We start from the raw sequence: 72089 nt of genomic DNA on the forward strand, positions 1-72089 counted from the left end.
ACCAAAATAATCAAAATGGCAATAATTACATGTGTTTTTTTAAATTTTCTCATGTCATTAACACTATGTAGATCTATGAAGAACAATTTAGTTACATGAGGAATCAGCATAGAGATTATGCATATTTTAAGTTTTTCTATTGATATTCTATTTTTATGCATAAGGATGGTTATGAAGAATAAAAATTTAATTTGAGAAAAGTGGTCCTTGTTTGAGTGATAGGAGACAAGTGTGCACAGGATATGCTATAAACATTCTCCAGGTTGTGGTTAATATTGTAGCAGCAAAAATAGGATAGAATCTTTATAACAGTAAAATGTTGGGTTCAAATATACAGACTGAGCTCATAGAGTCTTCAACTTTGACACCAAAAGTGCATTAATAAGCCTTCCTTGGCTAAAGTGTTACATTTTCCCCTCACTAGTTTTTCAAATTATTTTGGCTAATTCACTTTGTCCTTCCTGCATCAAATGCCACATAATGTTATTCACAATCAAGTTATGACAGCATACATTAGGCTCCCATGAAGCAGTGGAAATATATTTGTCCCTAAATAAGGGCCTGTTGATAAAAATGTATCACTTTAATTAAGCCCAATTTTTTAATTCAAACATAATTTTGGCAATCAAATAAATATTATATTGTCATTTACATTTTAAGTTATGTACATATGAAATATCAGTAATTGTTTTCATTGGTATTTCAATCTTCATGAACTTTTCTAGACTTAATAAAGATGTCATCACAATTTATCTAGAAAACATAAATTTTGTTCCTCACAAAAAAGGCAACTTCTACTAAAATGTGAGAAAATAATTGAGGTTTTTCTTTTAAATCAAGTCTCCAAATATCAAGAGATAGGAATCCCATCTCTCAACAACAGATGAAATGGCAATTCTGGATGGGTAAGAATTTTGAGAAATCACTGTTTATATCATAGATATAGGTATAGATCTAGATATAGACAGATAAACTCAATGGAGTTCAGGATGAAAAAAATTTCTTTTAGAAATAGATTGTGTTATCATTAGTAATATTTTTAACCCCCTATGTTTTATAGGCTATCATGTATCCATTGAGTCATATCTGAGAAATAGAATACAAGAGTTGATATCTGATACGATGATAATATTAATAAAAGTAGGTTCAAAAGATATCACGGGACCTTAAAATACAAGTGAGTCAGTAACAAACCAAATGACCAGTAAGTCTTGCATATTATTGTTATCTGAGGAAATAAAAATGAGAGTTGGTGTCTGACAAATTTGTATAGAAAATACCAATATATCTAAAGTACTCACTGGAAAACACATGGGAGCAATTTGAGAAGAGCCAAAACTGAGGCGTTTTGTCCTCTATAATATTGATAATCTTGGAAAAGAAGGACCGAAGAGGATCTAGCTCCTAAAATAGTTTTAAAATATACCTCCAGATCTCTCTTCTATAACATAGCTCTATATTAAGCAGGAATATGAGTTGAATTATAATTAAGCATAAGAGAGACAACAGAGTTAAAGGAAAGGAGAGTTATATGATGGCTATAAGCTCAGGAAATGAAAATAAAGTACAACCATAAAAATGGGAGAGAATTGCTGGGCGCGGTGGCTCACGCCTGTAATCCCAGCACTTTGGGAGGCCGAGGCAGGCGGATCACAAGGTCAGGAGATTGAGACCATCCTGGCTAACACAGTGAAACCCCGTCTCTACTAAAAATACAAAAAATTAGCTAGGCGTGGTGACGGGTGCCTGTAGTCCCAGCTACTCGGGAGGCTGAGGCAGGAGAATGGCGTGAACCCCAGGGGGCAGAGCCTGCAGTGAGCCGAGATCGTGCCACTGCACTCCAGCCTGGGCGGCAGGGAGACTCTGTCTCAAAAAAAAAAAAAAAAAAAAGGGAGAGAATTAAAAGAACAATGCAAAACTTTAAAAATGTTTTCAGTAATTACATAAGAGAGCAATTACATATATTGCTTCTCTGAGACTGTTGTTGTGTGTGTGTAATGCCAAACAAAGTAAAAAGGATAATTGAATGATGTTCAAATTCTGCCATCGCCTTTGTCCTTTAGAACCACAATTTTCAGGGGAAGAAAGAAGATAGAGAAGTAACAGAGAAGAGGTAGTCTTTACAGAGGAACGTCAATAACAACTGCTGCAGTATTTGATCTTACATTTATTTTCTAATTCTACTGCAAAATACTATAAGATGAGCAATTCCTTGATTGTGTCTTGAATTCCTATTCAGAATACATTTTTAAAATCAGGGATTCTGATTGAAATGGATAATTCCAGATCTGGGGCAGAAAATATACATGGTGAGGCTAGAACATGTTGCCATTCCAATTAGCAAGTAAATTATCAAGGCAACTGACATTTCAAAAAGAGTTAGGAGCTGACTCTTCAAATTCCCAACTGGCTGAATGTGGTTCACTCTCTACGTCAATAACAATAAAAATTGAAATGAATGGAGTCCTAGAACATACATATGAATCTATTATTTCTTTAAAATACTAGAAAAAAAGATTGGCTAATTGTGGAAGATGTTAGAAAAATCACTGTTTTATTCACAAAAATGATCAATAATGCAAAAGAATCAAACATCCTGGCCTTTCTTCATAAATGGTTCCACTGGTAGAAAATAATAGGTAAGTAAAAGTGTCTTATTTTAAAAGCATTTCAAATAATAAAGGAAAAAGAAGTGATAGCAATGGAATATTATTATTTGCCAATGCCTATTGGATTACTAGATATAGGCCATATATAGATAGCAATGTTAACACTAAAAAATGGGAGACGACAAGTTAGTGTGTGCATTATTGTCTTGCTAACCACCTGTAGCCATACTGAAGGAATTTAATGTAAATTTGATCCAGTCTCTGGATGGTACTACTTTTAGAAAATACAGAGGACAATGGAACATATTGAACTGTACCATTGTTATGAAATCAATAGAATTCACACTTCAGAAAACTCTACAAGTCAAATGGTTCAGGTTAATAAACAGACAAATAATGAAGAAATGGTTGGATGGGAGAGAGCTATATAGCAAAAGATATACATATATACATATTCTTTTTAATTTTGTAAATGAAAAATAGTAAACTTTATAAGAAAACACATAAGGATCTTTAAACTATTGAATAATACTTGACAATGAATAATAAAAATAAAAGTGATTGCTATTTTCAAATTGTATAATGTTTATAAGCTAACAGGAGTGAGAGAATTTCTGGAAGTTTGGTGAAAACTAGATTCACCTCTAGTAATTTATGAAGACATATATTTGGTTGTTATATTACAAAACGTGTATACACACACACACACGTTTTGTATAGTTTTCTGTGTCTGTGCTTTACTTTAAAATTAAGACATTTTTAAAATTTTTGAACAAAAGTAGACAATAACAAAGAAAGTAAAATAGAATTGTCTACAAAGTATGTTTCTATATTGATATTGATAGATACAGATATTTAGACACACATATATATATACACATATGATAGTAATATTCCTTGTAGTTATTAATAGTCTAACAGTAAAAAAGGCATAAGCCAGTAATTTGTATACTTCCATATACACAGAAAAAGAAAATAGCTAAAAACATATTTAAAACCCTCAAGCATCAAAGAAATAAAAAAATGATAATAGTTTCTACTTAAAAAATTTAAAAATCTAATCTTTAATGTGGGGTTAGGTTTTGGGGAAACAGGAATTCTAAAACAGTACTAGAAAGGTAAACAGTTCATAGTTTTTAGAGCATAACATGAATATAACATTTGTAGCTATCTTTTAATCCTTGATTAACCAAGTCACTTTCTAGCAATGTATCCAAAGGCTAAAATAATTAACGTGTACAAATTTTTATCTAAAAAGATATCCATTAAATTAAATCATAAAAAATTAGAGACTACTCAAAATTGGAAAAGCAGTAATAATACACAAATTGTCTATCCCATATCATGAAATAGCCAACAAAAAATAGAATTTATGTTGCCACTAAAAAATAACTGTATATATGTCATAACAAAGATTCACAACATATTAACGACTAATATCCTATAAATAATGTACATAATTATACCATTAATAACAATAAAATATTTCCTCTGACATTAAGATTACTGAATCTATGTGATTCTCAACGTTGTTCAAACTTTCTAAAAAAATTATTACATTTCTGATGAAAGTTCTAAAAATGATTTTAAAATAATTTAAAAGCAAATTAGCAACAAAAAGTTTTTAATAAATATGACCAAGTTTTAGTACATTTGTTAAGTACATTTTAGAAAGACCATAGGGTGGGTGCGGTGGCTCACGCCTGTAATCCCAGAACTCTGGGAAGCCAAGGCAGGCGGATCACGAGGTCAGGATATTGAGACCACGGTGAAACACCGTCTCCACTAAAAATACAAAAAATTAGCCAGGCCTGGTGGCGGGTGCCTGTAGTCCTAGCTACTCGAGAGGCTGTGGCAGGAGAATGGCGTGAACCTGGGAGAGGCGGAGCTTGCAGTGAGCCGAGATGGTGCCACTGCACTCCAGACTGGGTGACAGAGTGAGATTCCACCTCAAAAATAAATAAATAAATAATTTTTTTAAAAAAGACTATAAAAACACCAAAATCTCCTTATAAAGAATATAATTGAGTAATTTTCTATTAAAATCTAACTAAACACATTAAAAGAAAATAGGAAACTCCTAACAATAAGAATAAAGATGACTAGTTTAAAGATTATCACTTAATTTAATTTTACAATAATGGAAATACAGATTCAGTCATATGTTATTTTTTTTTATTTTGTTTCTTAAATGTTTATTTTCTAGTTGGATAGTCTATTTCTACTTCTCAAGGCAATAATATTCAGTGATAACAATGCACCAAGATAAGCCATTTTATTTGTCAATGATGATATTGATATTGACAGAAATATTTCAAAAAGTAATTTGCCCATAGAGATCTAGAATGTTAAACCACTATTACACATTTTGTGCAGTAATTCAGTTTTCTATTCCAGACAAAATGTAAAACATAAACTATAAGAAGGCCCAATGTTATTTATAATAGCAAGAAACAGGAACAAACTTAACTGTCCTATACTATTAAAATGACCATAGTAGGTACATAAATTATGGCAAGCCCAAAGAGAGGAATATTAAACAGATTTCCAAGTGACATAAATGACTGTTTTGAAATCACATTGAAAAATGCTTAAAATAAAATATTCAATAAAAAGTAATGAAGTATCAAATACCATTTTCAGATTAAGGAAAATGATCTTAAATTACAAATGTGTTTTAAATTTGGTTGCTATATTTTCATATAGTTTTTTATTCTTTTAATTATTTTTCTGATTATTTTAGGCTTTCTAAGAGAGCAGGTATATTTTTGTTTCAGGAAAATGTTTTCACAATTCATTATACTCTATATTCTTTTTCAGGACATAGACATTATATCAGAAAAATATGTTTAGTGGGAGTAAAAGAAAATCCATCACTGGGTTTGAAAACATGTATTTGCTAAGACACTGAAAATTTCAGAAGTTGTTTGGGCAATTATAATTTTATAATTTCTCAGCCTTTTTTTAATCTCTTACATTCACTACTTTTAAATTTTGTCCTGCAACAGGCTTACTCCAGGAAAAAATATAGTTACATACTTCTTTTTTTCACAGCCAGAAAAGAAAGCATCTTTTGATTTGTCTGATTGAATTATCTAAACTAATCCAACTGGAATAGACAAACTGTTATAGACAAATCAGAATCATTTCTAGAGATGCTGCTACATCGCTACATACTCAGTTTGCAGGTTAAATGGATAGAGGCAGCCATCAAGTCCACACTAGAGGTAGCATAACACACAAGAAGTAAAATTTACTCAGAAAGCTTCAAGCATTATTAAACAACTTTCTATGAAAAGGCAAATGATTCATTTGATTATACAGAAAAATCTTATTAACGTAACGATTCTAAACTTTGATAATAAACAGTAGCATGCTTTATTCTGTGAAAGCACTTATTTTAGAGGGGAAAAAAAGCCTGCATATTTTCTGGTTTCTATATTTAAAAATAGTGGAGAAAGTAGTTTTAGCTCTGGTAAAAAGCTTAGAAATCATCACTCTTATCTGTACATAAGAAAAACAAAACTGAAAATCAATGACTTTTCTTAAACTTAATTAATGCCACAATGCAAAAACAGCATTTCAAGGTCTGAAGAGATAGGTAAATACAGAGAAGCACAGCAGAAATTAACTTACTCGGAGCAGGAGTTGCAGAAGCCATAAATATTTACATGGTTACACATATTTATATGGTTATTTTGATTGATTGTTAGAGATAAAATGTGGACTAGCTTTAGCAGGAGAAACTCTTGGGGGACCCTGTCTTAAGAGGGTCTCCACACTTACATGGGTTTTACTCTCAGGAACTCTAACAGTTCTCAGAGCAAAGATGTCTTTGTGTTTCTAGCAGGGAAAGGAAAAGTCATGATTTCGAAACATGGCCAGAGTGCTCTACATAACAAAGGTCTACTCTCCAAAGGAAAAGTCTTTGCTGGAACCTTAGCAGAACTAGGGGAAGGAAAATCCCCTAATTCTAGCCAATTCTAGCCCCATCTGCCTTTCTGTCTCACCCAAGAAAACAGAAGAGGTAGTAAACATTTGTGAAGGTCACAAAGTGCAGGGACATAAGCCCATTAAAAGACTAAGATATAATCATAAGATTGTGGAATACTCCTTTGTACTTCCATCAGCAGGTCTCCAATATAATAATGGAAACTCTAAGAAGGAATCAAAACGATATACTAGAAATGAAAAAAGCACTGAGCCAGGCACCTGTAGTCCCAGCTACTAGGGAGGCTGAGGTGGAAGAATCTCTTTGAGCCTAAGAGATCAGTAGTTCAAGGACAACACAGCAATAACTTGTCTCTTAAAAAAAAATTACTGTAGTAGAAATGAAGAATATTCTTGATGGGCTCCTAGAACATCCAAGAACTGTTACATTGTTTTAAAGTGTAATATTAACATAGACATATTTGAAAAACCAGAAAGAGAATCAAGAAGGAACAGAGCAGAAAAAAAAATTTGAATGTAAAATGGCTGATGATTTTCAAAATTAATAAGAGGCACTCAATCCCAGATCAAAAAATCTCTGAGTAGAAAAAATGCTAAAACAAACAAACAAAAACAAACAAAACACACACACACACACAACAAACAAATAAGCAAAACTCAACTACACCTAAGTTATGATTAAAATTGTGGGAAGCCAAAAACAAGGAGAAAATCTTGAAAGAAGCCAAAGGAAAAATAATACCTTACCTATAGAAGAACAAGGATAATATTACAGGAGACTTCTTGTCAGAAAACATATAAAAAAAAGAGGCAGGTGGATTGAAACATTTAAAGTGTGGAAGGACGAGGAGAAGGAGGAGGCAGGGGAGGAGAAAAATACACAAACCCAAGGATTCTTTATCTAGAAGATTATCCTTCAAATGTGGAGCAGAAATAGTTTCTTAGACAAAAACTGAAGGAATTTGTCACAAGTAGGCCTGTCATGTAAGAAATATTAAAAGAAAATTTTCTAGATAAAGGAAAATTATATACGTCAAAAACACGGACCTAGCTAAACAAATAATGTAACAGAAGAAGTAATGAAAGTTAAGATTGGAGGGTCTGGGCCAAGACAGCCAACTAGAAGCAGTGGAAATCAAAGGCTTCCATCAAAAAGAACCAAAACAGCGTGTGAATCCCACACCAGCAACCAAGGTATCCAGGTTCTGTCATCAAGACTGGCTTGGCAGCTGGTGTGACCCACAGAGAGAAAGGAAGAGCAGGGTGATGCGGCAGCCCACTTAATAGCCACATGGGGCAGGGGAGCCCCCTCCCCCGATCCAAGGGAAGCAGTGAGTGAGCGTGCTACCTAGCCTGGGAAATGTGCTTTATCTACAGAACTGTGCAACCCAGAGTTCAGAAAATCCCACTTGTGAGCCCATGCCATGGGGGCCTTGTCTCCCAACCATAGAGTAATGCAGATTCTCAACAGCCACTCAACTGGAATCTGCCTAAGCCTGTTGATTTCCCAGGTGGAGGGGTGGCCATCACCACTGCTGCTGCTGTTTGCTGTCTAAGCTCCTTGAGGGATGAGTGGCAGCCACCACTGCGGCAGCCTAAGACAAAAGCTCCCCAAGGGAGGGGCAGCTGCCATCATTGCTGCAGCCTGCTGTCTAAGCCATCTGAGTTTCCTGGGGTAGGGATATCAGTCATTACTATAGCTCCAGGCTGTGCTTTTTCCCTGCTGGAGCCAGGGAGGCTGGATGGCTTGGTCCCAAGAGGTATTCCCCAAAGTGCATCACAGCAGCTGTGGCAGATGGCTGCCAGAATACCTGTTCAGGTCAGACCCCTGCACAATCCTCCTTACTGGGTGGGACCCTCCTGAAGGAACTCCAACAACTTCATCCAGGGGCTCAGGGATAGAATTGTGATCTCCCTGGGCCTGAGCCCCTAGGAGGAGAGATGACTGTAGTCTCCGTGGACTGGCAGACTTAGTCTTTCTTCCTGCTCGCTCTGAGGAATCTGGGCAGCCCAGATGAGTGGATTTCCCCCCAGCACAGCACAGCTCCACCAAAGGACAGCCAAAGTGCTTCATTAAATGGGTCCTGGTCCGTGTGTGCCCCAAGTGGGTGAGACACCCCAACAGAGGTCGCCAGACACCCTGTACAGAAGTGTTCCTACTGGCATCAGCTTGTTGCCCCTCAAGGTCAGAGATCCCAAAGGAAGAAGGAGGCACCTATCTTTGATGCTCTCCAGCCTCCTCAGGTGACAACTCCAGGTGCAGGAGTGAACCAGATGAATAGGGCTTGAAGTGATCCCCCAGCAAACCACAGCAGCCCTACAGAAGAGGAACCTGACTATCGAAAGAAAAACAAACAAAAAAGCAACAACAGCATCAATGAAAAAAGTCCCAGTCAAAACCACACCCAACTGTCAGCAGCCTCAGAGATCAAAACCAGACAAACTCATGAAGATGAGAAAGAACCAATGAAAAAATGCTGAAAACCCAAAGGCCAGAGTGCCTCTTCTTCTCTTAATGATCGAAACATGTCACCAGCAAGGACACCGAACTGGAGAGAGGATGAGATGGACAAATTGACAGAAGTAGGCTTCAGAAGGTGGGTAATAAACTTTGCTGAGGCTAAAGGAGCATGTTTTAACCCAACGCAAATAACTTAGGAACCATGATAATGATACAGCTCTGATGAGTGGAGGAACACCAGGGCTCTTGTCTCATGTCAAATTAGATAAAATGACATGGACACATGTGGAGTGGTTTTAAGAAGCCGAGAGTTTAATAGGCAGCAAAGAAGGGAGAAGAAAGCAGGAAAAGCTCCTCCCTACAGAGACCAAAGGAGAAGGGGCTCCAAAGCCAAGAGAGGGGACCACAAGTGCGGTGGAGATCAGCTAGTTGTACGAGGAGGCTGTAAGAGGTTGTGTCTGATTTGTATTAGGGCTCAGGGGATTGGTTTGACCAGGCATGTCATTCACTTCGCCCATGAATAAACTGGCTCTCCCACCCTAACTTTTTAATATGCCAGTGTAGGGTGCCATGATGTGATGTTCTACACAAGTGGGGATATGTTGGGGCGGCCATGTTGCCAGGCACATGTAGAGGCAAAGGCAAGAGGACAACGGTGGGAATCACCATGTTGAGTGGACCCAGTTTCTAATGGCCAGCATTTGGATATCAAAGGTTGCCAGCTGGCTCTAAGAGCCAGGGCTTTTCTGCTAGACAAGAAACGTTTCTAGAGCTGCTTTAAAAGAGACAAAAACTTTCCAAGGACCCCTTTTCCTCTCTATCTGCCTAATTTCTTAATAATTCCTAAAACATCGCCCCCTATGGAGAAGTCACCTAACTGCTATTGGAGGGTTTTTGGCGACAACTCTTTCTGGCTACCTCCTGCTGAAAAGGGCGTTGAATGGGAAACAGCAGCTGGCGCTCCTCCTGGGGTCGATCTAAGGGTCCTCAGAAGAATGGCGTGTCCATGCATAGTTCAGTTTGCAGCACCATTTGGAGTTTGATTGCTTCTAGGTGAGAAAAAGCAATTCAAATTATAGTATTGAGTATACAGGGTCCAAATATTAATAAAAGATATATAAGCAAGAGAGGGCTTAATAAAGGGATTAACGAATTTGAGAAGAAAAGAGCCTTTTTCCAGAAAAACAAGATCCAAGAAGAGAAAAACATAAAGGCCTTTCAAATATACCTATAACTTGAATATCCGTGTTTAATTAAGCCTAGCACTCTTTAAGAAAATCCTCTCAAATCCCTTGTTACTTGACTTTAGCCACATCAAGCAGTTAAGATTTTCTGCTTTTGAACGTTACAAAAAGTAACGTCCCAGGTGAAACTGACAAGCTTTAATTAGATTGTGACTTAACCACAAGCATACAAGGTATTTTTAAAGGGGTGATAGGAAGCTTTTGAAACAGTAATTGCAAAATTGTGACGGAGACAGTGAAAGATCTCACCCAAAAAACTCCATTTTGTTTCTAGCTCCCAAGCTTTCATTGCCCATCCCTGGGCATGAGTGGAACCAGCTTTGGGAGGAACCGGGTTTACAGTTTATAGTCTAAAACAAAGAGGATAACAACCTCTTCCTAAGATACACTTCCCTCTTGTCTGGGAACCAGCCCAAGAAACTAGCCATAAAATTAGAAACTATGGCCCAGGAGCTATGCAGCTGAAGGCTGCAAGATTTTGACCCTCCCTAAATTGCTTTTAAAATCAGTGCATAAGACACTTTGTAAACCCTGCCCCGATGGATTACCTGGCACCACCCAGATTGATAAACTGGCTTATCTGATTTTGTGGCCCTCACCCAGGAACTGACTTAGCAGAAAAAGACAGCCACCACTGTAAAATGGTGGAGGCTAAAACAAAGTATTGCCACAGAGTTACAGGTCATGTTCCCAAGGACATGAAACAAGTTGGAGGCCTGTAGTCAAGTTTGTTACTATTTTGTTGGGCTGGCTTGAATAGCAGACTTATGGGGTCCTGGGCCTCCATGCTAACCTAAGATACCCTTTACTTGACAGAACCCCACAAAAAGACCTGCAAAGCACACCAGATTGTCTACAGCTTAAGACCAACTTCACAAATCCTTTTTTATTAATTGTAAATTTACAGAGAATATAAACGATTATCCTTATTATCCCTTTTACTGGTTTGCACAGGGGGAGAGAAGCCAAAAGCCCATTTGTAAGAAATTTTTACCCCTTTGCTGGTGTATCAGGCTTCTGGGTTCCCTTCCCTCTAGCTTAAATCTAAGTCAAGCATTTTAAGGTTTGGAACTTTTCAGGTTGGAAGAACACTGTAAAAGAGATATAAGTCATTTTAAACCACCAAAAAAGGTGAAACACCATAGAAAGGGGTTCCAATTAGGGTTGTCAAAAGATATTGCCTTTTTTTTCCTATTGAGAATGGTGTTTTTCTTATTTCTTTGCCTTTCCCATTTTCTCTTTTCCCTTTTGGTCTACTATAGGAGACATATTGCTCATCTCCAAAATTTTCTTCTGCTTGCAGAGCTGCCTGTTTTAGCTGCAGTTAGGGTTTGGCTGAGGAACATCATAACAGTCCTCCATGAGAGGTCAAATACCTGAGTTAAATTTTGAAAAGCTTCTATATACCTATCAGCATCGTCAGAAAATTGGCCCAAGTCTCCCTTTACTTGCCTAAGGCCCTGCAATGAGAAGGGGACTTGAAGGGGCCCCAAATAAGGGAATCCTCAGATGATTTCCCTGAAAGTTACTTTTTTCATCTGGGGAAACTATTTTCCCTGGGCCTGCCCGATATGGCTGCTAAAAGAGCTGGGTTGATTTTGCAACACTTGCAAAGGTCTAGTAAAAAGGCCATACCCTTGTGCAAAAGAAAATAAGCCACTTTTTCTTCAAAGTTTCAAGGTCGAAGGAGTCCCAGTACTTCAAAATACACTCCAGGGGAGTTCATGTTGAAGATGATCTGTTACCCATCTAGAAAAAGAAGTGAGAATAAAAGATTTATTTTAGTCTCTTTGCTTTTGGTATGTAATCTAGGATGGAGACGAAAACAGTAGAGGGTGTCCCCTCCACTACTTTTTCTCCTTTGCTCCTGAATCCTGGCACCCATTTAAATGTGCTGCCCATTACAGCAGGTGTGACCCTCCAATCTATGGCACCAGAGGAACTAAACTTTTGGTCCTTAGCCATGCTGTCCCCAAGCAGTCTTAGTCCTCTGCCTTTTATTTCCCTTTGAAGTCCTAGACTTGTGTGGCGTGTATGCCTCCCCTGACCCCCCCGCCAAAAAAAAATAAAAAGAATTTCAATAAAAATCACGTAATTGTACAAGGCCCCTTTAAGGGAGGAAGGGTGCTACATTGAATACTATATTGTGCTATTATAGCCCATGCTAAAGTATTTACCCATAGAAGAATGGTTCTGGTTAACTTCTGGATTTAAAATCCCCTTACTAATTAAGTACTGTCTTAACAGGAGACAAAATACGTGCCTTAAAGAAATGTAGGAAATGAATGGCCTACATATTGTCCCAGTGGGGCAATATCAAGACTAAAATTTGGCTATGGAAGACATCTTACCCCTAACTGCTAAAGGCAGAAATTTCCTGTTCCCAGAAGAGACCTAAAGCCTGATTTACTTCCACAAGTTGACACTGTTGGCTTAGAAATGCTATGTGCGCTCCAGAGAAGTGGTAGCAAGTAACCTCACCACAGGGGAAAATGGGAAAACTCTTTCTAGGGTGTAAAAATCCTTGCACATTTCACACAAAGAAAGAGCAAGAGGCTGCAGATAGAGAAGGAAGAGAGTTTTGCCACAGGACAGTTGAGGATGCTCTAACCACACCCAGAATGGGCTGTCAGAGTCTGTGTCTGGTACAGAGGCCTTTGAATCACACTGGGGTGTGCCATGGTCAGAGATTCTCCGTTGCCTCAGAAATTTTCCCAGCCTCACATGATGCTGAGGTCTCCCATGAGAAGAAGCCAGTTCAAACATGGCCAACAATCCCAATACCTGTGGGTAAAGGGGGTTCTCCATGTTCTCCCCAGCAAGCCTCACATCCATGTCTTTAGTACGGCAGCCAACACTAAGAAACGTTTCTGGAACTGCTTTAAAAGAGATGAAAACTTTCTCAGAACCCCTTTTCCTCTCTATCTGCCTAAAATAATTTCTTAATAACTCCTATAACGATAACAGGTTACAGGAGTTGCTAACTAGAATAACCAGTTTAGAGAGGAACATAAATGACCTGATGGACCTGAAAAACACAGCATGAGAACTTCATGAAGCCTACACAATTGTCAGTAGCCAAACTGACCAAGCAGAAGAAAGAATATCAGAGTTTAAAGACTACCTTGCTGAAATAAAGCAGACAGACAAGATTAGAGAAAAAGAATAAACAATAATGAACAAAACCTCCAAGAATTATGGGACTATGTAAAAAGAATGAACATACAATAACTGGAGTATGGAGAGAATGGAACTAAGTTGGAAAACAACCTTCAGGATATCATCCAGGAGAACTTCCTCAACCTAGATCGATAGACCAACATTTAAATTCAGGAAATACAGAGAACCCCACCAAGGTAATCCACAAGAAGATCCACCCCAACACACATAATCATCAGGTTCTCCAAGGTCAAAATGAAGGAAAAAATATTACGGGCAGCCAGAGGGAAAGTCCAGGTTACCTCCAAAGGGATGTCCATTGGACTAAGAGCGGATCTCTCAGCAGAAATACTACGAGCCAGAAGACAGTAAGGGCCAGTTTTCAACCCAGAATATCATATCCGGCCAAACAAAGCATCATAAGTGAAGGAGAAATAAAATCCTTTTCGGACAAGCAAATGCTGAGGGAATCCATCACCACCAGGTCTGCCTTGCAAGAGCTCCTGAAGGAAGCACTAAATATGGGAGGGAAAAACCGGTACCAGCCACTGCAAAAACATACCAAAATATGAAGACCAGTGACGTTATGAAGAATCTGCATTAACTAGTGTGCAAAATAACCAGTTAGCATCATAATGACAGGATTGAATTCACACATAACAATATTAACCTTAGATGTAAATGGGCTACATGCTGCAGTTAAAAAACACACAATGGAGAATTGGATAAAGAGTCAAGACTTATTGATATGCTGTATTCGAGAAGCATCTCATGTGCAAAGACACATATAGGCTCAAGATAAAGGGATGGAGGAAAATTTATCAAGCAAATAGAAAGCAGGAAAAAGCAGGGGTTGCAATCCTAGTTTCTGACAAAACAGAATTTAAACCAACAAAGGTCAAAAAAAGACAAAGAAGGACATTATATAAAGGTAAGGGGATTAATTCAACAATTTATCTATCTATCCTAAAATCAATCTATCTTAAAAATATATGCACCCAATATAGTAGCACCCAGATTCATGAAACAAATTATTAGAGACCTCCAAAGAGACTTAGACTCCAACACAAGAATAATGTGATGAAAAATTAATAAGGATATTCAGACTTGAATTGAGCTCTGGACCTGATAGATATCTACAGAACTTTCTACCCCAAAACAACAGAATATACATTACTCTCAGTGCCACATGGCACATACCCTAAAATTGGAAGTAAAACACTCCTCAGGAAATGCAAAACAAAGAAACAAACAAAAAAAGGAAATAATAACAAACAGTCCCTGAGGCCACAGTGCAATCAAATTAGAACTCAAAATTAAGAAACTCACTCAAAACCACACAACTACATGGAAATTGAACAGCGAGGCACCCATTGCCGCTCCTGATCGGGCTAAAGGCTTGCCATTGTTCCTGCATGGCTAAGTGCCCGGGTTCGTCCTAATCGAGCTGAATACTAGTCACTGTGTTCCGTGATTCTTTTCTGTGACCCATGGCTTCTAATAAAGCTATGACACTCACTGCATGGCCCAAGATTCTATTCCTTGGAATCCATGAGGCCAAGAACCCCAGGTCAGAGAATACGAGGCTTGCCACCATCTTGGAAGCGCCCGCCACCATTTTGGAAGCAGCCCACCACCATCTTGGGATCTCTGGGAGCAAGGACCCCCCAGTAACATTTGGAATAGTTGAATTCATTTTTAGCTTAATACAGATATAATGGTTAAATAAATGAATTGGTAGATACGTGTGTATGTCTACAGGTTAGCATACATACATATGTTTTTTCTTTCCTGTCAAATGAGAGGGCCCAAAAGAACTGACATTCCAGGAGCAAAGAGCACTAGATCTTGGTTTCCAGTACCATTAACCATTAAAGAAACTAACACTGCTTAGAGAAATAGCTGATTCTAAGGCTGAGGCAGAAAATTTAAAACTTGAGTCTGGAGTGTTATGTGGCATTAGAAAGGAAGAAAATGATCAAAAACAACAAACAAACAAAAAAACCCTTTCACACTGATAAACGTACTTCAAAGGAACATAATAGCCAACTGAAAGAGCTCCCAATGCCCAAAGCTGGAATAATTTGAGAAACAAAGTAAATAAAGTAGTATTGGATTATAACATAAAGTACACAATAAATACACATGACTCCATACTGTTACACAAAAATGATTGTGTAATTTACCAAACAGGAAAGAAGTGCATAACAACTGCCTTCCAAAGTATATAGTATGGGAATGGAGACAAAAACAGCAACTTTAGAGTGAAGAAACTTGACACTTGACAAGCACTGCTTCAGCCAGATGACCAAGATCTACATCAATAGTGATACAACTTGTTGATAGTATGTAATCTTCATATGATGTGATGATAACAGGACTTTATATCAGTGCCCTTCCTCCCCAAATCTCAGTATAGTTATGACAATATACCAGGACATTTCAAAGGCTTACTTCCCAAAGCTGTCACATCCAAGAGGAGCTTACGGTGATGCAACAAGAACCATGTAATGTGGTATCCCAGCTGAAATTCTGGAACAGAGAATTAGAGGAAAAATTAGGATATGTGATTAATCAAGGACTTTAGTTAAAACGATGTGCAATATTTCTTAATTAATTGTGACAAATATACTATTCTAAAGTAAGATGTTAATAACAGAGAAAACTGTATGTGTGAAAGGGAAATCTCTTTGCTATATTCTTATTTGTTTTTATAACTCTAAAATTAAAAAAAAAGTATTAAAAATAAAGTGGAAAATAGATACATGCACTAGATTTGTAGTTAGTAAATCTATGCATACTTCTGGACAAGAAAGTCATGGTAGAATAAACAGAATAGAAGTTTGATAGAATGTTAAATAAGTGTTGAAAGTAGAAAAATTGTGGATAATTTTTAATTTTTAGATTTTTTATACTACTCTTGTCACCTTCAATTTTCAATTAAAAGTATGTATGAAAATAATAAAAATTGTTGACAAAAAGTAATGGTGTTATCTAATGGGAGAATATATTCTTAAGAGACTCACACAGACAGTTTTTCAGAGCCATGTTTATAAAATCACATTGAAATCAATAGGACTAAAACTCTCATATTTTATACAAAATCACACATTTGGGCAAAAATTTGTGACACCCAGGACATGAATCACACATCACTGTGTTAACTGGTTAGGTGGTCTGAATATGTGATGTACTTAACCATGGTTGTGGATGCTGAGTGATCTACATTTTGAAACTTAGAAATTAAAATAGAAACATTGAATTAGAGAGATGCATAATTCCATTTTAAATACCATTTGCCTCTTTATTCATTATGTTTCAGAAAGTAGTATTTTTAAAAAATAACCATGTTTCTCCAATTCACTGTGCACATGTAGATGCATTCAAATATATTGAAAAGAGGAGAATTCCAATTTCATCCCACCGTTTTGAGGAATGCAGATAATTCTCATATGCAAATATTTCGTGGACAATTATGAGTTCATTTCAGCACAATGAGCTTGCCTCTTTAAAAAAAAAACTATTGCAAATTGGTCCTTTAGATCTCCATTTAATTATTAGCAGCCTTTTAAAATGTTCTCTTTGTGTTTAAAAGGGATTGAAAATGCCTGGCTTTTTCTGAAATGCCTACAGGTATTTCTTTAGAGGAAAATAGGCTTTCCTAGAGACCATGACCCTGCTGTGAGGCTGTTCAAAGATATTTAAAATAGATAAAATTGTGACTGTGTACAATAGGTCTGGCTTTAGTTATTTCAAAACAGCTATTTCTGTGACATAAAACAGTAGGAAAAAACTCACAAAAGCGGTAGGTTATGAACTTGATTTGCATTGCTGTTTCTATTGTTACTATTTTTTGTAAAAGAAAATAAACTAATGGACTCACAAAGAGAGATTTTTTAAAAAAATTATTTTCTAATACACTTACATAGATAAATAAAATTTACATATCAATTATTAGCCCTGATTAACAGTATATGGCTTCCAACCTGTCACCCTCTGGCCTAAAAAAGGAACCATCTTCTGGGAGTAATGCATTCTCCAGGGTCTTCTCCCTGTGGATCAAAATATCTTTGTTCTTATTTATCTCTTCTCTATCCTGCTTCAGTTTCTTCCTGAAAAACATTTCCACCAAAATTCAGGTATATCTTTATTCCTGTCTCAGGTTCTGCTTCTAGTATATTTGTGAGATACATAGATACAGGTATGCAACTTTACTGAATTTGTTTGTCAGTTCTAATAGTTTTTCAGTGGAATTGGTTTTTCCAAATGTAAGATCCTATTATCTACAAACAAGGATAATTTGACTTCTTTCTTTCCAATTTGGATGGCCTTTATTTATTTCTCTTGTCTAATTTCTCTAGCTAGGACTTCCAGAACTATGTTGAATAACAGTGGTTGGTGAAAGTGGGTATTCTTGTCATGTTCCAGATCTTAGAGGAAAGGCTTTCAGTTTTTCCCTATTCAGTATGACACTAGCTATGTGTCTGTCATATATGGCTTTTATTATGTTGAGGCATGTTCCTTCTATACCCAGCTTTTTGAGGGCTTTTAACATGAAGGGATGTTAAATTTTATCAAATGCTTTTTCAGTATCAGTTGAAATGATCATATACTTTTTGTCCTTCATTCTGTTGATATGATGTATCACGTTGATTGATTCATGTACGTTGACTACTATTGCTGATTGATTTATTTTCTTTCACTATTATGAACAGTAATCATGAAATTCAATATGTTGAATTTAATATTAGTGCTATTTAAAATGGAAGTAATCATCAATGTAATACAGTTTTTAACGTAGAGGTTTAATCTTTACCTGAAATTTCTAAATAAATGTTGTCCGAATAGTAAAATAAAAGAAAATCAAGGCTATATAAGGGCAGGTGTGGTTGAGGCAGTAAAAGACAAAAGTGAGGAGTTTAAAATGCCTTCTTGTTTCTCTTAATATTGATAGGATTGTCCATTAAACCAATCCTCAAGTGTTTCTCACTTCTCTTTGCCTCTTGGTGACTGTTTTAGCTTGTTTGCATAATCAAATTTGAAGTAAGCAAAACAGACATTCGGCTTTATTTTAACTTTTAGCATGTGTTTGCATTGCTTTTAGTTTAAAACTTTTATTTATGAAATAAATAAACAAAAAATTAAGACAAATTATATGTATGACCAAAATCTATATGTCAAATATAAATCCATATTTCAAAGAATATTTTACTATTATTAGTTTTAAGATGCTTTCTAAACAACTAAATCAATTAAATGAATAACTTATATAATTTTTTTTCAAATTTGCAACTTTTGTCAAGGGTTGTAAAATAATCAAAGATTAAAGCCCAATTCATAATTACTATGATGTACCAGTCACAACTAAATGTGACGTCTTTTAATGAAATAACTTGCGACAAATAGTATAACTACATTGCATTTTAATCTGCTTTCTAGCTTCTATGTTTTTTCTGTTGCCCACTCATTATTATTACAATTGTCAAAGCAGTTAATTTCATTGCTTTTATCTTTAGAATAAAAATAGAGAGGATCAAATACATCTATGTGGTAGACAAGTCCTTTATAATGTGCACTCTGTTTACTAATTTGCTTTTTTAAGTATACATATAGAGACCTACCTTATTTTATTGTGCTTTCCTTTGTTGTCCACAGATAATTGCATTTTTTACAAATTGAAGGTTTGTGGCAACCTTTTGTTGAGCAAATATATTACTGTTACTTTTCCAACAGCATGAGTTTATTTTGTGCCTCTGTGTCACATTTTGGTAATTGTCACAACATTTCAAACGTTTTTGTTGTTATTATATTTGTTATATGATCAGTGATCTTTGCTGTTACTACTATTATTGCCTGGGGGCACCATAAACTGAGTCCATATATGATGTAGAACTTAATGAGTAAATGTTGTGTGTGTTCTGACCGCTTTATCAACCAGAGTTTTCCCCATCTCTCTCCCTCTCCTCAGTTCACTCTAATCCCTGAGAAACAACAATATTAAAATAAGGCCAATTAATACCCTACAATAACCTCTAAGTGTTCAAGTGAAAGGAAGAGTGACACATCTCTCACTTTAAATCAAAAGCTAGAAAAGAAAGTTCAGAAGCTTTTGAAAGACCAGGAAGTGAATCCCTGGGGGATGAGGAGGCATTCTGCAAGACGACTTTTAAAAATGTTTACTGCAGAGTCATTTGAATCATTAAGAAATTTTTGTCTTAAAATTTTTTCTTTGATTTTACAAACTGACATAATTTCTTATTCTGTTATGAATACACACTGCTGTAGTCCTTCAACGAGCCTATCACGTTTTCGCTATGTTATCTGTAGACATTGCTTTCTGCTACCCAAGCAATGTCATTTGAATTATTACTATCATGATCACCTTGATTCAGAACAAGTTTGGCTATTTTGCTATCAGTTAATGAATAAAGAATAGAATTTGAAAATTTCTTCAATACCTACTTCTTATAGCTTACTGACAGACTCTGAACGTATATTTTTACATAAATAAAGAGATTAGAGATTTTTTTTTCACTTGGCATAGGAAATTCTTCAAAAAAAAAATAAAAAAGGAGTAAATAAAGCACATACATCTTGGTCCCAGGTAGGGCACTGTGGGAAACCCACCACTGGCATGTGAAGCCTGCACATATGACATTTTATTACCTTTTTGGTATTCTTGCTTGTGGAAATCTGGGCATTTGTGGAAAAGATATATTGAAGCTTAAGGGGGTTGGAGAGGTATTTTTTATTTTTGTTTGTTTGTTTTTTCTTGAGGACACTGAATAAACTCTGTATTGTGCATCTGCAAACCATTATGTGATTTTAGGTGTGGAATTTTCCACTGGTGGCATCATGCCAGCCCTCAAAAATTTCAGATTTGGGAGCATTTCAGATTTCAAATTTTGGGATAAGGGATGCACAACTTATACATGAATTAACTTGCAAATAATTAAAAATAGCCATCATAATGATACTCAACCAGGTAGTAAACTATTGCAAGGACAAAAAACCAAACACCGCATGTTCTCACTCATAGGTGGGAATTGAACAATGAGAACTCATGGACACAGGAAGGGGAATATCACACTCCAGGGACTGTTGTGGGGTGGGGGGAGGGGGGAGGGACAGCATTAGGAGATATACCTAATGCTAAATGACGAGTTAATGGGTGCAGCAAAACAACATGGCACATGGATAGATATGTAACAAACCTGCACTTTGTGCACATGTACCCTAAAACCTAAAGTATAATAATAAAAAAAGAAAAATGATGTGTACAAATTGAAAATGTCAGTGAAGAGAAAATATAAAAAGAACCAAATATAACTGCTACAGTTGAAGAATATGCTAACTGAACTGAAAAATTCACTAAAGGAATTTCACAACAAACAAGGTCGGGCAGAAGAAAGGGTTAGCAAATTTGAAGTCAGATCACTGGAAATAATTTAACCAGAAAAGAAAAAGAAAAAAAAAAGTAAGGATGACAAAGGAAAGCATCTGATAATTTTGGAACACCATCAAGCCAACTAATATACACATTCTGGGAGACTCAGAAGAAGACTGAGAGAATGGTGAAAAAAAAAAAAAAAAAACTTACTTGAAGGAAATAAATGGAAAATCCTGGATCTGGGGAAGGAAACAGATGCCCAGATTCAAGTAAAACAATAAACTCCAAATACAATGAATCTAAAATGTTTACACTGAGACACATAATCGAATTGCCAAAAGTCAAAGAAAATGAAAAGTTTGAAAGCAACAAGGAAAATGTACATCATCATGTACAAAAATACCCCATAACACCATCAGCAGTTTTCTCAGCGAAAACTTTGCAGGCCAGAAAAGAGAACAATGACATATTCAAAGTGATGAAAACAAACAAATGAAAAAAAAATAAAACCACTGCTACTCAAGAATACTTTATCCAGCAAAAGTATCCTTCAAAAATGAAAGAATTAAAGACTTTTCCAAATACGTAAGTATTTTTATCATCAACAGATCTACCTTAAAAAAATTCTAAATGAAATACTTCAGTTTAAAACAAAGGGAATGTAGACAGCAACATGAAAGCAAAAGAAAAAATAGAGCTTACTGGTAAAGGTAAATATATCAACAGGTCTAGAATACTGTAATACTCTATCAGCATTATAAAAATCGCTTTTAATTTTGTCATAGAAGTTCAAAAACAAAAAGAAAACCAAAAGTGTCTTGTGACAAATAATCAAACAAACTATAATCTACCAAAAATTATAGAGACAGCAAAAACACTACTAAGATGAAAGTTTATACCAGTAAATACCTTTACTTAAAAAAGAAAAAAATGTAAATATCTTTTAAGTTCATTTGTTCTAGGGTATAGCTTAAGTCCATTGTTTCTTTGTTGTCTTTCTTTCTTTATGACTTTTCTAGTGCTGTCAGTGGAGTATTGAAGTCCCCCACTATTATTGTGTTGCTGTCTATCTCATTTTTTAGGTCTAGTGGTAATCATTTTATACATTTGAGAGCTCCAGTGTTAGGTGCATATATATTTAGGATTATGATATTTTCCTGTTGGACTAGTCCTTTTATCATTATATAATATCCCTCTTTGTCTTTTCTAACCACTGTTATTTTAAAGTTTGTTTTGTCTGGTATACGAATAGCTACTCCTGCTTGCTTTTGGATCTATTTGCATGCAATGTCTTTTTCCACTTCTTTACCTTAAGTTTATGTGAGTCCTTATATGCCAGATGAGCCTCTTGAAGACAGCAGATTTTTTGATTGGTGAATTCTTATGCATTGTGCCATTCTGTATCTGTTAAATGGAACATTTAGGCCATTTACATTCAATATTAGTATTGAGACAAGGTACTATTCTATTCATCATGCTATTTGTTGCCTAAATGCCTTGTTGTTGTTTGTTTGTTTGTTTCATTGTATTGTTGTTTTATGGGTCCTATGAGATTTATGCTTTAAGGAGATTCTATTTTGGTGTATTTTGATGATTTGTTTCAAGATTTTAGAGGTCCTTTTAGCAATTCTTTTAGTGCTGGCTTGGTAGTGGTGAACTCTCAGGATTTGTCTATAAAAGACTGTTATTTTTCCTTCATTTATGAAGCTTAGTTTTGCTGGATACAAAATTCTTGGCTGATAATTGTTTTGTTTAAGGAGGCTAAAGATAGAACTCCAAACCTTTCTAGCTTGTAGGGTTTCTGCTGAGAAATCTGCTGTTAATCTGATAGGTTTTCCTTTATAGGCTACCTGATGCTTTTGCCTCACGGCTCTTAAGATTCTTTCCTTTGTCTTGACTTGAGATAACTTGATGAATATGTGCCTAAGTGATGATCTTTACAGAACATTCTACCCAACAACTACAGAATATACATTCTTTTCAAATTGAATATTCAAATAAAATCAGTAATAAAAGAGGAGACATTAACACTGATGCCACAGAAATACAAATGAGTTACTATAAATAATTACATGCCAATACATTGCATAACCTAGAAAAAATAAGCAAATTTTTTAAAACATACAACTTATCAAAAATTAATGATGATAAAAGAGAAAATTAGAGTAGACCTATAACTAGCTAGGAGATTGAATTCATCGCCAAAACTTCCCAGTGAAGAAAAGTTATGGTCTAGATAGCCTCCCTGAAGAATGCCATCAAATATTTAAATAAGAACACTATTCCTTCTCAAACTATTCTAAACAATGTAAAGGGAAGAAACAATTCCAAACTCATTTTATGAGGTCAGAATTACCAACACTAAAGCCAAACAAAGATATAATTACAAGATGTAAATATAAAATCTTGTATCCTCAACAAAATACTAACAAACCAAATTCAATACCACAGTAAAAATACCTCATGGCATGACCAAGTAGCATTTATTTTTGTGAGACAAGGATGACCCAACATAAACAAATGAATCAATAGGATACACTATATTATATTAACAGAATGGAGGTTTTTAAAACACAGTATTAACTCAATAGATGCAGAAAAAGCATCTGACAAAATTCAACATCTTTTCATGAATTAAAAATACTAAAACACAAGGAATAGAAATAAATTATCTCAATATAATAAAGGACATATACAAAAAGCCACAGTTAACATTATACTCAACAATGAAAATGTGAAAGTTTTTTCTCTAAGATCAGAAACATGGTAAAGGTGCTCACTCTCATATTCAATAAACTACTGGAAATCCTACCTAGAGCAATTAGGCAAAAAAAAATTAAAGTGAAAAAGCACTCAAACCAGAAAACACACTTTACCATCTTTAGTATTGTGAAGAAATATAATGTGACTAGTGAGAAAATGTTCACAATATATTACATCAGAAAAAGCATGTGTTTTAACAAATAGAAACTTACCTTTCATCATTAAATGCAGTTCCACTCAATTACAATATTGACTATATGAAGGGGTTTTGGGTTTGGAGTAGGTTGAAAAGCAAGTGCTATGATTCTGTACTAATAAACTGAAATAGTGCGGTAGTTAAAAGTTTTAGCTCTATGGATAAAGGTTAATTTTATTTCTTCAATTTATTGCTTACTGGTTATGTTGTTATTTTTGTCTTGCATACCAAATCTTTATACCCAGTGAGCAATAACTCTCAATTTCCCCTGCTTCTGGTCTCAGTTCCTTCCATGTAAAATGGAATGAGTATGAATATATTCAATCTCAATTATTTGTTGTATGGGTAAAATTTGAGAAAGTAATATGCATATAACACTCTACCTAGTATCTGGCTAGTGATAACAGTCCAACAAATGATCATAATCATGATTATAAGAATTAGAGTCAGCATTATTATCAATGTTTTGTTAGTACTCTCATGCTTTCTTGATAAAACAAAGCAATAGTTTTTCTAAGGGGATTAATTGTATTTGAGAAAATTAGAAGTTTGCAAAATTCGTTAATTATTTTTACTTACATGAGCAGCCAGTGCACCATCTAGAATTATATAAGTCTAGAAGTATAAAGTATTTTAAGAAGTAACCCTGTCAGTTAATATGGTTGCTCCTTAAAAGAAAAAAAAATGAAGTAACTCTAGAGGTTGTGAAGTTGTAGAATGTTGCAGTCACCAGCATGAGTAGGAGTGCACAAGATCTAGGTCCCAACAGTAGATTTACTTCAACTTGCTTGATATAAAATTGAATTCATTGCCCCCCCAAACTTTGTTAATATTATTCATTCTGATGTCCATATCTTTTATTTAACAAACAGATATGTCATCATTTATATCAGACAGTAAAATGGGACTATTAATCATGTGACAAATTTGGATTTTAAATTATTTTGGTTTCTAGTCTAGTTCTAACATTCGGAATTCAGATGGAAATAACTTTTGACATTGTATTAGTTTTCTTTTGCTGTGTAATAAATTGTCACAAACTAATTGGCATAACACCCATTTTCTATCTAATAATTTCCACTAGTCAAGTATCTGAGCATAGATTAGCTTGATCCTGTGCTCAAGAGCACATCAAAGCTGAAATCAAGATGATGGCTTTAGCTAGGTTTGGTGATGTGTCTGTAGTTACAGCTACTCAGGAGGCTGAAGTGGGGGAAGAGGAAACCACTTGTGCTTAGAAGATCGCTTGCACCCAGGAGTTCAAGACCAATCTGGGCAAGGTAGAGAGACTTGGTCTCAAAAAATTGTTGGTTGAGCTGCCTTCCTTTGTGGAGCTTGGGATAGTTTTTTAAGGCTTATGTGGTTTTTGACAGAATTCAATCTTCTGTTTTTACAAGTCAGGTCCCTGTTTTGTTTCCAGCTATTGGCCAGGGTCCACTCTTCACTCCTAGAGGCCACCTGCTATCTTAACCAGCAATGGAATTGAATTTTTCTCACATTCCACGTCTCTTTCTTTTTAGAGTCTACACATGACTAATTCAAGCCCACTGAAATAATTCCTTTTTTTATTAACTCAATACCAAATGATTTGGAACCTCATTTGCATCTGCAAGATCATTTTACCTTTGTCATATAATGCAGCCTAATTATAGTTATAAAATCCATCTTATGCACAGACCACAACACACACAAGAGGAGAAATTTGTACAATGTTTGCAAACCATAAGGCAGCTGTCTTCAGATTCATCTTAGAATTTTGTATAACATGATCCAGGATTAGATAACATTGACATATCCTGAAAAAAGGCCAAAATATCATACAGTATTTCAGTATATGCAAAAGTAAAAGACTGCTGATTACATAAGGCAATGCTTGTTAATAAAGTTCCAGTCTGATAGTTCTATTTATATCTTAAACAAAATATTTTTATTATTTTTCTAATAATCTTAATTGAATGACTTTTTTTTATTACAATTTTATCATAGATTCCATGTAGATATGCAGAGGGACAAAGATTACCAACAATCATAATTGTAAATTAATTCAAAGACATTTTTCCCTTATTAAGTGAAATAAACTAAATCTCCACTTGGATTTGTAAAATTCCAATCATTAGGAAATTATTATGTGATTTTAGGACAAATAAATTTTAAAAGCCATTCTAAGAAGTTTTTTAGAAGGCGACTTAGTACATAACCATTTATATTATCAAATAAATTGTACTGTACATTATCAAATACTTGTACCAAGAAAGACTTATACAATATTTGCCTTTAAAATCTCCTTTCTAAATCTTCCCTCTGTGTATTATCATGGAAGAGTATGGAAAATGAATATATGTAAGATACCAATGACAAATATGGATCAATAAGGTAGTTATACCAGAGGTATTCATATTCATATGTAAATGGAAATAGATGGAGTTCTAATATTTTAGAAAATTGTTGAAAATATATTGTGAAATGTAGGCATTTCTGAGGATCCAGAATGACATCACGTAGGTTTCTAACTACACCTTGCTTTTCATTCAGAAGAATTTTTTTTCAAAAATTACCTCTTTCTGTCACCACCAGGGCTCACCTTATATTCATGTACTACTACTTATAAACTTCCTACTGTTTTGCTTCCTTTTTGTACATTTCTTGCCAACCAGATAATCTGCCATTCTGATTCTTACCTTTTCTCAGTTGCCACTGGATGGTCAGTCAGTTCTCAAACATTCTACTCTCCATTTCACAGGTATTCTTGTTGGTTGCCTATCAGTCATTTCTTGGTCTTCTCTCTTTTCAGGTGAGGAGGGAATTAGTTTAGCTTGATAGATATTTTTTAACACATTATAAATACAGATTTATTGAATGCAATATTTGCTTATCATTCACAACAAAAATCATTCACAACAAAATTCTTTTCATTGATTTTATTGCTCTCTACTCATCGTTATGTGACAAATTGGTAGTAGATTTAGCTGTTGTATATTTACTTGGATATATAAGGATTATTTTTAAATATATCACTTATTAAGAGTATACTACATAGTATATTCACAAAAGGTTTTCATAATTTGAAATGTATATTTAAATGAGAAGGAGAAGGTGAATAGCAACAGATGCATCAAAAGCACTTTCCCTGTATTCTCAAATTTGTTCTCATCTTAATAGATTTATGAAATATGTCTAAGTTTACCTAATATTTTGCCTTATTTTGTAACTTATTTTTGAATAAGTTTCTTCCTTTGCTTTTGCTTTTCAATATCCTTCACTTTACCTTTTCTTTTAACGTAGTCTCTCCTTCCCACCTTAATAATATCCTTGTAACACAAACACATGAATTATCTTTAGTAAAATTAAATGTCAAGATACTAAATATTATTTAGTATTATATTTGGTCAAAGATGTGGAAAACATGGTCAATTCACATGCTGTCTTATGGCATATCTCCAGAACCTTCTAGAAATATACTCACTTCTTTATCATTATTGACACCTCCTCTAGTTCAAGCAAATAGCATTCTTCTTTCTACAACTGCAGTCAATATCTGCCTGGTCCCTCAAATCTTGTTTCCCCCTCCACCCATTCTACTGCCAGACTTAAAAAAAAAAAAATTAGCTTAAAACCCTTCAGCTCTTACCATCATACTTTAGATGAAATCTACATTATGTTCTATAGCCTATTTTGTTCCCCAGTTATCTATTAAAGTTTCTTTCTTTAAAGTTTCTTTCCTGTTTAGTCAGGATGATTCCCCAGGAACACGGGTGTTCTGTTTCCCAGATCTTCCAAACGACCCTTTCTCTGTTAAAGCTTGACTTTATCATGATTCTTTTCTATAACACTATCTTCATATATGTGGTTCTTTCCTTTCCTTCTAAAAACTAAAAACAGGTGACTTAAAGAAACTTCTGGGTTTTGTTGTTGTTGCTGTTGTTTGTTTTTGAGATGGAGTTTTGTTTGTTTGTTTTTGAGATGGAGCCTCACTCTTATTGCCCAGGCTAGAGCGCAATGACGAGATCTCTGCTCACTGCAACCTCTACCTCCAGAGTTCAAACAGGATTCTCCCTGCCTCACCCTCCTGAGAGCCAGGATTACAGGCGCCCGCCACCACGCCCTGCTAATTTTTGTATTTTTAGTAGAGACGGGGGTTTTGCCATGTTGGATAGGCAGGTCTTGAACTCCTGAACTCAGGTGATCCTCTCGCCTTGACCTCCCAAAGTGCTGTGATTACAGGCGTGAGCCACTGCGCCAGGCCAAAAGAACTTTTAAATTAAGTTATATTCCATATTGTTCTCTGTAACTGTATTCTCTATCTTCCTATCATGTCACATGTTATAGTTATTTACTTTTTCGTGTGTTTGCTTATTTCCTGAGATACCCACTCTATTATACATTTTACACAGGCAAGTAGTGCAAACGCAGTGCTTATTACACATCTAGCCAAATACATGGAACATACTTGCAAGTCAAGAATTATTTAGTAAATAAATAAATGGATGAATGAATGAATGAAGATGGATCAGTCAGTACCACTGGACTGGAGTGGAGTAGTTTGTGTGTTTTATAAATTGTGATATTTTAAAATATAAATTGTGATATTTTAAAATAATTTTTTCCAAAGTACCACAAAATATCTTTTTTTTTTTTTTTTTTTTTTGAGACGGAGTCTTGCTCTGTCACCCAGGCTGGAGTGCAGTGGCCCGATCTCGGCTCACTGCAAGCTCCGCCTCCCGGGTTCATGCCATTCTCCTGCCTCAGCCTCTCCGAGTAGCTGGGACTACAGGCGCCCGCCACCACGCCCGGCTAATTTTTTTGTATTTTTAGTAGAGACAGGGTTTCACCGTGGTCTCGATCTCCTGACCTCGTGATCCGCCCGCCTCGGCCTCCCAAAGTGCTGGGATTACAAGCGTGAGCCACCGCGCCCGGCCTAGTACCACAAAATATCTTAAAAACCAAGCACTGACCTCCCACCTATCTCCCATATTTCTGATATAATTACCTTCTCACAGGAGAGGAGTGTGAGAAATTAGCTTTGCTTCAAAAGCCACGAGCTGGTGGAGGAAAGCGCATGCTGGGTTGGCTATGTTGAAATCAGCAATTGGAATCGCTGTTATAGACTACTGAAAATTCAAACAATAACTTGCGATGTAATTCTACTCTTGTTTTTATTGAGCAGGAAAAAAATGAAAGCATTAAAATAGAGTCCAGAAGCAAACAAGTATTTATCCAAAATCAGTAATGACATCATAGCCATAGTCACTCGTATTTTTTCATGACAGAGTATCTAATTATGAATTTCTGTCCTAGGATAAGAGGTGGGAAATTAGGAGGCTGAGTAATTAACTCCTATTTGTTACCTTTTCCTCCTTACCAGTAAGATTTTATAATTATGTGGTTTAGGTGTTAATATCCAGAGGCTAGTATTAAAACTGATTTCACTGGACCAAATACATAAGACAGCCTTTTAATTACCACAGTAAACCAAGTATTCTTTCCGCAAAGATAATGACTGAAATGTAGCGAGACCAGCTCTGAGTTGAGTGTAATTTCTTTTAAAGCTCAGGTTAAAGAGGGATGAATAATTGCAAAATGCAAACTGTATAAGCTACATGATGTAGCAAAAAATAAGTTATGTATTTTACTATTTATTGATGACCTGGAAAAGTCATACTAATCATATAAATTGTTTTTTGTTTGTATCTAAATCATTTTCGTCATCAACAAATCTTTTGAATTTAGTGGTACATGATTAAGATTATAGGCTTTCAGAGAGTAATAGAAATAATCAGTGAGTAAATTAACAAAAATAATTTATAGCTTTCTAAGTTGCATTAATGTATAGAATATTATTTTACACTACGGCTAGATAAAAGAATGCATTATTATTGTTATGATAACAGAGATAATTATCTTGTTTAAATAAAAGGATTATTCACAATATTTAAGGCATTGAGATTCATGATTTTAAGAATGAAAGTATGTTCCAGATAGATAGCATTGCACTGACTGAATTATATTTAGAGATGCCAGTTGATTAAAACAAATACCTTTCATCCCCCTTTCTATTTTGAACAGCTTTTTGTGATTAGCAAATAAAAAATGCTTTCTACTTTCATATTACATTTTTTATAAATTTATAATTTTAAATATATATCTTTTACAATTAAGATAGAAAAATATGGATTCATATATTATAATAATTGTATGACTTATATTTTTCATCTTCAATGTACTTCTGATTTGTTTTAGGTACCATATTATTAAGCCTTGTATAAAACATCACTGTAAAAGAGTCCTGATACCATAAATTAAACAAAGTCACTTGATATGATTATTTGCGCAAATATTTATTGGGTGTGTCTAAGATATTGCACTAAACTCTTTGGGGATTGCAAACATGAGTTTAATAAAGATCATCACTGCTAGAACCCTATATTCAAGTGAAAGGGTGAAGCTTTCTTAATGTCAGTCAATAACTCCTAAACATGAATTACTGATTGTGAATTCCTTTTTTTTTTTTTTTTTGAGATGGAGTTTTGCTCCGGTTTCCCCAGGCTGGAGTGCAGCAGCACGATCTCAGCTCACTGCAACCTCTGCCTCCCTAGTTCAAGCAATTCTCCTGCCTCAGCCTCCTGAGTAGCTGGGATTACAAGCCCCTGCCACCAAGTCCAGCTGATTTTTGTATTTTTAGTAGATACAGGGTTTCACCATATTGGCCAGGCTGGTCTCGAACTCCTGACCTCAGGTGATCAACCCACCTTCTCCTCCGAAAGTGCTGGGATTACAGGTGTAAGCCACCACACCCGGCCTGAGTGTGAATTTCAAAGAAATATTTCTAGAACAGAGTGCCTGAATTTGGATTCTTCCCAGAACAAAGTTCAAGGTAAAGACTTTTGTTTTTAATTAAATTTTTTAAATTTTTATGGGTACATAGTAGGGGTATATATTTATGGGGTGCATGAGATAGTTTGATACATGCATGCAATGTGAAATAATCACATCAGGGTAAATGGAGTATCCATCACCTCAAGCACTTATCACTTCTTTGTGTTGTAAACATTCCAATTCTACTCTTAGTTATTTTTTAAATAGACGCTAAATTACAGTTTACTGTAGTCACCCTATTGTGCTATCAAATCCTAGACCTTATTCATTCTACTTTACTATATTTTTGCAACCATTAACCAACCCCACCACCCTTCCCAGGTCCTGGTAACCATTTTTCTACTATCTATCTCCATGAGTTCAATTGTTTTAATTATTACCTCCCACAAATGAGTGAGAAACGAAAGCAAAGACTTTTATGTGAGCCATGTATTGGAGAATGTTAACTATGGAAAGTACAAAAACTCTGAACATCTCAGTTTCTTTATTAGTAACATGGTGATGATAGTTATTTTTGTTAAAATTACAAGAAATAATGTATATAATTTATCTGAGTAGCCTCTAAAATTTCTCAATAAAGAGTAACCATTATATGCTAGAGATAGCACTTTACCTTATACTTTATTTTTATTATCATTATTCCTTACATCTAAAGTGCTCTTTGTAAAAAAAAAAATTTTTTTTCTTTATAAATTTGTATGCTACTTTTATGTTCTTTTTAAACTATAGATTATCCTAAAAAGCAATGTCACCTTTTAAATGTTTTTCATGATAAAACACCATGTTACACGGAACAAGTGGTACAAAATCCTGAGTAACCTTTTTGGGTTGTTTGGTGAAACATTCATTGGGTTATGTGTCTCTCTCTTAGACATGTGGCTGAAATTCCTCTAGAATCCTTGATTTCAGTTATATTTTATTTCCTGTTTAAGTTCTGGAGATATCTCGTTCTTGTCTGTGTGGAGTACATCCCTTGCCAGTGATCACCCAACAAACTTCTCTTCCTGAATAGCCTCGATGTCCTTTACACATTGCATTCCTTGATCTGCTACCTTGCACAACCTATCATGCTAGCACACCAGGTTATGTATTTCTTATCATGGGTTACTCAGTACACAAATATATTTTACCACAAGTATCAGAACTAAAGAAATAATGTGATATGTTGCTAGAAAGAGAAGAAAAAATGAATAAGAGGTGAAGAAAAAGAGAGGAGCATCAAAACTAGCATAACTCGTCACTACAGTCTTCCTATAAAAATGAAAAACATATTTGACCACTCTGAACATACTAGAATGTAAGACTACTACCATAAATTTGGAAAAACTTTCTGAACTATATAGCTAAATTAAAAAAAAAAAAGAAGAGTTAAAAGAGAAAGTAAGTCTGCTTTTGAGAAAATCCATTATTATTCTTTCCAAAAACTATAAAATAAAATAATCTTGTCTTAAGGCTCTATTGTCCATATGGGAGAGATTCTCCATGATACTGGCAGAATGGAACTTATATTTTAATTGCTTATTTAAAGTTTAAGATGAAACAATCATTGTCCAGTTAAGTTGAGCACCTAAGAAATTGCCTTATGCTCTGTCTTGAGGAAGCTCTGAATTTAAAGACACATTAGGTAGAAGTAGCCAAACTGAAAATTTACCTGATTATTCCAAGTCATAGTCTCTTTATTTAACATTTATAGATTCTGCCCATAAATTAAATGATTTTTATTTTTATTACTATACTTAAGTATAGACTCTTCAGTAATAAAATCTTATAAATGTTTAAAAGGACACTGTCGTTTAGTGTCACTCATCTAAATTTTTATGAATCTTCCCAAAATTCTTTTAATGATTTTGCTAAAGAAAAGTGGCCTTTTCTCCTCTAATATTTCCAAGTGTTAGATATTAAGTCATGTTACATTTCCTTTTTTCATGTTTGTGTATATACAAGCTTTTAGTTATTTATTATGAAAAAATATAATTTCAAACAGTGTTCACTGAAAAAAAATATTCATTCCTTCACTCTTAAACTCATTAAACCTTAAATATGAGTCCATGCTACATGAGAAATTCTCATCAAAATGCATAATTCCAGTTAATATTAATAACTTCAAAATCAATAATTCTAACTTTTCTTTTTCTTAAAACATTTGTATATCATTGAAGGTTACTGCTAAATAAATACATGAACTTCTTTTACTATTGGCTGTAATTAAGTAATATGTAAAGTTTCATTTGACATCAGGTAACAAGTTATTATGTTGGTGCAAAAGTAATTGTGGTTTTTGCATTACTTTCAGAAACTTCAACTACTTTGCGCCAATCTAATACTTGCAGAGCAGGCAAATCAAATAAGCTGCATTATTGAAGGTTGTCTAAGTGTTAAATGACAGTTTTAACTTAAAATAGTTAACTAAGACAATTTTAACTTACATGGGGACTTTCAGGACCCAAACGTTTTCTCATATTTATGTATAAATTTTATGTTAGAATTATTTTCAAAATGGCAAAAATATTAACAAATAGGACTTCCACATTGGGTCCCGACTGCTGAGTTTTTAATCAAATTAAATTTTCTGCTGAAAACAAGTATAAAACCTACAAAATATACAAAAATACTCAGAGGACATAAGAGAGTGATAAAAGGGATATAGAATGTGAGGGGCCACATTCTAAAGGGAAGGTATGTGAGCTGGACTCAGACATGTTCCACATTTACTTTCTTTCTATTCATTTATGTATTTATTTATTTATTTTGAGACAGAGTCTTGCTCTGTTGCTCAGGCTGGAGTGTAGTGGCTCAATCTCGGCTCACTGCAAGCTCCACCTCCCGGGTTCACGTCATTCTCCTGCCTCAGCCTCCCAAGTAGCTGGGACTACAGGCGCCCGCCACCACAACCGGCTAAATTTTTGTATTTGTAGTAGAGACGGGGTTTCACAGTGTTAACCAGGATGGTCTCGATCTCCTGACTTCGTGATCCACTGGCCTTGGCCTCCCGAAGTGCTGGGATTACACGCGTGAGCCACTGGGCCTGGCTTTCCCTTCACTTTTTTTTTTTTTAAACACATGGAATATTTACATTTCCGGTGTGGACAATAAGAGTCTAAGAAGATATATATTTATTTTGGCTTTCAGTAGTGTCACCTAGTAACGCAGACAGGTTGAAGTTAAAAAGCTACAAAGGTGACTGGGGCTTAAAGTGATGAAAACGCTGTGCAGCCAAAAGTCTGCATGAGTGCTGTCTTCTTTGAGCTGTCATCTTTTAAGGTGGACATGTACAAAGGGAAACAGAAATAAAGCAAAAAAACAATAACTGGAATTCAAAATAACACATCAGAGCCTTTAATAGCCTTGCTGTCCTGAAGAGCCTAGATTAAAGTATGGGCATGTCATGGTCAAGTCATGATGCGTCTTTCAGGAGCCAGAAGATGTAAGCTGTAGAAGTAAAGCTTTGCTCTAGGAGAAAAATGTATATTATGGACTAAGATTAAACCATAAATAAACTCGCCATAAAACTCAAATATATCATATGATATCAAAGATACCAAAAGCTATCATCTGAATTCTAAATAATGGCCAGAGGAAAGTTCAACCATCCTGGAAGAAGAGTACCTCAACCAATGACTGCAATTTTACAAACAAATGGAAGACTTTTTTTTAAAAAAAACCCTACCAAGCATGCCAGAAAAACAAAAGTACTAAAATGTAAAGAGAAAGAGAGAATAAAGAAGAGAGAAAAAAATAGAAATGGATTAAACACATCAAAGAGATTTTTAAAATCTTTATTCTCCATAGTCCAAACATGGTATTTTCTATGTATTTCTCATCCAATCTGTAACATGAGAAAAAAATGTTTTTACAATACTTAAGAAACTCATAATAAATATATTCGAGCTTCAAAAACGTCTGTGGTTTAATTAGAGAAAGTGAAAATGACAGACGCAATTTTTCTTAAATTACTCATTCTTTTGCAAAATAGATAAAAGACCAAAACCTATGAACTTAAGAAGGTGCATGAACTGCAAGTAGGATAGTCATAAGGAAAATAAACCCTAGGAGTTGCATAGTAAAATTTCAAAACGCCAGTTCAGAGGGGAAGTCTTAAACTGGCCGGAGGAAAAATCTACATTATCTTTAAGGAGCAAAAAGAAGACAAACAGATGTGACTTCAACTGAAAGTATGGAATCAAGAAGACAGACAAATGACATCATAAAGTTTGGAGAAAAAATCCAATTAAAAAATGCTATATTATTTCAAAATCCTTGGAAAATTAAAATGAAATAGATATTCCCAGGCAAACACATTTTTAAAACCCCAAGAGATTAAATAAAAGTATTGCAGTAATGTATTTTCTCATTTTGAACACTATATTTTGAACCATACTGTGATTACATAGGAATTAAATTATTTCTTAGAGAACGTGTACTGAATTATTACAGAGATAAGGGTATTAGGTAAGCAACCTACTATGAAGTGGTTCAGAAAAATATACACGTATATTTTATATACGTGTATATTTTTAAAGGGCCAGAAGACCTTAAAGGGCATGTAAGAGAGATTGTCAGTGCACTGCAGATAGTTCCAGTACTTGGCAAAGTATTCATGAATATTTGTCTCTGAGAGAATATTCTACACAATATGAGATATTTATTTGTATATGTGTGTGTACAATTTATATATATATACATTTATATATTGTATAATATATAATTATATTATATAATATATACTATATATAGTATATATTATATTTTATATCTATATGTATACATTTGGAGAGAGAGGGAAAGATTTACTTATTATAGGAATTTGTTTCTGTGACTATGGAGGCCAAGAAGTCCCACAGTGTGCCCTCTGCAAACTGGAGAACCAAGAAAGTGACTATCCTGAACCAGAAGAGCCAATGGTACATGTCCAGAGTACTGCATTTTTGTTCTGTTCAGGCCTTCAATGGATTGGATGATGCCTGCCTATATTGGTGAGGGTGATCATCTTTACCCAGTCTACTGATTCAAATGCTGATCTCTTCAAGAAATTCTCTCACAGACAAATAATCCATATGGCATCATGAGAATGTGTCAACTAGGCATTGATGGCTATGAAGATACAAGGTGGCCACAAACCAGGAAACGCAGGCAGCCTTTAGAATCTGGAAAAGAGAAAGCTAAAGAATGTCCCCTAGAGCCTCCAGAAGGAAAACAACCCTGAGAAACGTTGACTTCAGCCCAGTGAGAAGCATTTTGCAGTTCTGACCTACAGAACTATATGATGAATTTCTGTTACTTTAGGTGGTAAAATTTGTGGTGAAGTTTTATGGCACTAAGAGGAACTAATAGAAGGCATTTATCCATTATATCCTATTTTTCACTTGTTGAGGGTCACGTCTGGGGCATTACCTTTGTTCATTCTTCCAGTTCATTCATGATCCTGTGTTAGAATATTCTCCCAGAGACAAATATTCGTAAAGACTTTGCCAAGACATTAAATTTTCCAGTTTTATTTAGAAACATAGTATTTTAACTTTAGTCTCTAATGCTGTCCTTCAAATTTTTATTTATGAAACAAATTATTGCATTGATATACAAATGATATGACTTATTGAAACATGTCCTTAAATGATTATACATCCCTAAAAGCATAATTAGGGACACATAATATTTCTATTCGCTGATTACTCAAGCTAAGCTTACTCTAGGATGTTTGACTGTTTTTCCTTTGTTACTTGCTTCAAGTGTTTTGTCACCACATTGATTAATTTATTATGTATTATCTGTACTTTAGACATCTGAATTGAGTAATTTTTTTTCTGTGCATGGTGAAAAGCTTTAACAACTTATCTCACATGTGTATGTAGATTCCCTTTGAAAATCGTCTACTTGTAGATAACATTGGTAATTGTTGCAGAAGGGTGTGACTCTTAAATGTTTCTAAGAAAAGATACAGCATATTTAAAAGCTACATATTTAATACCACGGGTGGAGAGTGATGCTATTTCACAATAAAATAAATGCCATTATGAAAAATATATAAAACAAAAACTGGAAGTACAGTTAATATTTCCTAGAGGAATAAGTAAGTAGTGTTATTATAAGTATATAGTACTCTGCAAAATATACATGTGATGCTGTCAAAATGAAATTAGAATAATGAAAAACAGCATGGTAAGACAAAAATATCAAGCTTGTTTAATTATTTTTATAAGTACAGAAAAGCAGAGTTTCTAATTAACAAAGTTGTTTTAATACTTTTTTTTACGAGATCACAAAGTGGTCAGAACTGAAAATTAAATATAATAATAGTGAACATCATAAAACATATGCTACCTAACATAAATATTGTTAATACATTGTATATTTTCTCAGACCTTTTCATATTATAGCTATAGATATGCAATATTTTATGACACTGCATCTTTAGGCTGATTCTAGGTCAATGAACTTTCATAACTTATCTTTTAATAATGACATTACCCCAAAGTTCCCTCAACATCCTCCTATAAAATCTACATGGATCATTTCTGTTTGAGAAAAGTTGCTGTGAGTTACCTATAAAAACTCATCTTACCTTTCTAGTGCCTTGTTTATTCTGAGTTCCTAATCTCAGTGAATAATACTATCACAAACTCAGTAGCTCATGGTGAAACCTGGTAGGTGAACTTGGCCCTTCCTTCTCAGTAGTGATCAGAGGACTTGAATCTAACTACCCTTCTGGGCCCACAATAGCATCAGCGTTTTCAAAGACAACTTTTATCTAAAATTACTACCAGAACTTAACTGGTGTGCCATCCAATTACTCTCTGATTTATGCTTCCCTGTGCAGCCAGAGAAACTTTTCTAAAAACGTATGGTTCTTTCTTGTTAAAATCCTTTATTGTTTCTCTTTTATTTTAAGATAAAATCCAAACTCCTCAAATATGGATGTGAATATCCTTCATGAGCTGTAAGCCTTTTACCATGTAACAAGTGATAAAACTTCCTAATTTCTTCTTTCCTTGCTGGGAACTTCATATTTACTTTTTTTATGAGCTTATATTGTAATTTCCAATCTCGAATGAGTCCAGTTAGTTTAGATTGGCTGACCTAACTTTATTAGACAGCTATTTCCTGTTTGTATCCTCTCTGCTAAATTGTCAGCCCAGTGAGGACAGAGTGCACGTAATTTTATCTCAAAGCTTATAAGACTTCCAGGCAATAATTTGTTGTGAAATATTTGAATAATTTGCTCAATTTATTCCTCCATTATTCAAACACCAGTTTAAAGAACATTATAGTTATGTCTAATTTTTGACTGCTATAAATAATATTTTGACTAGAGTTATGTGCACATTTGATAGAGTCTTTGTCTTACTATTTTCTAAAACTTAACTTTGACAAAAATATTGATGTTTGGTATGTTTAAAGTTAGCAAGCTCAAAGCTCAAATTTATCACAGGATTCATACAAAGTGTGTGTGGCAGCTGGGGAACTCTAAAAAAGTGCAGTATTAATTCAATGTTACATGTTACATTATTAGTATACATAATTCCAATAGCTTTTCAAATCAAGAATGATAACCTTTGTATAAGAATTAGTATAAAAGCAGGGAAGGTCATATAATGGTGGGAGAAAGAGCAGCGGGCCTGGAGTCAGGAGGGCCTGTCTTATCCTACTTCCATCATCCATTAGTAAGTGCCAATTGCAAGTCACCTAACATTTCTAAAACAGGGCCCAGTTTCCACTTCTAATAAATTAGGAAATTGCATTAGATGGACTTTAAAATTAAATATCTATGATGAATGTTCCCGAAAGAGGACAGTAAGATTGAAAGGGCTATTTAGGTATAAATATTCTATTATAATAGAGTCTAGTTTAAAATGCACTTCTCTGTTATTGAGGTTAACATTCACAGTGTGATTTACTTAGTGCCAAGGTGATGTTGAATTTTATATAAATATAGATACAGATAGAATTTAAGTTATATATATGGTAAATTATATATATAATATTACAAATAAAGGCATATTAGAATTTGACTTACAATATTTGTATTTCAATAAATTTCTCACTACAATTATATTAACAAATCAAATTATTCATGCCATAGTAAAGATAAATTGGTTATTCCTTACTAAACTTTGTTTTATAAATACAATGGGTACACAACAGGCTTTATACAGAATTAGTGTTTTATGTATGATTTATAAAATCATACCAATTTTATATTTTGTGTGACACATTACACCATTGCCATAATTCAACTAAAATATGAAAATATTACAGAAATAATTTTTGTGATTTGTAAAAGCCTGGCATTTCTAATTCATTCATTTATATAGGCAGAATATGTATGTATTTTTACATACACACCCATATACATGTGCTTATGTACATATATATATATATATATATATATATATATATATACACACTATGAGTATAATTACAGACATTTTTCTCTGGAATTGAAATTTATTTTACTCAATAAAGCAAAAAACTGTCTAAATTTGTCTTATCTGTATATATCTGTCTTTTTTTTAAAGTACACTAAATCACAGAAATATAACTCTTCAGTTAAACACAAGTATTTTAACTGTTTCTTTGAAGTTCCTTAATTTTGTTAGAATTTAAAGGTAGCCCCCAAATTTCATCTCTCAGTGAAATTCTTAGATAATAAATATGTGTAGTTTTACACTGGTACATTTGTGGGAATTTGTTACAGGAGAGTAAAATAGCAGTACTTTGCAAGATTTCCCTGAAAGTTACATCTAAATATTATAGTAAACTTGCAAAAGCAATTAAAGATTCACTTTGTTATTTATGATGTAATTATTAATGTGGGTAATTCCACATATTGATGATACATAAATACAACTTTTATGTTTGGTGTCCACTCACATTTTTCTTTCTTTTACCCATAAATTCTGCTGAGTTATGGGTGGGGAGAGAGAATTAGCCAGGGCAATTCCGAAGAAGAGCAAACATGGACCTTACAATCCTATGTATGGTCAGAGTAGGAAATCATAAAGCACAAAGTTTAGTTATGAAATAGAAATAGATAGGTATATATTTGTACTGAATGCACTGTGGGAGTATATGAATCAAAATGTTAATTGTGGTTATCTCTTGCTGGTGAGTGTAATGTTGAAAATATTTTTCTTCCTTTGTATTTGCACCATCTAATATTTTTACAGTAACCCTAGATTACTCATATAATTATAAATAAAAATAATAGAATAAAATGGTCCCATTATAAATGGAAATGGAAATAAAAATAATAATTTGTCTCCTCAATACTGTATCCTACTTTCGTTGAGATTTTGTGGAAGAGAGCTTCATGGCAGTGCTTTTATTATCTTGTTTCACTATATACTGACAACATATCCAAAATTATTATCTCAATAACACTGTCAATATATTATATGCTCCATAATATAAAATAAACATGAAATTCAAAACAAACATAAAGTAAAAGTCACCTGACTTTAAAGTAGGTAAGCTATTTTATTTACTACTCATTAATATATTTACTCTTCCAAGAACATTTAAATTTAGAAGAGTTTTTCAAAAATTTGAGAAGGGAAGTCCAGGTGTAGTGGCTCACGCCTGTAATCCCAGCACTTTGGCAGGCCAAGGCAGGCAGATCACAAGGTCAGGAGACCGATATCATCTCGGCTAACACAGTGAAACCCCGTCTCTATTAAAAATGCAAAAAAATTAGCCAGGCGTGGTGGCGGGTGCCTGTAGTCCCAGCTACTCGGGAGGCTGAGGCAGGAGAATGGCGGGAACCCGGGAGACGGAGAGGTGAGCTGAGATCGCACCACTGCACTCCAGCCTGGGCAACAGAGCAAGACTCTGTCTGGAAAAAAAAAAAATTGAGAAGGGAAGTACTTTTTTCTATTTTTAGGGAAATATGCTACTGTATTAGTCTGCTAATGAAGACATACCCAAGACCTGATAATTTATAAAGAAAAGAGATTTAATTGACTTACAGTTCAGCATGGTTTGGGAAGCCCCAGGAAACTGACAATAATGACGGAAAGGGAAGCAAACACGTCCTTCTTCTCATGATGGCAGGAAGAAGTGCCGAACGAAAGGGGGAAAAGCCCCTTATCAAACCATCAGATCTCGCGAGACTTATTCATTATCAAAAGAACAGCACTGGAAAGACCCCACCCCATGCTTCAACTACCTCCCACCGTGTCTCTCCTACACTCCATGAGAATTATGGGAGCTACAATTCAAGATGAGATTTGGGTGGGGACACAGCCAAACCATATAAACTACTCAAACAACCAGATTATATTTTTTATGCTTTCCGATTACATGTTTTTGTTCATTTCATTTATATTTTTAAATTAAACATTTTTCCTGATTTTCATATGTTGAATATTGTGATTGCTAAAATTATTGGCTTCTACATTCTATTGTCCTTTTCTGAGATTCTCATATGTGTGAAGTGCATTTTCAGTATTCTCTTAGTGAGTCTACTATTTGGAAATAGAAAAGCAATCCATCCAGTCCATATTAAAAAAGTTAATTCATCTAGTTTAGTGAGTCTTCTTTTATTTAAAAAGTATACTGCCGCAGTATTTTACAGCTTTTTATGTGTATTAAAGGTTTGATTTTTACTTCTGAGATCAAAATAAATTTTCTTCAACTCATGGTACTAAGTTGAGTTTAATATGTTTGCCACAAAAGCCAACTGCAACTTCGTAAAGTGACTTCTGCAGTTTGAAATAAATAGCGGCAAGTAAATAACAAGAAAAGGAAATAACAAATACAAGTATAAATGGATTCTCAACTTCATGATTGAGACTAGAAAGAAAATTCTACGTGCTTATCACTACGTAAATATCATCTTGACCTCTGTAAGTAATTTATTAATCTGATCAAAAGAAAAGAGAACTTTCAATGAGTGGCAGAGAGCTCATCAGCAATTTCTTTTTAATAAATCAAGAAAAAAATGTGAAGTGCTTGGAATAAAATCCTTGGGCCACTTTTAAAAAATAAAGCCACTTTCATATAATCATGGGAACATTATTCTGTGCTTTCAGAAATCCATAAAGCCAACTTTCTCAAATTAATAATATCTTTCAGGCAGCTTCTGAAATGCCTCCTAGTGGTGTCCATCCCTGATATTCATATGCTTGTGTAACACCCTCTCTTTGAATATAGGCAGGATCTAATTACTTGCTCGTAATAAATACAAAACAGCAAAAGTTATGAGATGTTACTCGCAAGATTACTTTACAAAAAGCTGTGACTTCCATCTTGTTTGTTCTCTTATTCTCTTGTCTTCTCTTACTCTCTCCAGTGAAACAGCAGCCGTGTCATGAGTTGTCCTATAGAAATGCACCTGTAGTAATGGGCCAAGCAAAGACTTTGGCCAACAGCCTGCAAATAATTGAGTCCTGTGACAATCAAGTGAGTGAGTTTAAAATGACTCCTTTGTCAGTAGTCTTGTGATCATTGCTAGCTCCGCCGGCACCTTGAAGGCAGCCTTGTGAGAGGTACCCAGAGTAGCACCTGGCTTCCTAACCCAGAGAAACTGAGATACATAATGTTGTTGTTATTACAAGAACAGAAAAACAAACACCGCATGTTCTCACTCACAAGTGGGAGTTGATCAATGAGAACACGTGGACACAGGGAGGGGAACATCACACACAGAGGCCTGTCGGGGGGTGGGGGGCTAAGGAGGGATAGCATTAGGAGAAATACCTAATGTAGATGACGGGTTGATGGGTGCAGCAAACCACCACGGCACGTGTATACCTATGTAACAAACCTGCACGTTCTGCACATGTACCCTAGAACTTAATGTTGTTGCTATAAACCACCAAGTTTGGGAATAATTTATTAAACAGCAATTGATAATTAACACATATCATGTAGATTAGCTTCTTTCTCATGTAGAAATCCTATGACAAATTTGACAGATGTAATTTCCCAGTAACTACAAATAGGAACACACTAGTTTTGGTAAGTAAATATATTTAATTGCTTTTAACTTGTACTCAATAGGGAGTGAAGAAAGAAAGGAACTGGGAAAAGTGCAATGGAAATATATACGCATTTTTGACCAAACTAGTAGAATAAGAATTTCTTAATTTTTTTTCAATAAAATTTTTCATCGATTTGTAAGTATTCATCAAAAATGAATATGTATGTCATTGTTAATTAGAGGAAATCAGTTTGGGAGTGCTGGTTAACACCTGTCATCCTAGTGCTTTGGGAAGCAGAGGGGGGAGGATCACATAAGACCAGGAGTTCAAGACCAGCCTGTGCAATATAACAAGACCCCATCTCCACAAAAAAATTTAAAAATTAGCAGGGTGTGGCAGTCCACACTTGTAGTTCTACCTGCTGGGGAGGCTGAGGTGGTAGGATAATTTGAGCCCAGAAGTCCTAGTCTGCAGTGAGCTATGACCATGCCACTCCACTCCAGTCAGGGTAATAGAAGCAAGATCCTGTTTCTAAAGATAAATAAATAAATAAATAAATAAATACATACATACATACATACATAAAATTAAGAAAATCATTGAAAGTTTAAGGATAGTATATATTATGGAGGGATTTGGCATTCAGGATAAATTGCTTTATGTCACCAGTATAGCTTTGTTCTAAACACTAGTCTGCTGATAACTAGTTGGAGACTTTAGGTAACTAGTTTCTGTCTCAAAGATGAAGGTGCTAGATAAGTTGATCTTTAAGATATATAACAACTGTAAAATTCCATAATTATAAATTCCTGATTTTAATTTTTTCACTTTCAACACATTATAATTTAGTGAGCTGAAGTAGAAATTATCATTGGAAATATGTGTCAATGAGTATGGCAAAATTGAAAAAGAAGTTGGATTTTCAAAGAGACTTTAGGCAGTTTTTATGTAAATTATTCTTTGATTAAAATAATATTAAAATATTATTAGATAAATATTAATAAATATTACAAAAATTAATAACTTCTATTTTGACTGCTACAGTGTTCTAGGCTCTGAGCTAATTTATATATGTACTTTATCATTCCCAGTTACAGGTTAAAAAATGAGATTATGTGACAAGTCTATGGACACACATTCATAAAAGAATGGAAATAAAGTTAAAATTTATATTCCCCAAAATTCATAATCACAATGGGCATGAAGTATGTATACATAAAACTATTTTTAAATTTTGTTTTAATTTATTGAAAAAAATTAACGTTGTGTCAGAGAATGAAATGTCTTAAATTTTAGTAATAAACTAATGTATGTAATGTATTAAAACTAGTTCAAAACAACCAAAAATGTTCAAAAAATACTAAAGTAAAATAGTTTCATAATTACAAATGTAAGTTTGTGTTTATACCAGAAATTAATTAGTACAAAGACTTGATAGATGTAGAGATAACTTATAAAGCAGTTGCCAGAATATTTATATATTTCTTATTAATATATAAAAGTAAAATTGGCTCATCTCTGAGATAGTGGGTGTAATTACAGCTATTTCCCTCTAGCTGAAGCATCATTGCCTTTCCTCTTAAACTACAAATTTAATTAAGGTTGTGTTTAATTTAAATATCAAAGTTTTTTTAAGCCAAATAAATCCAGTTCATTTTAAAGAGCCATTTATGTGCTGGGTAATAAGCATGACACTCTAGCCCCTCAGATGAAGCAGAAAGATAAAGATGGCTATATTTAATTTTTAAGAGATGTGACACATAATATAATAACTGACCTTAAATAGGAAATCTCTGTGATTTTAAAAATTGGAGAGCCTCTCAGATATGAAATAAAACCTGAGTAGCTAATATTCTGTGAGTTTTATTACTCAAATGCAAAATGCACAGCTGACGGAGAAGGAGATTAAGCAAAGGGGGTAAAGTGAGCATCACAATGCTTAATTTACAAAGTTAGTGTGACATAACAGAGCCATCCACCTCCTTCATGAACCAAAAGGGACTGTCATTTAATATTTCACCATTTCAAAGTATTGCTTCATAAATGGAAATAAGTTTTCATAGTATATAAATTATATCCTATTTACATCTTTGAAATTCACCAAGGAAAACATAAGACCCTAAAATCATCTATGCATTATACTTTCTCAAGAAACAACAAGAAAATAGGTTTTACTTCATTGCTGTTTTTGTGTTTTATGATGTACCATTTTACTGGCAATCTAATAACTTTGAAAATCTTTTTAAGGATAAATGCGGAGCATATGTACATGCACAGGTAATGGAATCAACCTAAAAATTGGTTGGTCTTAATCAGTGCAGTCATCATCTTAAAATGATTTTGTGGTAAAAGGATGATCAGAAACAGTTGTAGCTTAAACCATGGACCCAAAGGTTGTTTCACTGAAGTAAGAAGTGAAGAAAGATGATCCATACATTTGAAGAAATTAAACACGTACTTATAAGTATATTAAATTTGGAACATCTAAATTTTTGAAATGCTAAAGTATGTAACTACTTAAAAGTGACATTTGTAAACTGCTATAATCAAATCATTTGGGGCTGTTGTTGTTGATATTATTTTCTGATTGCCATGATTAATTAAACATTTACAACAAAGTAAATAAATAAAAAAATATTTCAACGCTTTTTCTAATCATTCAGTTTTAATTTTCAGTAATATTTGCTGAGACTTTTCACTTTAACATATTTCTTCAGGTCTTCTTAAGTTGCATAAATGCATATTTCCGCTGATAATTTTAGGCCATCTTTATTTTAATTTTTGTCATAATTTGCTGTTATTCCGTCCTATAATTCAATAGTATACCTTGTCACTTTATTACTGATGAATGTGTCTCCCTGTATTATCAAACATCAAAATTATTTCTTTAAGGTTATGCCAAAATAGCCCTAAATCTTTCCAAATATTTTATTAAATTGCTAACTTTAGGCAGGCAAAGCATAAAATTCAGAAAGTGTAGTAGCTTTATCTTTAAACTGACATCTTGGTTTATTCTTTATATAAACTGAATTAACCTAATATCTCAAACACTTCCTTTCTAAATATTAGAATAATTTTTGAGTGGCCCTTAATTGGCTGATAATTCACATACAAATGTCCAAGTAGGTCAATAATTATCAAATCTTTCATATAGAACTAAACTAATGGTTTTCCCACCATCTTGAATTTTGAATAAATTTTGGTAGGAAATTTGAATAAATTAATAAATTTTTAACTAAAAACAAGAGTAATTTTAATACAATATATTGTTGAATATGAGTAAGATTAATATTAGGAATCTTTTTCTTGTCCTTAGTTTGTTAGATGAATATAAGCTTTCACTGATAAGGCAGCCTACATAGAATTTTACAGTTGAACTGATTTATCACAGAAATGAATACTGTGCAATGTTCAATTATATTCAATGTAAACTATGAATTTGGAAAATAAATACCATCTAAAGTCTTTCAAAGAACTATAATTCCTTTTACACTAAGACACAAACACGTGTATGCAAATATATCACTACATGTTTATGTATACATAAACATATAAGTAAACATGCATTTATTCATATACTTAAACACACCAAATAGATTGCATCTTAAAGTAAATGACCAAACTGTAATACCTGCAGTTTGATAATATTTTATATTTTTGATAAATACTATAAATATTTTTTAGCCTTTTTTACCTGTTATATTACCATTAATCTTGGAAACAGGCATCATTTTTAAATCCGTATCTTTAGACGTTTTGCAATTTAAAAATCAAAATAAATAACAAATAAAAATTGAGGACAGAAGGTAATTCTGACAAATATAACCTGTGGATATTAATTTAAAAATTAAAAGGCATGAATTTAGGATTAATCAGTGCTATGTCTGTGTAGTTACCCCCCTCTTCTAATTTTTGCTAGCAATAGAAATTTTACCGAACTTGAGAACCTAAAACTGCAATCACTATATAACTGTTGGATTTCATGATGCCATTTATGTTCTGTAACTAATTTGATTAATCTATTTATTACAGATTTTGTTCATTTTTCTAGTGCATAAAGATACTCAGAGGCCCTTACAAATACTTGGTACTACACAAAAAATATAATTACTGTTCACTTTTAAAATACATATTTTTAAGTTAGTGGGTACATCCTACGTGTATTTATGGGGTACATGAGATTTTTTGACACAGGCATGCAATGTGAAGCACGCACATCAGGGAGAACTGGGTATTCATCCCCTCAAGCATTTATCATTTGTTTTACAAACAAATCATACCCCTTTCATTATTTTAAAATGTACAAGTAAATTATTATTGACTATAATCACCCTTCTGTGCTATCAAATACTATGTCTTATTCATTCTTTCTATTATTAAATGGGGTGAAATAATATCTCATTGTATTTTTGATTTGCATTTATCTAATGATCACTGATGTTGAACACCTCTTTATACGTCTATTTGCCATTTCTGTCTTCTTTTGAGAAATGTCTATTCAATTTTTCCCATTTCTTAAACAGATTATGAAGTTTTTTTCCAATATAGTTGTTTGAGCTCCTTTTATATTCTCATTATCAATCCCTTGTCAGAAGACTAGTTTGCAATTTTTTTTCAATTCTGTAAGTTGTCTATTCACTTTGTTGATTGTTTCCTTCAATGTGCAGAAGTTTTTTAACTTGATGTAATCCCATTTATCCATTTTTGCTTTGCTTGCCTGTGCTTGTGGGGTATTTTTTTTTTCCACAGGATGGAACGCATTTTATTTTCTGAACTTCAAAGTAAAAACCATTACTCTGCCCTAGGAAATTTTTTTTAAATTTTTTTTTTCGTAGGTTTTTGGGGAACAGGTGGTATCTGGTTACGTAAGTTCTTTTGTGGTGATTTGCGAAATTTTGGTGTACCCATAACCTGAGCAGTATATACTGAACCCAATTTGTAGTCTTTTATCCCTCACCCACCTCGTACCCCTTCCCCTGAGTCACCAAAGTCTGTTGTATCATTCTTATGCCTTTGCATCCTTATTGGTTAGCTCCCACTTATGAATGAGAACATACAATGTTTGGTTTTCCATTCCTGAGTTACTTCACCTAGAATAGTCTCCAGTTACACCCAGGCTGCTGCAAATGACATTAATTTGTTCCATTTTATGGCTGAGTGGTATTCCAACATACACATATCTATACACACACATATATATATGTATATATGTATATATGTGTGTGTATAGATATGTGTATATATGTGTGTGTGTGTGTATATATATATTCACAATTTCTTTATTCACTCGTTGATTGATGGGCATTTGGGCTGGTTCCATAGTTTTGCAATTGTGAATTGTGCTACTATAAACATGCTTGTGCAAGTATCTTTTTCTTATAATGACTTCTTTTTCTCTGGGTAGATATCCAGTAGTGGGATTGATGGATCAAATGGTAGTTCTACTTCCAGTCCTTTAAGGGATCTCCACACTGTTTTCCATAGTGGTTGTACTAGTTTACATTCCCACCAGCAGTGTAGAAGTGTCCCCTATTCACTGCATCCATGCCAACATCTAGTATTTTTTTTATTTTTTTATTATGGCCATTCTTGCAGGAGTAAAGTGGTATCATATCATGGTTTTGATTTGCATTTCCTTGATCATTAGTAATGTAGAGCATTTTTTCATGTTTGTTGGCCATTTGTATATCTTGTTTTGAGAACTGTCAATTCATGTCCTTTGCCCACTTTTTGATGGGATTGTTTTTTATTCTTTCTAATTTGTTTGAGTTTGTTGCAGATTATGAATATTAGTCCTTTATCAGATCTGTAGATTGTGAATATTTTCTCCTACTCTGTGGGTTGTCTGTTTGCTCTGCTGGTTATTTCTTTTGTTGTATAGAAGCTCTTTAAGTCCCACCTATTTGTCTTCGATTTTGTTGCATTTGCTTTTAGGTTCTTGGTCATAAAGCCTTTGCCATCCTCTAGAATTTTTAGTTTCAGGTCTTAGATTTAAGTCCTTGATCCATCTTGAGTCTATTTTTGTATAAGGTGAGAGATGAAGATACAGTTTCATTCTCCTACATGTGACTTGCTAATTATCCCCATACCATTTGTTGATTAGGGTGTCCTTTCCCCACCTTATGTTTTTATTTGCTTTGTTGAAGATAATGTAAGTATTTAGGTAAGATAATATAAGTATTTGGGTTTATTTTTGGTTTCTGTATTCTGTTCTATTAGACTATGTTCCTATTTTTAAACCAGTACCATGCTGCTTTGGTGAATATGGCCTTAGAGTATAGTTTTAAATCAGGTAATGTGATGCCTCCAGATCTGTTCTTTTTGATGAGTTTTGCTTTGGATGTGTGGGTTCTTTTTTGGTTCTATATGAGTTTTAGGATTTTTTTTTTTAGTTCTGTGAAGAATGATGGTGGTGTTTTGATGGGAATGACATTGAATTTGTAGACTTCTTTTCACAGTATTGTTATTTTCACAGTATGGTTATTTTCACAGTATTGTTTCTACCCATCCATGAGCGTAAGATGTGTTTTCATTTGTGTCGACTGTGATTTCTTTCAGCAGTGTTTCATAGTTTTTCTGATAGTGACCTTTCCCTCGTTGCATAGGTATATTCTTATTTTTATTTTTTTGCAGCTTTTGTAAAAGGGGTTGAATTATTGATTTGATTCTCAGCTTGGTGACTGTTGGTGTATAGCAGAGCAACTGATTTTTGTACATTAACTTTTTATTCTTAAACTTTGCTGAATTCACTTATCAGTTCTAGGAGCTTTTTGGAAGTCTTTAGCATTTTCTAAGCATAAAATCCTATCATCAGCACAAGTGACAGTTTTACTTCCTGTTTACCAATTTGGATGCCCTTTATTTCTTTCTCTTGTCTGATTGCTTTGGCTAGGACTTCCAATACTATGTTGAATAGAAATGGTGAGAGTGGGCATACTTGTCTTGTTCCAGTTCACAGAAGGAATGCTTTCAAGTTTTCCCTGTTCAGTATTACATTGGCTGTGAATTTGTCATAGATGGCTTTTATTACATTGAAGTATGTTCCTGGTATGCCGATTTTGCTGAAGATTTCAATCATTCATAAACACTAGATTTTGTGAAATGCTGTTTCTGCATCTATTGAGATGATCATGTGATTTTTGTTTTTAATTCTGTTTATGCAGTGTACCATATTTATTGACTTGTGTATGTTAAACCATTCCTGCATCCCTGGTATGAAACTGTATTGATCATGGTGGATTGTCTTTTTGATATCTTGTTGGATTTGGTTAGCTAGTATTTTTTTGAAGGATTTTTGCATCTATGTCCATCAGAGATATTGGTCTTTAGTTTCCTTTTTTTGTTATTTCCTTTCCTGGTTTTGGTAATAGGGTGATATCGGCTTCATAGAATTTTTTAAAGAAGGATTATCTCCATCTCTATCTTGTGGAATAGTGTCAATAACTTTGGTACCAATTCACCTCCAACTATGTTCTTCCCTTGACATGTGGGAATTATGGCAATAACAATTTGAGATGACATTTGGGTGGGGACACAGAACCAAACTGTATCAGAAGATACATAGCTAGGCACCTGGGAAGTATAAGTATAAAGTACATTCCTGAATGTTTACGTTGAAATACTGAAAAATACTAAATACTGATTTGTAATTATTACTGACTGATTAAGCACATTAAACGCATTTCACCACTGTTGCCAAATATTTGCCTACATCTGTAACCTTCCAACTTTAAAGCTTGTTTATTTTTAAAATTGTATGTTAAAAAAACAATGTAAGCAAGAAGGAAATTTGGGGACCTACATAATTAAAAGTCAGTCAAGGATAAATTTTGATACTAAAATTATGTCATTTCTCTGCCTTTCTTTTTCTCCATCTCTGGATTCCATTTTACTTTATTTTAGTTTTCTTTGTCATGCAGAAACCTGGGCTTAAACAAATTTATGTACAGTGTTAAAGTTAAGATGACAAAGCCAAGCTAAACAGTAATTCCATCTTTCCAGAGCAATATTTCTGTCTCTAGAAATCTCAGCAGTTGTTTCTTTTCAAGCATTAAAAATTATTAATGGACACTGATTGACATCTTGTGTTCACTTTTCTCTCTATAAGCAAATTACTTTGTCCAGGTCATAGAACCTTTGAATATATCTGACTCATTTATTTTTGTGTGTGTCTCAGGCAAAGATGATGCAGTAGTAACTCTCACCAGAAAAGAGAGAGAAATCACATAATTACAAAATTTACTGTTTTCTACTAAAACTTACTATAATCCAATGTGGCATATCTACTTTGTTTTGATGGTATTGAGGTTTCCAATTTTTTTCATGTCATTTTATTTACACATCAAATTCTTTTTTCGTTTATATTAGATTATGCTATTATCTTGAATGTCCCTTGCCTTCCTTTTCAATATTCTAAATCCTATCCATCTATGGAAGTAAAATTCAATATATACACTTTCTATGAAAGTTTCTTTGCTCTTTTATGGTTAAATGATCTCTAATTCCCCTAACGCTTTATGGTATTTAATATATCATTTAACTTTTTATCACTTTATTATATTACATTTATTTAATGACTTAATGCCAATAGAAACTTAAATAATAGTATTGTATCTCCTGAAGTGTGCTGACATATGTTAAAATACTGATTTTCTATAGTTATCAAAAAGTTTCTTAACGATCAATGATTTTCAATAAATAGAGATTTCAACGTGTATAGATATATGCAGACACATGCAAAGCTATGTATTACCCAAGATGTAGCATTAAATATGGCTATTCAAAACCCCTAAGGTTACTTACTCTTATTTATACAAAATAAAATTAACTTATTCTATCACAGCACTTATAGCCACCTATCTGATCACAAACATCTCAGGGCATTTTACGTCACAGTTATGTTTTGTTTATTATATTGGAATTCAAATTATACGTTCAAAATAATTTAATAATTGTGTTGATTTAGAACAAAAATACTCAGGGAGTGCCAAACATGAGTTAGATGAAAGTGGGGTTAATTAGATTTGTTGAAGAGATACTTAGCAAACTGTTACTCCTTCTTAAAAAGTTAAACCTACTTTAAAAATAGAACTTCATTCTTGGTTGAAGATTTGTAATCATTCTTAGTTATACAATGTGTGAACGAGTGAAACAAAATTATTTTCAACACTTTCTAAAAACCCTGTAAGACAGGATTGTCTATATTTGCTAGAAAAGGCAGAGAAAGGCAGAGAAATAACCATATGTCTGGTTCATATCCTAAATTCACTGTTAGATCATGAATGATAAGATATCTGAAGATGCCATTCTAATCAGTTCTGTTATTTGGAGTGCTATGAACTGAATGTTTGTGTCCACCCCCAAAAGTCATATAGTGAAGGCCTAATCACCAATGTGATGATATTTGGAGGTGAGATCTTTAGGAGGAAATTAGGTCATGAGCATGATAGTTAGGTCTTGTTGTGTCCTCAAGAATGGAATTAGTACCCTTATAAAAAGAGACTCTTCTCTGCCCTGTGAGATTTTCTCTGCCATCTGCAAATTAGGGAACAGGCCCTCAACAGACACCAGTTCAGCTGTCACCTTAATCTGGGACTTTCCAGCCTCTGAAACTGTGAGAAATGCATGTGTGTTTTAAGCCACCCAGTCTATGTAGTCCATTATATATCAGTTATAGCAACCTGAACTGTCTAAAACACAGAACTTTTATTAGAGGGCATCATATTTGTTATTAAATTAGTTTCTACTTAGTTCAATGTGATTAAGGGAGATGGTGAGAAATTTTGTATTCTTAATTAAAAAAAATTTATATGGATATCTTAGAGAAAAATTCGTATAGATATTTTAAATACATGGTTAAATAGAAACAAGACTAAACTTAAAATATTTGAAATAACTGCAAAAGTAAATAAATAAAAAGAGCTGGGTATAAGTTTCTCTCTATTTGTAAGAGAAATGCTAAAGTGGTAATGCTTCATGTTTTGAGAACATGTTTTTGTTTGTGACCCATGAAGATGGTTCTAAAAGACAATGGATTTATGCAGAATTTGTAAATAAAAATCCACCTTCGCTTATGGGGCTGTTTGTTTCTCTAAGTTTTCCATATACCACTCAATAAAAAGGAATCATAGTTGATTCTGTGATCCAAGAATGAAAACTGATTATATGTTAGAATTTTTTATTATAATAACTATGCAAGAAAAAAGTGTCATTTTTAAAATAATGATTAAAATGTTTAAAGATTTTTCAACACAGATAAGTAAATATATGTTTGTACAAATAAGAATTTGCACTTATATAATAATTGCATTGGAGGTTTCTGCTAATAACATTTTGAAAATTTGAAATCACAATTTTTAAAAATCTGTATTTTTTTCCTTTTTTATGTGAATATATAGAAACTAGTATTTTTTAAAAAATATGTATTTACAAAACTTCACATTTTGATATTGTTAAATATAAAAGCATTTTTTCTTAATATAATAGTAATAAATAATATCAACAATAAAATATATTTAAAATAATCTTCTGAAATGTCACTAGAAAAACTCTTTCATTGCTGTAAATTATATTTTCATATACTATAAAAATTATCAACTCTTTTCATGCATTCTTATTTTTATTTTTAACGATATACAAAAGGTATATAATATATCTTCAATATTACAAAATATTTTCAATTTGTGCCTCATATAGTATTACAGTAAAATTTTTTCTCTCCTGTCTTTAAGAGCAGAATGTTATGGGCCTATTTAAAATCTCAGAAAAATTTCAAGGAAAAATTCAACTATCAAATAGGTAGGACTTAATTGGATAGGTTTTAGTTTTCTTTAAAATTTTTTTCCCTATGCTCAAAGATGAACATCAATTCCTTCCACTTAGCCTCCAATGCACTTTGTCTCCCATTATGCATTGTAAAATTTTTAGTTTAAGTACTGTACTCAAAGATATATTTTTGTCAAGTAGATATAATAATATATATCTGAACCTTTCCCCTGCATTACACTCATCTGTAAGGCTGACTAAATAGTCTTACCGTGAAATTGATTACTTAGGCAATGAGGCAGAGCCCACTCTTTGATATATTATTCAAAGACAGTTCTCTGTCCTGGTACAAGGTAGCTCTATTATATAATGGGACTGTATTTCTTCCACAAAGCTAGATGCTCAAAATAGGGAAAACCATTTGTTGTTTGAATTCAAACATGCACATCATTAATAAGATAATTTTGTGTATATCATCATGTTTTAGAAGAAAACCTCAATGGTTCAAAGAAGATGATAAAAGAAAAACTTCAGTCAAATTAAATGTAAAGGAGTTTAACCGAGCATTGAATGATTCGTGAATGGGGCAGCCTTCTCAACCAGAGTAGGCTCAGAGACTCCTGTGTAGCCACAAAGTGGAATAAGATTTATGGACAGAGAAAGGAAAGTAGTGTACAGAAAACGGACGTGAGGTTCAGAAACAGGTGGATTGGTTACAGCTTGGCATTTGCCTTATTTGAACAAGGTTCAAACAGTTGACTACATTTGACTGTCCAAAACTCAGTGATTGGCATAAGTGTAGGCTGCAGTCTGGTTACACCTCCATTTGTTATAGTTGATGTACAGAAAAACCTTTAGGCTAAACTTAAACTATGCAGCGGGGCAGCTTTAGGCTCAACTTGATTTAACAAAGGTAACACGTATTGACCTAAAAGAGACTTTTAAAAATAAAATATATTTTTATATTTTAAAGGCCTATAGTATATTGATCGACATAAGAGAAACACCTAAAATTTAGACATACTCATCTTCGAAGGTCTAGATACATCTTAGTCTATGTAAAAACAGGATTTCTAAAATTTGAACTTAAGGATTAGGCATAATTCAGACTCTTATTTAAAAGAAAAACAGACAAATGTGCCAGTGCATTTCCCATTTCTTAACTGTTAGAAGTATCAATCCTAATACTGTAATTAAATTATTTTACAACATTCGCCTGGGGCCTGCTTGCTCATTGAAGACAGTAAAAGCTCCAAAAGGATGAGGGGAAACTTGTTATGCTTCTTAAGGAATAATCTTAGAACTGGTTGATTTTCACTTCTGTCCTTCTTCCATTGGCCAAATAAGTCTCCTATTTCATCAGTGGAGTGTGTGAAAGTCATATCAACCCACAGGGAAGTCATAGCAGGATTGAAGAAAATAGAAATAATTTTGGCCAAATAATACAGTCTCATACTACAGTGGATGTAAAAGTTTCTCTCTTAAGGGCTTCTTTTTTTTTTTCCAAGACAGAGTCTCAGTCTGTTACCCAGGCTAGAGTGCAGTGGCACAATCACAGCTCACTGCAACATCTGCATCCTGTGTTCAAGTGATTCTCCTGCCTCAGCCTCCTGAGTAGATGGTATTATAGGTACGCAACACCACGCCCAGCTAATTTTTGTATTTTTAGTAGAGACGGGGTTTCACCATGTTGGCTATGCTGGTCTTGAACTCCCGACATCAAGTGATCTACCTGCCTCGGCCTCCCAAACTCCTGAGATTACAGGGATGAGCCATAGCGCCCAGCCTGTCTTAATGTTTTAATACCAAATAAAATGCAAATTTAACAATGAAGAGGCCTACCATACTAGTGCATTTCAAAATTTTACAATTTTTATTTCAGCAATGAAGAAATAAATTACTTGTTTATTCTTAAAATTGTCTTCAGTGCATTTAGTTTTTAGTGAAAGAGTTGACATTGAAAATATGAATGCTAACAGAAATAAAAGCCAGCCATCTGCTAAGGTCATTTTTGTTGACATATTGTTGTGTAAATATAAGAGAGAATTGTTCTTGTTTTAAATTGATGATAACTTAAAATGATTGTCTTTCGAGTATGTTATTGGAGGAACTTGTTTAGTTTTCCATTGGTGAGTAACAAATTGACATTAAATTAGTTGTGAATTACTTAAAACTACATCCATTTATTATATGACAGTTTCTGAAGGTCACAAGTCCAGATAGGCTCAGCTTGGTCTCTGCTTAGTTTCTTACCAACTACAGTCAAGGTCTTGGTTGAGCTGAGCTCTTATCAGGAGTTTCTGGGGAGGAATTCCCTTCCAAGCTCATTCAGGTTGCCGGCCAAATTCAGTTTCTTATTGTATCCAAGGGCTGTTTTCAGTTTCTAGATACCACCTGCAATCCTTCTCATGTAACTCCCTCCATTTTTAAAGCCAGGAAGCACATGGTAACATCCTTCTTGTGCTTCAAATCTCTCTGACTTCATCTTCTGTCAGCAGTGTGAAAACTCTGCTCTAAAAGGGCTCATGTGATTAGGTTAGCTATACTTGAATACTTTCTCTATTTTATAATCAGCTCCTTAATCTCACCTACATTTGCAAAGTCTCTTGCCATGTAGTGTAAAATAGTCATAGGACTGAAACCTGGGAGTAAAGGTCACAGGAAACATCTTACAATTCTGGTTAACATGGGAAAATGCATTTTCAGATACATTTGATATTTAAATTCAGTTAGTTGCAAAATTACAGATTAAGTTTTACATATTTTTCTTCATAAAGGCATTAGATTTTCATTTTTCTAGGGGGTTTTCTACAGTTTGCTATTCAATTACCTGGGTTAAATTTTCTTCATTATTATTAAGAATTGCATGCTTATTAGAGAGTTCATCATTCATTGCTTTCTCATCTTTGGAAAAGACAGAGGCTGACTTGGTAGATGAAAACTGACACCTTTAAAGGCCCAAAAATATTACAGATTTTTTTTCCCACAAAATTGTAGACACTCAAAGTATCATCAATCAGCAGGTATATTCTGTCACTCTTTAAGTAGAAGAATAGAACTAGTTAAAACTGGTGGTATAAAAATACATAAATAAAATAGAATCACCATAGAGGCATTGCATATATCCAGGGCCATAATAGAGAATTAATCTGTGTGCTTACACAGACTATAAAACTTAGAAGAAGAATTCAAGCAAAGGAATTCCAGCACAGTCTTTCAAACAAAAAGCAATTTAATAACAATACCCAGGACTTTAAAGCAGGATACTGGAAATGCTCCAGTTATAGAGCATATTGCTTATAAATGTCTGTGTCCACGGCAAGGTCTCACCACAAAGATTATCAAAGTCACAGTGACCACAAAGGTTTCAACAAACATCAAACTTGATCAATTGGTTTGTGAGATATTTTGCTCAAGGTCTATATCTCCTGCTCTTTTGAAGCATGAAGCACCAACATTGTAGACACTTGACAACTAAATACATTTCCAATTTTCTCATGAAGATTTAATTTTTCCTACACAAAGTGTGAAGAAAAATAGCGCTTAGTAGGACACATAGACCTTCTAAAATAGTTACTAATGCAGCCAGTGTAAATGTAAGCCAAAAAGGTAGCCATCTCCTCAATTTCTAGAGTTCATGTACATTTTCTATCATGTTCATAGCCTCCACTGTCAAGCCATTGATGGCATAGTGAATCCTTCTTGTGCTTTAAATCTCACTGTCTTGATTCTCTGCCCAACTCCCAGTGATACCATCAGTCTATCTTGCTGCAGACATTCATTAAAACACACCTGGCAACCCTTAATGAAAATGAATAGCTGGTCTTCTGTATTCAAAGAACCACCAGTTATAACATCCCTTTACTGGTCATTCAGTACCACATGCAAATATCTGAGACCAAATGCACTGCCTCTTTCTTAAGCAAATGCTAAACTGGTGCCTCCCCAGTATGACCTTGGGTTCTAACCACTCTCAGAACCCAAGTCCTAGTACTTCCGAGGTTCTTGGCATAGCTGAGTGATGCCTGTAACTCTTTATTTAAAAGGCTATATAATTTAGTATGCAAGTAGATTTTGATACAGGGAAATGTGTCAGATAAGCACCTGGACATGCCTGTTGCTTTTTTTTTTTTCAATCCATTATTCTTGAAAAGTCTAAGCTCTGTGTAATTTATTTTAATTCATAATTCAAGGTAAACAATCTCAAAGTTTTAATCCAGCCATCTTACATGCCTCGTTTCCCAGACAGGTATCTCCTCCTACGACTCGTATTTTCTGTATGAGGAATCATACTTGCTTCTGAACAGATAAATTATAGATGACATGAAGCATAAAATCACCCAATCGTATACCCCTCCTTCTCCAGGACTTCTCTGCTTCCTTGCTTACATTCAGGTGGCTAATCTATCCAAATGAGGTTTTCCAAACCAGAATTTATAATCCAGTTCATCACCTCATCAGCTTTTTTCACTTATTTCATTTAGGCATTTACTTTTACCTTTTCACTAAATGACTCATAAATGTGACCCCCATAAACCTACTGATTGCTCAATCAAATGGGTATATTTTAATTCTTAATTAATCTCTCTGAAGCATTTTATACCTTTGGCACGTCTTCTTACAATGTGATTATCTTTTGTTTGTTTTTATTTATATTTCCAAGACATCAAGGTTTTTATTCCTAATTTTCTGAACATTCTTTCTCAAGTGTCTTCACTGAATCCTCTTTCTCTGTCTTCTCATTGCTGGCATTCCTCAGAATTTCAAATTGAGCCTCTTCAAGATCCCTGTAAACAAACTACACATCCACTCCCGAACTGACTATTCTTAAGTGATCAGTTTTCTCAGATATCAATCAGTACATATTTTGGCAATTAACTAAGAAATTACCAAAATAATGTAGAAATGTTAAAATTTTAGTGTGACTAAAATTTTAGTCCTGACTTACTACAGGAAAGAAGAAGCAAAAGATTTAAAGGGTCAAATGAAATCTGAAATATCGCAGAAATATTTTAAGATAACATGAATTTTTGGATTTGTAACTACTGCTATTTTCTACAGTTTTAAAAATATATGATTTTTCTTTAAACTAAATCTAATAAATTATACTTTGCAAATGAACACAAGACTTGAGATCATGATTTCTCATGCTGCCATGGAAATGTCTAATTGCTACTTTTTTAACACAAATTAATTTTTTCATATGCTCAATTTAAGTATTATTCAATTTTCCCCTCTGTGGCCTTTTGCTTAAGGAGTGATTACATTGCTGACATTTTTAATTAAAACAGTGCTATCTACTTTAAAAAGCATTAAGCCTGCCATTGATTTTAGATCCTGAATTAATTTTTGCTTGATGAATCAGGATATGTCTTAATACTCTATGAGCCCGATATATATATTAGCAAACAACTTAAATCCTGTAGTATTCAGATAAAATGTTAAATTTCTTTAATCAACAGCATCATTGGAAATTGACACTTTTATAATGAAACAGATTTTTAAAATATGTAGTATATTATAATGAAGATGTATATCACAAAATAATTTACAGTTGGAAAATTGGAGATTTAATATTTTAGTAATTTTTGAAGTTCTAAAAAAACTCTATGATTTGTTACATATTTATTAAAAATGTTTCCAAATGAAGGCAAATGTTTCAAATTATTATGACAAGGAGCTACAAGCCACTTAACCAAAACATTGAGAGTATTGAAGTGTCATGGAGCATGCTGCTAAAAAATAATGTTGGGAAGGGAATGCACAGATCAACTGAATTCAAATGAATTCTGAAAATGAAGATCATAGTCTAAGTGAACAAAGGAATCTAGCAATCTCTGGATGAGAACAAAGCAGAGAATTAGCCAGGCATGTAAACAAAGGAATTTTACACAGAAATTCTCCTAACCAAGGTTCCGAAACCTAGAGGTAGATTCTTATCTTATGTATGTAGACCCACATTAGATAATGCAGGAGTGATTATGATCAATTTATGGCAATCTTCTACAACACAACCTTGATTTCAAGGAAAATCCTAAAGTGAACAAATAAAGTCAGCAAGAATGTCCTCAGTGACTGACATGAGGGAGAAGATAGAGTTTTTATATTTTGTTACTTTACAGTACAAAGGGACTTTAAAACAAAGATATCCCTAGAATATAATCATTATGGTTATCTACTTATATCCCTCCTACTATATTTGTTTTTCTGTAATCTTTACATTATAATGTTAAATAGGCCAAAAAATCATTTTCATATTTATGATGTATATGTTAGATTGTTGCCTGCATTTAATGTTTAAATTTAGTTTAAATATTCCTTAATTACAGACGAGCTAATATTACACATAGTCAGATATACAGTTTCTCAGAAATGAGGCTCTCTGTCTTGGATTCAGACATTGAATTAACTTCATCACATTTCTGAAGCTTATTTTTTTATTCTCTAGTCTTAACCCAACAATATAAACTGAACTTTTCTCCCATAATTTCCTTTCATTTAAATTTCCTCCACTATTAAGAAGTGTGATGCATTCCATGTATGGTTGGAGGCTGTGATTTTGCCCACTATGAAGTACTATAGGTGGTAATACATGTTTTCAAAGTTTTCATTTTGTTCTTTAATTTGAGACTCCTTCAGCTAATTCTCATAATTTTGCAGCTCCAGGCATTAACCAGTGGGTAGAATTTAATGATGAAAGCAGCAGATGTTATTAATACAAATATATGAGCTGCATCAAATTTCTATTTAGGAGATATGATAGTGGAGAAGAGGGAAAGTCATGTCCTTTCTTATTGTTTAATGACTGTTTTTCATACTGACAGACACTAGCAAATTTATGCCCCATTAGGGAATTTTTCAAAATCATGATGATGAGGAGAAGCAATAAAGAGACGCCAAAATATTAAATATACCACTCATAAATCAACATCTGTATAAAAACTGCATATGTCAAGAACATTCCTCAGTAATCACTAAATTTTCTCCAATTAAAAAGAAATAAGCTCTTTGATACCTCTTTAATCAAGCTAAGGAAATAATGATTCATTTCTGTTATTAAATTAAATTTATTTCAGAAGTATTTTGAAACTACAAAATTATTTTTATTTTAGCCAATATTACCTCTATGTATGGGTTTGAATTTGAATAATTTGCTCAACGTAGAATGCATTTTGAATCTGAGTCTGGGACGTGTAAATATAGATCTGTGTATATATGTAAAATATTCTATACTACATTGAAAAATGTTGAGTGATATAAAAAATTGTGAAATCAGAAAAATTCAAATTTAACATGTTTGTATTTATATAAATATCAAAAAATATTCAATTATGAAATACTAAAGATCAAGACATTTTATAAAAATAGTACATATTTTTGTGTTATTTTCATTGTATTGTATTTAGTCAGTTCACTGAACATTCATGTTTCTTAGCCCATTCGTGCCGCTACAACAAATTGCCACAGACTGGATAATTCATATGCCATAGAAATTTATTTCTCACAGTTCTGGAGGCTGGAAAGTCTAAGACCAAGACACCTGCAGGTTCAGTGTCTAGTGAAGGCTGTTCTCGGCTTCCAAGATGGTTCCTTGTTGCTGCATCCTCCAGAGGGGAGGAACGCTGTGTCCTCTCATGGTGGCAGGGACAAAAGGGCTACAGGGGTGAACATGGTGCGAAGCCTCCTTCTTCAAAAAGGGCATTAATCTCATTCAGAGGGAAAAGCCCTCATGACTTGATAAGCTCCTAAAAAGCCCCACCTCTTAATACTACTGCATTAGTGATTCAGTTTCTAAATGAATTTTGGAGGAACACAAGCATTCAAACTGTAGCACACATACTGTTGGTATAGACACACGTTAGTAAAATCTTTCTCTAAAAGGATAGCAAAATGAGTGAAAGAGAAAATGCAGCATAGACTTTAATATACAAGTTGATGTGTGGCAAACACATGCTCTAGAAATAATTTGATAAATGGCAAAGAAAAAGATGCAAGCAAGTTTATTGTAACGTTTCTTATGTTGGAAAGTATGCAATGGTGAATGGATAAATACATGAGAGAGCCTCAGATAGGAATGAATACTATAAAGGAAGTGAAATAGTGTTATAGTCGAGCATGATGAGAAGAGGCTAATTTAAGGAAGGTGTTCAGGCAGAGCTTCTCTGTGGATGTGACATTTCATTTGGTTTTTAAATAATGTGGAGTAGCTTGCCACTTCAGTAATCCTAGACAAATAGTTATGTGAGACTGCTAAAGAACTGGGATGAAAATAAGCTTGACATTTTCAAGGGTAAGAAATTGGTCAATGTATATGAGGTAAGCGTATCAGTGGTAGGAGAGAGATAGGAGCATTGCAGCATTAGATTGGCTGGTAGACCCTATGATAGGAAAATCTGAAGACAGAAACTTCTTTTTAATAAATAGGTAATTTCCAAAAGTTGTGCTCCAACTTTTAGAAATTAAAAAATCGGGATATCAGTTTGTAATCAGGTGATATAATATTTTAACCCCTAGAAAGAATTTTGGATCTATTTAAATGTGCAAGGAAGCCACTGCAAATGTTACAGGATCTCCATAAATGTATTAATAATTTAAAAGACCAGCTCTCCCTTGGGAGAAGGTATGTACTTTAATGTGGAAGTATATGTATACATACATACAGCTTCTGTTGTATCTCCCTGCTTCTATGGAGGCCTCCTGCTTCTATTTTATTTTATACATATGATCACTAAAACACATTTAAACACTTAATTCATATATCTGTGTTTGTGTATAAATTACATGTAAATGTTATGATCTTAACAGTTCAATTGTAACAATTACAAAAAGCTCAAAGTATTATAAAAATTATCATTTGAAAGAAACTAAAGAGCAATGGAAGCAAAAGTAAAATAGAATTGAAATTTCAAGACAGGAAACTCTTCTTCGGTGAGCTAACTATCCTATCAGTGGCTATTATTTTTCTTGGTGGCAAATGCTGATTATACTCTGGAACCACACTGGGGCTTGGCTCTGGGGGAGGCATGATTTATGCAGAGGAACAGAAAGGTAAAAAAAAAAATTGGCAATCTTTTGAAATTTGTTCAGGGCTGATAGGGGAAAAGGGAAACAGGAAACTTGAGAATACTCAAATATAGCTAGTTTTCTCCAATGGGCAGATTCTGAATCTTGACCTGCCTGCAGGTGACTGGGGAGATAGTAAGCTTAATAATAAGCTCCTATAATCTTGTAGTACTTAGGGCAATTTCCCCTAGAGAAATGGGGCTTGCTTCAAAATACAGTTCATTTTGTCTTTGAGGCGTCTGCCATATTTAGACGCCTCAGGAGCAAGAGATGGAAGAGTGAAACTGGTAACTTCTGAGTATCAGGATTTCCCAGGCTTTCAAAGTCGAGGAAAAAACATAATAGGCTTTCAACCCAAAGCTTGGGATTTTCCAAGAATATGCCCCAAGAACAAAAACCGATTGAGTCTTATGAAATTTGCAGCCCAGGGACAACAAATGCATTTCTTGTCCTATTTGTCTTATCAGTTATTTATCCTGTCTCTCTACATGGGAAAAGGAAAGCCCTCTTTGAAAACAAAACAAAACAAAACAAAAAAACACTTTCTGGAGCCTCTATAGTTCTTTTAAAAATAACCAGGCATTCAAAAAGGTAAGTGAAAGGTAACCAATTACAAATAGAAGCAGAACAATAATCAAAATAGTGAAGAAAATACAATAAAAATTTCTTAATATGTTCAATATATTCAATAATATAAATGATAAGTGGATGAAACGACAAGAATTACAACAGAAAATGGGAATCTTTAAAAACAGAATCAAATGTCATTATAAAACAGTAAAATACAGTATCTGATTAAAAAAAAAATCCTTGAATGATTTTACCAAAAGGCTGCATATAGAAGACAGGTATACACATACATAAAAATTAGTTAAGCTGCAAATGAGATCTCTACACTTTATTATATACACTTTAATGGACATTAAGAATATATGCGATATATATTTATTTAATATATACCTATATATGTTACCACTGACTTTGTTTGGACTTGTTGCTATTTTTTTTTGTTCCCTTTCTTTTTTTTCCATTCTCTATTTCGATTAACACCAGCTACCATTTTAGACAGAATAATTAGTATTAGCTAATGCAACAAATAATCCCCAACTCTCAGGTGCATTAACACGGCACTCATTTCTTTGTCATAATAAATAAAATGTTAATATTTTTGGTGAGGTGGTCCCCCTGGACAACTTTCCACTAAGTGGTGATTCTGAGATTCATGTTATTTGTACGTAATGGCTCTACCATGGCGCAGGTCCTCAGATTCCTCTCCGATATTCACTGCTGCCAGAAGTTTGACAAGAACCAAAAGAACCCTTGGGAGATTGCAGTCACCATCTTAGCCCCTCAGCGACACACACTATTCTTCCATCCACTCCCCAACATGTAAATACTGTTTCACTGGGAGCTGGTAAATGTTGTGCCTGGCGGGTGGACCACTCCCCAAAACACCTCTGCACAACAGAAAGGGAGAATGAATCTGGGCAGTTCTACAAGCAATCTGCCACAATTAATGCAAGCGAAGAACCAAATTATGCTCCACATACAAAGTGCATAGCCTCCACATTTAAACTCTCTAAATGCTTACTTAATCTATGTCTTATCTCTTGTTCTTCTCTAAAATCATCCCTTAAATTGGGCCTATTTACTTGAGTAAAATAAATTTCACACAGCTTTAACGTATAAAGAAATTGTCACTAAATGTTATAATTGCTTATAATTCACCAGAGAAAAGGGATTATTTGTCTCTTTCATATTTGCCAGTCTCTTTTTTAATGTACAGATTAGATTTTGTGCTTCTCTCATTCTGAATTTACAGGTGAAAGAATAAAATGATGGACCTAATCTGTAAATAGATGCATAGAGCATGATAAATCTCTTCATTTTTCAGTATTTTTATTCTCAGATAATTTTCCCCAGACAAAACTTACAATTTCTTACCAATACATTGTCATTTCAACTTTTTTTCTGACTACGTTTGTTTTGAAAAAATTTTACCTTTTTCTCTCTCTCACACCTGTAATGCCAGCACTTTGGGAGAATGAGGTGGGCTGATCACGAGGTCAAGAGTTCAAGACCAGCCTGGCCAACATCGTGAAACTCTGTCTCTACTAAAAATACAAAAATTAATTTGGCATGGTGGTGTGTGCTTCTATGCCAGCTACTCAGGAGGCTGAGGCAGGAGGATCACTTGAACCTGGGAGGCGGAGGTTACAGTGAGCCGAGGTCATGCCACTGCACTCAAGCCTGGGTGACAGAGTGAGACTCTGTCTCAAAAAAAAAATAAAAAATAAAAAATAAAAAATTTAATAAAATCTCTATACAGTAGTACCTCTCTGTATTCGTTGGTTTTCACATTGCTATAAAGAAATTTCTGAGACTGAGTCATCATAAAGAAAAGACATTTAATTGACTCACAGTTGTGAATGGATGGGGAGGTCTCAAGAAATTGACAATCTTGACAGAAGGTGAAGGGGAAGCAGGAGGCATCTTCACAAGGCAGCAGGAGAGAAAGAGTGAGAATGAAGGGGAAGAGCCCCTTATAAATCCATCAGACCTCCTGAGAACTCACTCAGTAACACAAGAACAGCATGGGGAAGACTGCCTCCATGATCCAATCACCCTTTCTCCCTCCATTCGGGATTACAGGTCCCTGCCTTGACACACAGGGATTCCAATTCCACATGAGATTTTGTGGGAACACAGAGCCAAACCACATCACCCTCAAAGTATAATTTAGTGAGCGTCCATCTTTCAGATAGCTCTGTGTGCTCCTCCCAGTTCACTTGCCCATTCCACCCTCTCACACTGAAGCCTGACCTTTGCGACAACTTCCGACTTCTATGCCTTTTCTAGTTATATCCAAACAATACGAGCCCCACAGGGAGACTGGACAGAGGATGCACGCAAATGCCAGAGTGTTTATTGTTCTGGGTTAATCTATAACCCAACTCTATGGGCTGGGAACAACATTGCTTCTCTCTAGATGACCTCTTTTACAGGTTTCTATCCTTCTAGGTTCTGGTACAAGTCTTTCCACTTATTCTTTCAGGCCTGGAGTAATAATAGCTCCTTCTGTTTTCAATCCTACTTTCAGTATTACTCTATCCTCTACTATGTATTGCTTTACAACTAACAAATACATAATTTTAAACGCATTGAAAAAACAAAAATACCCATCATAATTTAAATATGTATTAGATTACCAATATATCCACACTGGATTGCATTGTTATTTGGCCATAAGAGATTTCAACCATATTATCATTGCAATTTCATGTATATTATTATAAGAGGATACTACAGTCATTCTTCCTTTTAAGTATCAACAGTGATTACAACATATTACGTATGAGATCAAAATTCTAGTGTAGTAGTACAAAACTGAATATGCCATTCAAAAATGATAATCACATTAAAATTTTATTTAGTATTTTACTTCTTAGCATAAATATGTACTTTAGAAAAATTATGAAAAAACCTCTAGGAAAGTACATGAATACAATAAGAATCGTTCATGTTTCCATTACTGAAAGATAACCAATGTATTTATTTATGTCTATTTTTCAGCATTATTCACTGCATGCTAGAAAATGATGCATAGAGGTGATAGAAAGCTAGAGATTTTATAAAACCCTTCATTTTTAACATAACATTTTATAAACTGATTATTTTCAGTAATTATTTGTCTAACTTCATTTCTTTCTTATTTGATCAAACTGTATTTTTAAATAAAATTTTCCCTTATTATTTTTGGTTAGGTAACACATGATCCTGGCTCCAAATTTAAAATAAAGAAATGTATATTGTTTTAGAATCTAGTTCTGTTTATCATGATGCCTGGCTCTCTTCCTTCTGAGAACATGAGATATCTGTATTTTCATACTTCCTGAAAGTGTAGGTAAAGCCATGTTACTTGCTCTGTACTGCCAAATAGCTGTATGTGTATGTGAATAGATATGTGTCATTTCCATGGAGAAGCATTTACTTGCTGGTGCTCTCTTCTTCCCTTGAAAACAATCTCCAGTCTCTACGCATTTGCCTATTCTGGACATTCTCCAGAAATGGATTCACACAACATGTAACCTTCATACCTGGCTTCTTTCACTTAGTATAGCACTTCAAAGATTCCTCCACATTGTAGCCTATTCTTCCCTCCTCATTTTTGACTCTCCATCAATAATCCAGGTTTCTGAAATTTTTATTAAAACCAAATAATGAAATTATTAATATGTGGTATCTTTTTATTGAGTAATTTTTCCATTTCATAATGTCTATTTGTCTTTTCAGAAGTAGAAAACTTTTAAAGGCACATAATATTTGCTTCTCCGGATGATCATTATTTAACTAAAAAGTACATGTTAGCTCAGTGACTGCATTGGAACTTAAAGGAAAATGCAAATCTATTTTCTCTAGCTGTTGTAATACATTCTTCTAAACGTTTATAAAAACATATTAGACTTTTAATGACTTATTTACCTTCTGTAACTCAATGTGAAAGGAAATGTGAATCATATAAAATTTTGAAAATTGAGTTGATATGTTCTAAGAACAAAAAGTAGTAAATAAAAGCTTTATTTTGCTAACTGATATAATCTTAGACAATTTCCATGAAATTTAAATTACATAAACCTCCTTCTTTTTATAAATAGAAATGAACTGTATCTTAAAGTCTTCGGATCAGAAGGTAAAACATTTTACTTTAATATATGTGAAGTTCTATGACTCAACTCAGCAGTGAAAAAGCTACAAATGAATTCTTCACCCTGGGTATCACTGACAAAAAGGATTAAATAAATGCATTTGATTTCTTTTCTTTCTTCCAAAGCATAAGCTAGCTACAATAACAGAATAAGGCTTTAGATTTCTTTTTTTGTACTATATTGCAAAATTCTTATCTAATGTAAATTGATATTTAACAACTTTTTCTCAATCTTATGAGGATTTTGTGCTTTTAAAAATCAATCCCTCTTTCAACAGCCCTAAAGTTAGTTTGCCTATTATAAATTTTCTTTGCTAAAAAATATATATTTTCCATTATGTTACTGCTTAATGCTTCTATCATTCCCTCTACGTCCTCATACACACATTAATTCTTGAATATTAGGATCATGAGTTTAACTTCTTAGTTATTAATCATTGCATAATCCCAAATTTTAAAAAAGTTTTTAAAAGAAGGGTTAAGCTGTAAAATGAGTTGGATATATAAAAAGCAAATATTAGGTAAGACATAATGTGAGTCATCAAAACTTTGCCATTTCCAATGACTCAGGGTCTTTCAGTCTTGTCCTTTGTATTTTTGTGTGATTATTTAACAGGAGATTTTTGAAATACTAGGACTCCTTGAGTAGGTGGGTGCAAGCAGCCACCAAGGCAGTTCTGAGATAGTAGCCCTGCACTGCTGCTCATAGGTGAATGTAGTTTCAATTTCTAAAACATAGGGGTTTGGTGCTAAAAACATCATTTGCCCTGGTACCTAACTGTCTGCTTTCCCAACAAGCATGCCAGTGTTGATCCCCACCCCCACAAAAGTATAACATGGGATTTTCACCTATTCAGTAAAAACTTTATCTCGATACTCAATGATTTTCAGTAAACTAGCCAGCATTGTTCTGCACTTGCTACTCTGCAAACTTCATAAGAATTAGTAATAAATTTATCATTAGGGCACAGCAACATCTTTATAGTGTCGTTACTTTTTATAAACTTTGCATGTATAAATTAATTTCATGTGTAAACTTTTCTAGGCTATAGTAACGAGTATTTAAATTAAATACAATTCTAGCCTTTGCTGTGAAGGTAATTTGTAGATGCTATTATCTACAATCAGATTACTTTAAGTAAAGGAGATCACTCTTGATAATGTGAGTAGGTCTCATCCAATTAGCTGAATGCTTTAAGAGCAAAAACTGAGGTTTCCTAGAAAAGAAATTCTGCCTCAAGAACACAACATGGACTCTTGCTTGAGTTTCCAGCCTGTGTCCTATAAATAACCAACTTGTCAGCATTCACAAATGTGTCAGTCTGGTAAAATAAAATTAATATGTGTGTGTTTTTGTATACTTTTATATATTCATAAGTATACACAAGTACATATATATCTATATTTATACATATGAAGTATTATATTTTATTATGTATACTTGATGTATAAACATAAAATTTGTTTTTCATATAAAATAACCTTGTTTCATGTATATTTATCAATAACAATAATAAATGAATATTTTATGTTTGTAAAATATTATATATTTTTACACAATTTTATAAATACAGAATACTTTTAAAAATATAAAATACTACATATTTTAACTACATATTTGCAGCATATCTATATTATATATATAATATATATATAAATAATCTATTGATTCTCCTTCTGTGGAGAACCCTGACCGATACAATCACCCTCTGTCTCTTCTGCAGCGTCCCCTTTCTCTCCTTCTCTTCTTCCCTCTCTCGTTTTCTGTGCAGTGTTTGTAGGGGCCAAGATGATTGTTGGGATTGTAACCAAGGCAGTCACTCCCTTCTTAGAAGTAAATAGTCGTTCTTCATTTCACAATGCCTCACTGTGTGCTTGCTTATGAACTCTGACAATTAGCCTTGAAATAAAGCCAGGGCCGTGAAATGTAAAATATCCTACCCTGGAAAAATGCTGAGCAGTTAATCTTCAATCATGCTGCAGTCTTACTGATGCCTGCCAGACCACTAGATGATGGCCCATTACTCAAGATAATCATTGGAACAACACCTGCTGACCTACACATAGCCAAATTCTGCACAGAGTTTCTCAAGCCCCTTGCCTATGAATCCCTTTTGGCCAGCCTGATAAATGAGAGATGGTCTCTGTGATGCAAATCTGCCATCTCCTCGGGTTGTGGGCTCATGAATAGACCTGCTTTTCCTCTCACTGACTCTTGTCTCTTTAGTTTTGGCTTTTGAGCTTTTGAGTAGAGAGTAGTTGAAACTGAGTGCAGTTACAGGATCTGGTTAAGGGGAAGATGAGTTGAAGATCTATTTAGTTGGGTTCAGTGGGATATATTTATGTGGTTTTGGAGTGACTTCCCTCTAGACTGATATTGATATTGATATCCACCCCATTGTAATATCCTCCAAGGAATATATTTTTGCCCTCTGTGCTGACACTGTGACTAAATGTACAGGGCAAGAGGTTACATCACATGGGAACATGCCCTTCAGAACCTGTCTCTAGAATAATGTCAAGAATAGAGAAAGAAAAAAAAATTTTTTTGAAAGACACAAGAAACTAGTCTTCAAAAAATTCTGTCACATCTTACAGCTCATATAAAATGTTAACTAGACAGGAGTTTTTTTTCTAAATTTAAAAAACACTAAAATTCAGATGAATGAATATGAAATAAAATAAATTTGAATAACAAGAAATAAACCTGAACCTAATTTACGTAAGTGATCAATGAGAAATACATTCTGATTAACCATGATAGAAAATGAAAGTTCCTATTAACCCTCTCTACAGAACATATTTAAAAATTGTCACATGATAAAGTAATCTAAAAGAAGGCAGCCAAAAAGTTAAAAAAAATGCCATAGCTTTGTTTCAGGAAGTTAATTCAGAAATGTTTAACTGTATGGATTTTTATGTTTATGGTATTTGTAAGCTTTGTACAAATTTATTTGTAATTTGTTACTTTTTCTCGTTCTAAATAATTGTTTCTTTTCATACATAATTTTGCATTCACCATGGTGTACACTTTGTTAAATCAAGTTTAGCCTAAAGCTACCTCCTTACATAGTTTAAGTTTAGCCTAAAGGTTTCTCTGTACATTATGAACTATATATCCTAAATGAAATTATCAACAGGCTGTAGCCTACTCTTGTGCCAATCACTGAGTTTTGGCCAATCAAAGGCGGCCAACTGCGCAAACCATGTTCAAATAAGGCAAACGCCAAGCTGTAATCAATTCGGCTGTTTCTGTACCTTATTTCCATATTATGTACATTACTTTCCTTTTTCTGTCTGTAAATCTTTCACCAGGTGGCCACACTGGGGTCCCTGAGCCTACTCTGGCTCCAGAGGCTGCCCAATTTGCAAATTGTTCTTTGCACAATTAAAGTCTTAAATTAAATCACCTAAGGCTTTTATTTTAACAGATGATGTCAGAAGTAGGATCTGAAGTACAGTGTCTAACAACTCAAATGAGTGCTGAGCGACCAGGCGAGGTACCCACCAACCCCACTGTGTCTGCTGCTTTCCTCAGGTAGCTGGGGATCATGGTAAGTTCTCTTGGATTTCAAAGCTCCACAGATTTGTGTTTTGAGCTCTCCAAGTTTCTTTGAACATATTTATGATCAAAACTGGGTTTGGTAGTAATGACAAAACTGGGTTTGGGAGTAATGACAAAACTGGGTTTGGGAGTAATGACAAAGCTGGGTTTGGGAGAAATGACAGAAACTGGATTGGGTCCAGGATCAGATCTGGTAATTAACTGGATTGGATCCAGTTACAGGGCTCTTAAGTCTGACTTGGTCAGAAAGAAACTGGTAATAAATGGAAATATTACAAGATGTGTAAAATTTGGCTTTTGGAAACCCATAGAGATTTTTGTGTTCTACATCCTTTGTTTAATGTTTTGCATGCTTATGTAGGGAAAAAATTACTGGCTAATTAGATCAAGGGAATCTGACAGCCAAAGCCAATATTTGAGTTAAAAATGGGATCCTAAATTTTTGAAGAACTGTGTTCCTTCTGGGTTATACATGCATAAATATTGGGCACCAGAAGAAGGAAAGTTTTACAGAAATGGCGAAATCTTACTATAGGTTAGTTACAGTGGAACATTCCAAATGAACACCACTGCCCTGAAGTGCCCTTGAAAATGATGGCTCCCAAATTTGCCTCATCTAGGGATGCCTATTGATATGCAGTAGCTTCTAAAAAGATTTCCGTATTTTTATTTAAAGACTTTAAAAGGTAGATAAAAAGCTTAAGTGACCAATTAATAGATAAAATGAAATCTGCTAACTTTTGGCTTAGTTACCATCCTGTCCCCAAAGTGGAAAGAAATATAACTTTGGCAAAGCCTTTATAAAAGGTAGGTCCTTGAAAAAAATAGGCATGCTTCTTTTATAGATATATCCATGCTGAGTCTAGGCAGGAAAAATGCTTTCTTGAGCCTATTCCTTAATGAACTCCACCCTGAAATCAGTAATTTTAGCTAAACAAAAACAAACGAGCAAATAAACAAAAATAAAACAGTAGCTAAGTAAAAATGAACACCATGGCAGTTGAGAAAAAAAAAAATGAACACCATATTAAACTAAAATACACTTTTATGGAATTTAATTGATTATCTTGACACTCTTTTGTAAAACAAAATTTACATCTATAAAGAAAATCTCCATTTTAAAAGATGTCTGCCTATGTACATTAGAAACTCTTACCAGTCTTTTAAATTTACAAAATAAGTCATTGCTTTGTTTAAGGTGCTTTTTTGGCCACCTTGTCTTAAGTGAACTTTTATTTGAATAATTGTTTTCGCCTTTTGTTTGAGCAAATAATGATACAACACTTAGGCCTAATATCTTAGCTCTGAACTTATGCAATATAACTTTTTCCACCTAAGAGCTGTCCCTTTAGAAATGCAAATTTGTTGCCTAGTTAACAATTGCTTAGGGCAATAAAACAGGTAATTGAAAGATTGATATACTGAATG

General features: G+C 34.0%; 1 long non-coding RNA gene across 2 annotated transcripts; it reads right to left on the minus strand.

Moving 5' to 3' along the window:
- Nucleotides 1-22133: 22133 nt before the first annotated feature.
- On the minus strand, nt 22134-44424 carry LOC131381133 (uncharacterized). Of its 2 annotated transcripts, XR_009209616.1 has the most exons (4): nt 44342-44424; nt 42983-43095; nt 26452-26556; nt 22134-22218 (listed from the first exon to the last, which is right to left on the minus strand). It is a non-coding gene; the product is annotated as an uncharacterized LOC131381133 (long non-coding RNA). The 2 variants fall into 2 exon arrangements; XR_009209617.1 differs by lacking the exons at nt 22134-22218; nt 26452-26556 and adding an exon at nt 40277-40475.
- Nucleotides 44425-72089: the final 27665 nt, after the last annotated feature.

This window comes from Hylobates moloch, unplaced genomic scaffold (genome assembly GCF_009828535.3).
Source record: "Hylobates moloch isolate HMO894 unplaced genomic scaffold, HMol_V3 SCAFFOLD_14, whole genome shotgun sequence".
Lineage (NCBI taxonomy): Eukaryota > Metazoa > Chordata > Mammalia > Primates > Hylobatidae > Hylobates > Hylobates moloch.